The sequence below is a fragment of the Budorcas taxicolor genome, chromosome 3, assembly GCF_023091745.1.
Source record: "Budorcas taxicolor isolate Tak-1 chromosome 3, Takin1.1, whole genome shotgun sequence".
In the NCBI taxonomy this organism is placed as follows: Eukaryota; Metazoa; Chordata; class Mammalia; order Artiodactyla; family Bovidae; genus Budorcas; species Budorcas taxicolor.
The window spans coordinates 22,772,640-22,844,728 of NC_068912.1; the positions used below are offsets into that span (position 1 = coordinate 22,772,640).

At 39.7% G+C, this 72,089-nt stretch overlaps 2 protein-coding genes across 2 annotated transcripts in view; both read left to right on the top strand.

Annotated features, from left to right (window-relative positions):
* Nucleotides 1-10,944: 10,944 nt before the first annotated feature.
* Nucleotides 10,945-47,510, top strand: FMO5 (flavin containing dimethylaniline monoxygenase 5). The gene is made up of 8 exons (XM_052637398.1): nt 10,945-11,079; nt 22,462-22,650; nt 25,378-25,540; nt 29,063-29,205; nt 34,012-34,211; nt 37,287-37,639; nt 44,150-44,222; nt 47,165-47,510. Exons 1-8 carry the CDS (start codon nt 10,945-10,947, stop codon nt 47,508-47,510), a joined length of 1,602 nt encoding a protein of 533 aa, XP_052493358.1.
* A 19,431-nt stretch (nt 47,511-66,941) lies between these two features.
* Nucleotides 66,942-72,089, top strand: part of PRKAB2 (protein kinase AMP-activated non-catalytic subunit beta 2) — an 11,805-nt gene continuing 6,657 nt past the window's right edge. The window contains exons 1-3 of the mRNA XM_052637570.1: nt 66,942-67,055; nt 67,319-67,498; nt 71,287-71,453. Of these exons, the coding sequence (XP_052493530.1) occupies nt 67,346-67,498; nt 71,287-71,453 (320 nt within the window). The 5' untranslated portion in view covers nt 66,942-67,055; nt 67,319-67,345. The remainder of the gene's footprint in view (nt 67,056-67,318; nt 67,499-71,286; nt 71,454-72,089) is intronic.

Below are 72,089 nucleotides of genomic sequence, written 5' to 3' on the forward strand. Positions count from 1 at the left end.
TTGTGATGAAGCAAATTGCAGCATGTATTGTAAGGTGCCATATAAGGAACCCTGGAGGAGGAAATGGCAACCCACTCCAGTATTCTTGCTTGGAGAATCCCCATAGACAGAGGAGCCTGGTGGGCTACAGTCCATGGGGTCACAGAGTTGCACATGACTGAAGCAATCTAATTAGCATGCATGCATATAAGGAACCCAGGAATAGTGCTCAAAAAGCCTAACCTCCCTGATGGGTTTCAGCAATGTAATTTTAAAGACAAGGTGAGGGAGTGGCAACCCAGCGTATGAGACCAGCCCCTGCAGAATTCTCTGATTGGCTGATGGTGAGATAACAGGGTGGTGTCACAGGGGTTAACATTATCAATCCGTAGGCCCCAGTAGGTCTACAGGTTACAGGCTTATGGTCATCAAGTTAATTTCTTCCATTTTGGTGGGAGTTTTAGCATCTGTAAAGCAAGTTAGGAAATGTGTGTCAGATATAATTATCTAAATACTTCAGAGGAGCTAAAACAGAGGATATGAGGAAGGGGTTTGTCAGGAGAATGACCCATAGGGTCCTGCTTGGTTACATATCTAGAAAATCCCAAATCATCTGGAAATTAAGTAACTTACTTCTAAATAACTCATCCATCAAAGATGAAATTACAATAGAAATTATAGAATATTTTGAAAGTAACAGTAATGAAAATACAGCATCAAAATTTGTGAAATGTGGCTGCAGTAGTTCCTTAATGGAAACTTGATGAATTAATGATCTCAACAAGCAAAAAGAGGATAAAAACAAAATCAGAAATTAATGAAACAGAAAACAGATATAAAATAGAGAAAATCAATGAAGGCAAAAGATTGTTCTTTAAAAACATTAATAAGATTTAATGACAGAATTAATAAGGAAAAGAGTGAGAGGGAAAACAGATATACCTAATATCAAAAATGACAAGGCCATGACCCACCTCCTAGAGTAATGGAAATAAAAACAAAAATAAACAATTGGAACCTAATTAAATTAAAAGCTTTTGCACAATGAAGGAAACTATAAGCAAGGTGAAAAGGCAGCCATCAGAATGGGAGAAAATAATAGCAAATGAAACAATTGACAAAGAATTAATTTCCAAAATATACAAGCAGCTTATGCAGCTCAATACCAGAAAAATGAACGACCCAATCAAAGAGTGGGCCAAAGAACTTAACAGACATTTCTCCAAATAAGACATATAGGTGGCTAATCAACACATGAAAAGATGCTCAACATCACTCATTATCAGATAAATGCAAATCAAAACCACAATGAGGTACCATCTCACGCCGGTCAGGATGGCTGCCATTAAAAAGCAAACAATAAATGCTGGAGAGGGTGTGGAGAAAAGGCAACCCTCTTACACTGTTGGTGGGAATGCAAACTAGTACAACCACTATGGAGAACAGTGTGGAGATTTCTTAAAAAATTGGAAATAGAACTGCCATACAACCTAGCAATCCCACTACTAGGCATATACCCCGAGGAAACCAGAATTGAAAGAGACACATGTACCCCAGTGTTCATTGCAGCACTGTTGACAATAGCTAGGACATGGAAGCAGTCTAGATGTCCATCAGCAGAAGAATGGATGAGGAAGTTGTGGTACATATACCCAATGAAATATTCAGTTCAGCTCAGTTCAGTTCAGTCACTCAGTCGTGTCCGACTCTGCGACCCCATGAATCGCAGCATGCCAGGCCTCCCTGTCCATCACCAACTCCCGGAGTTCACTCAGACTCACGTCCATCGAGTCAGTGATGCCATCCAGCCATCTCATCCTCTGTCGTCCCCTTCTCCTCCTGCCCCCAATCCCTCCCAGCATCAAAGTCTTTTCCAATGAGTCAACTCTTCGCATGAGGTGGCCAAAGTCCTGGAATTTCAGCTTTAGCATCATTCCTTCCAAAGAAATCCCAGGGTTGATCTCCTTCAGAATGGACTGGTTTATTCAGCTATAAAAAAGAACTCGTTTGAGTCAGTTCTGATGAGGTGTATGAAATTGGAGCCTATTATATAGAGTGAAGTAAGTCAGAAAGAGAAACATCAATACAGTATATTAATGCATATATATGGAATTTAGAAAGATGGTAATGATGACCCTATATGCAAGACAGCAAAAGAGACACAGATGTAAAGAACAAACTTTTGGACTCTGTGGGAGAAGGCGGGGGTGGGATGACTTGAGAGAATAGCACTGAAACATGTATATTACCATATGTAAAATAGATGACCAGTGCAAGTTCAATGCATGAAGTAGGGACCCAAAGCCAGTGCTTTGGGACAACCCAGAAGGATGGGGTGGGAAGACAGGTGGGAGGAGGGTTAGGAAGGGGGGACACATGTACACCTGTGGTTGATTCACATCAATGTATGGCAAAAACCATCACAATATTGTAAAGTAATTAGCCTCCAATTAAAGTAAATTAATTAATTTTTTAAAAAGGAATGACAGAGGCAACATCACTATAGATGCTGCATACATTAAAAAATTATATGAGGATTCATGAATAACTTTATGTTAATAAATTTGACAACCTAGATGAAATGGGAAACTTTCTAGAAAAATACAACTTACAAAAATTTTGAATAATCCTATAACTTTTAATGAATTAAGTCCATAATTTGTGACATTCCATTAACAAAAATGTCAGATCCAAATGGTTACACTGGTAAATGCTACCAAACTTTAAGGAAAGTGATGAACAATTCTAGAAAAAATCTTTCAGAGAAGCCAACAAACCTTAATGCCAAAGACCTACCAAAGACATTACAAGAAAAAAATTACAGACTAATATCCCTGAAGACTTCCTGGTGGTTCAATAGTTAAAAATCCGCCTTACAACGCAGAAGACATCAGAGATGTGGGTTGGATCCCTCAGTCAGGAAGATCCCCTGGAGAAAGGCACTGGCAACCCACTCCAGTATTCTTGCCTGGAGAATCCCATGGACAGAGGAGCCTGGTGGGCTGCCGTCTATGGAGTCGCACAGAGTCAGACATGACTGAAGCTACTTAGCACACACACAAGGAGAAATAAAATCCCATCTGTCTCGAGGCAAGTAAGCCAGTGAGCTGCAACTACTGAGTCATACGACCCAGCGTGCACTCTGTAGCCCAAGCACCAATCCTAGAGAAGCCCTTGCGCCACACTGAAGACCCAGCATGGCCAAACTAAAAAAGAAAGAAACAAAGAATATAGATGGAAAAAAATTCCAAATGAAATACTAACAAATCAAATACAGTGTTATGTAAGAATGATACATATCATGGTTTTGTGAGTTTATTCTAGAAAGACATAACTGGCTTAACACTTAAAAAAATCATTCAATATAATTTTAACAATGTGATCATCTTAAAAGATATGCAAAAGGACTTTCCTGGTGGTCCAGTGGTTAAGAATCTGCCTGCCAATGAAGGGGACATGGGTTTGACTCCTGGTCCAGAAAGAGTTCACATGCTGCAGAGCAACTAAGTCCATGTGCCATAACCACATTGCTCACATGCCACAACTTTTGAAGCCCCTGCACCCTAGAGCCTGTGCTCTGCAACAAGAGAAGCCACCAGAATGAGAAGCCCATGCACCACAATCAGATTAGCCCCTGCTGGATGAAACTAGAGAAAGCCCACACGGCAATGAAGACCCAGTGCAGTCAAAATAAAAATAAATTAATTAGTTAAAATCTAACAACAACCAAAAATGATAAAGAAAAAGCATTTTATAAAATTTTACACCCATTCATAATAAAAACTATTAGCTGACTAAAAATAGAAGGAAACTTTCTCAGTTTGATAAAAATTATTTACCTAAAACTTACAAATAACATTACAATGGTGAAATAGTGGATGTTTCCCTCTAACAAGACAAGGTTATCTGTTATCACCACTTCTATTCAACACTGTATTGGAGTTCCTGTCAGTGTAATAGGACAGAAAAAAATTTAATTGCAAAGGAAATAGTAAAACTGTACTCATAAATGACACGATCGTGTACATAGAATATCCAAGGAATATGCAAACTACTAGAATAAGTGAATTTAGCAAGGCCATGTGATACAAAGTCAATATACAAATATTAATAGTATTTCTTTATACTTGTAACAAACAACTGAAATATGAAAATGTAAAAATAATACCATTTACAATGGGATATGAGTTCCATCCCTGTCAGGAAGGCAACCCGGTCAGTTCCATCCCTGCCCACATGTTGCAGAGCAACTAAGCCCATGTACCACAACTGCTGAGCCTGGGCATCACAGCTACTGAAGCCTGCATGTCCTAGAGTGTTGTCCACAACAAGAGAAGCCACCGCTATGAGAAGCCTGTGCGCCACAACTAGAGAGTAACCTCTACTCATGGAAACAAGAGAAAGCCCACGTGCAGAAATGAAGACTCAGCACGGCCAAAAATAAATAATTAATTATTTTTAAAAAGAAAGTGAAAAGTTAAGTCACAGAGTGGAAGAAAAAATGTGAAATACATATATCTGTAAAGGATTTGTAACCAGATTGCACAAAGAATTCTTACAACTCAATTCTAAAACCACTGAGCTTTTTAAAAATGGGCAAAAGATTTTCACAAACACTTTGCAAAGAAGATTATATAAATGGCCAAGAAATTAAGTGGAAAGAGGTTCAATATCATCAGTCATCAGGGAAATTCCAATTAAAAACACCATAAGATAATACCACATGCCCACAAGTATGGGTAACAGTACAAAGTGTTGAGAGGCTATGGAACTACTAGAATTTTTATATATTGCTAGTGAGTGTGTGAATGGCACAACCTCTTAGGAAAACTTTTCGGCAGTGTCAACTAAAGTTAAACATTATACTTACCTATTACCTATAAAGTTAAACATTATTCCTACCTATGACTCAGCAATTCCACTTGGGCACATAAGAAAACTGAGACCAGAAATCCAAAAAAAAAAAAAAAAGACTTGTTTAAGAATAAAACACCTTTTTCATTACACCAAAAAGTGGAAATAATCAAAATATTCATCAATAAGAGAATGGATAAAACTTAAAAACACTACATTGTGTAATGATTCCAAGCACAGAAAGTATATATTGTACAATTTATATGACGTTCAAGAACAGATTAAAGTTATCAGATGTTCTCCAGACTTACTGCGGTGATCATTTCACCATTTCATCATATACAAATATATTCAGATGTATAAATTCTGTACACCAGAAACTAAATATATGTCAATTACACCTCAGTAATAAAAAAACAAACAAAAATGAAAGGAATCTATGGTGATAGAAGAAAACAATGCCTGCTTCTAGAGGTGGGTATTGGCTGGGAACACGCACAAGAAAACTCTGTATGACTCCTCTGCTCCACATCCATCATTACGGCCATTCTACCTCTGAACTGTTCCTAGAATCATCTACTTCTCATGATCTGCACTGTCCCTACCCTAGACCACATCCCAACAGTCTCTGATGTGCAGGTCAGCAGGACCCTGTGTCTGAGGAATGAACAGAAAGACAAGAGCCCCAGAGACTCATCTGATACGACTGTTGTTCTTCTCTATGTGAATGAGCCATTACCACAAATTTTCCATTCCCTACTGATTCAGAATTTTAACTTTCTTTTGTGCCTCAGTTGGTTTTCACAACATTTCCAGTGCCTTAACCATGGGAAAAGATATTGTTTCTATGGGGAAATGTATTCCGATTTTCAACAATTTATTAAAATTGCTTAACTTTACAGAACCCAGCCATTTCTTCATTGGCGATGTTCCACCTGCTTTTTTCTTAATGGTATTTTTAAGTATCTTTAAATCTTTCTGATGGGTTTATATTCTGTGTTTCCAATCGTCTCTGAAAATCACAAAGGGAAGGGTCTTCCATTGCTTGTTTTTGTGCACAAGAGCATGGCATGCCGCACTGGATGCACAGGAAGCACAATTGAAACAGGACACCCCCAGCATGTCCTCTGCCTGCCCTTCACCTGTAGAAAGACTTTAGTCAAAGTTGAGCATATATATGTGCTGTGCTTAGTCGCTTAGTCGTGTTGGACTCTTTGTGACGCAATGGACTGTAGCCTGCCAGGCTCCTCTGTCCATGGGGATTCTCCAGGCAAGAATACTGGAGTGGAGATCTTCCCAACCCAGGGATCGAACCGGGGTCTCCTGCATTGCAGGCAGATTCTTTACCAGCCGAGCTACTAGGGAAACCTGAGTTTGTATATACTCACTTGCAAATTTGCAGTTAGCCTAAATAGAGAGAAAATTTGAGTTAAGGTTTAAAACATTTCACAAGAATTTAAAACCGACATCCATGCCAAGTTTGAAAGTAATTAATTACAAGACAGTGAAAGTAGTAGAGCATTAAAATAAAATTACATTTTAAAATACTAACTTTTAAAGGTAATTCTTGTATTATTCTGAAATGGTAAAACTGATTCAGTAGGGAGAGAGTACTATTCAGTTTATAAACATATTCATCAGTTTTCCCATAACTAGGAATCTCTAGTAAATTCAAAATTATCCAATTTATAAATAATTTAATTTTAGGTTACACTTCCAGTATATAAAATGGTTGCATTAAAATATTTTTTAGAATTTTATGTTTAAAAGTACCTATTGTAAGTTCACATTTATAACTGAAAACTTTTATGAATGATATCAGTCTTTAAAAAGCTACAGGTCCAAAAAATATTGATGCAAAGATTAATTGTAAAAATTAATTGTTGTAAAAAGTAAAAGCAGTTGTAAATAGCAAAATTGAAAATTCAGTAGCGCAAATAAAATAGCAATTTATTTATCTCTCATATAACTGACCAAGATTAATAGATCAGATTAGGAGATCCAGTCATTTAGAGCCTCAATCTGATGATGGACCTACTTCAATACATAGTTTCCAAAGGTCTCTCTAGTTATCAATATTCTAGGCCACAGGTAAGAAAATAGCTCAGAAGTTCAGGGCAAACCAGGGCAAACTAGTGCCTTTTAAATAGATTGGGCAGAACTTGCCTAGTCACCTCTTTTTATATTCCTAAGTGAGGACTCGGTCATACTTAGACAAGTAGCTGCAAGGGAAACTGGGAAATACAGTTGTTATTTGGGTAGCCCCATCCCACCTACAGTCCTATAATGCTATAATACGAGGAAAACAGATTTCAGTGAAGAGTTAGCAGTCTGACACCCCTCTAGTCACTAAAATTCTGTGTTCTTCCTTCTGTTCTGCTCATCCCCACCCCAAGGGAGACAACTCCAAATTCCATCCAGGTGCCAAATCCATCTCAAATTCAGGGATCTCTGGGCAACTTGTAATTACCTCCCTCAGACATGGGTTGGTTTCTTGTAGTTGAGCACCTCACTAATGCAAAGGAAGTCACTTGCTTCTCCAACACCCAATAAATCATGGTCTAGTAGAAGAGACAGGATAATTGTATGAGAACTTCTTGTTCTTTAGTATTCAGTGGGCCTTCCACCACCATAAATTTTCGGCAGTGATAAGATGAGAGGTTAATATTTTGAAATCTCAATGAAGATGCGTTTAGGTAACTGAAAAAAATAAAAGACCCTGCTTTTTCTTTCTAGGAGAAAGTAGCGTTAGACAGAAGAAAAGATATTTGGTGACAAAAGGCATTCTATTTTGTGGTATTTGATGGTGAGCACACTAGTTAAATACAATATTGTAAAGTAAAAAAAAAAAAAATCTACAAACGATAAAAAAAAGATTTCTGAAGCAAAGAGAGAAAAGAATCCAGAACAATAGTTAATAGTGGCTTTTTTAGAAAAATGAGAAATTTTTGACTAGCTTATCTTAATATCACTCTTGAGAGATAAATGGTATTTTGATAAATAAGAACCATATCAAAAAAGACAGAACCACATAAAAAAACCCACTTTTTAAAATTACTGAGAATTTAAACTCTATCCTTAAGCTTCTTTCCCTTTATTCTCCCATTAGGCTATGTTGATGTCATGTGTTTCCCACTGTGCATGTATGTGTCTGTGTGTTCATATAATTCAGACCATATTGTGGGCAGAAGTCTTTCTGACAAAGCCAAATGATTTCCCAAACCAAAGATCTATTTTTAAACATATTTTAAAGTAGTCAAAATAAGACAAGCTATGATCAGCTAGGAGAAGGCAATGGCAACCCACTCCAGTACTCTTGCCTGGAAAATCCCATGGACGGAGGAGCCTGGTAGGCTGCGGTCCATGGGGTCACGAAGAGTCGGACACGACTGGGCGACTTCACTTTCGTTTTTCACTTTCATGCATTGGAGAAGGCAATGGCAACCGACTCCAGCACTCTTGCCTGGAGAATCCCAGGGACAGCAGAGGCTGGTGGGCTGCTATCTATGGGTTCGCACAGAGTTGGACACGACTAAAGTGACTTAGCAGCATGATCAGCTAAAAGCAGTTCAATGAAAGTATAAACTGTAAAGGCAGGATTTAGGCAAAGAAAAGAGAGATGAGAAATGGAAGGACTTGTGACTAAATTAGATGTAAAAAATATCCTCATAAAGGAGAATTATATATGGTGATTGACACCCAGGAACAAAGCCAGACTGCCAGTGTACCCCCCTGCATTTTCACTTCCAAAACACACACATTATGAAGTTGCTCAGAGGATTACATGTGTCCATTCCCAATTACATCTGTTGCACCATACAAGGTAAACCCTTGAAAAATAACCATTGGTCTAGGAAGGATATTTTTGGGGTGAGGTAAGTCAAAACCCAGTGTTGGTATTATTGGCATCAAATCATCTTCAGTAAAGTTGACTCAGGGAGTAGTACAGGGTGCACAAAGATGCATGGTATCAGCCATAACCTACCTCTCCCAGAACCCCTTACACCTGTCAAAACAGACTCCTGGGTTGAATGGACCCTGATTCTGACCCATTGTGTGAAGTCCTATATCATTACATTGGTCTTTTCTGCATGATTTGAAAAAGTCTGTTACTTTTTAAAAGTGGATATTTTGTGTTTTTAATTGCACAGGTAACTGTGTGAGAAAAAGAGCCTTTTAAAAGTATTTTTAGTTTTTTGAAATTATGTTTGTGTATTGTCCTCCCTACTAAACTCTGCTGCTGCTGCTGCTGCTCAGTCGCTTCAGTCGTGTCCGACTCTGTGTGACCCCATAGACGGCAGCCCACCAGGCTCCCCCATCCCTGGGATTCTCCAGGCAAGAACACTGGAGTGGGTTGCCATTTCCTTCTCCAATGCGTGAAAGTGAAAAGTGAAAGTGAAGTCGCTCAGTCGTGTCTCACTCTTTGCGACCCCATGGACTGCAGCCTACCAGCCTCCTCTGTCCATGGGATTTTCCAGGCAAGAGTACTGGAGTGGGGTGCCATTGCCTTCTCCACTACTAAACTCTAAGCTCCTCTAAGTAGAAACCAATCCACTCACTCCTCACTGTACCCCAGCACCCAGGTCAGTGCATGGATATTTTAAAGAAAATTTCTATCAGTAGCATAGAACCATTTGAAGTGAAGTAAAAGTTGCTCAGTTGTGTCAGGCTCTTTACAAATTGATGGACTGTAGCCCGCCAAGCTCCTCTGCCCAAGAGATTCTCCAGGCAAGAATACTGGAGTGGGGGGGGGGGGGGGGAGGGTGGCGGCTGGGGGAAGGATACTGGAGTGGGTTGCCATTTCCTTCTCCAGGGGATCTTCCCAAACCAGGGATTGAAGCCAGGTCTCCTGCATTGCAGACAGATTCTTTAGCCGCTGAGCCATCAGCGAAGCCCAAATAGCAGAGGGGGCATCCCTGGGTGGGCACAAAGAATTGATGCTTTTGAACTGTGGTGCTGGAGAAGACTCTTGAGAGTCCCGTGGACTGCAAGGAGATCAAATCAGTTAGCCCTAAAGGAAATCAACCTGATTATTAATTTGGAAGGACTGATGCTGAAGCTGAAGCTCCAATACTTTGGTCACCTGATACAAAGAGCCAACTCATCCCCTGATGCTGGGAAAGATTGAAGGAAAGAGGAGAAGGAGATGACAGAGGGTGAGATGGTTGGATGGCATCACCAACTCAATGGACATGAGTTTGAGCAAGCTCTGGGAGATAGTGAAAGACAGGGAAACCTGAGGTCCTTAAGTCCATGGGGTAGCAGAGAATCAGATACGACTGAATGACTGAATAACAAGCACAGAACCAAAGATCCAATTTGGGGTGTTGAGGCCAAAAGGTGGACCAGGGGGTCCCAAAGTGGTTTATCAGATCTCCCGAAAGCCAGATGTTCTCCACTTAAGCTTTTGGAGCAAGACTTGCTTGGTGGTGGTGTTGACAATTTCCCTTCACCAGGAGGCGTCTGTCACTTTAAGATAAACACCAGGAAGTTCAAAGTGAATGGGAGAGGCGAACGACGGAAATTCCTGCTGCTTGGATCTCCCCCTGAGAGTATTTGAGAGTTCGAGCATCTATAGCTGAAAAACCGAGAGGTTGTAGGGTTAATCCTTTCTGTTTAAACTGGGTTGGCCCACTTTTTATTCCGTCAGCTGGGGAAAAGGTTGCGGCTGAGTGGGCGGGGTGTTGGCTGAGAAGTGTGGAGCCGAACAGCCCTTCCCCATTGGCTATTGCTGATGTTGGTATTTTGTTGCTTTATATATCTTTGAAAAGAGCCAAAATTTCAGTGTGCGCCAGATCGCAGCTGTAGGATCTGCTGGTGTTGAGGCAAAGGCATTGAGTTCGGGTACCATAGCCGACCTCTCAGCTCTGGGTCTCAGATCTGGGTTCTGCAGCCGCAGGGCTCTCCCATCCAAGGTGTAGTAATTCCCTGTGGCTAGGAGGACACTGGTATCTGGTTTCCTCAAAGGTATCTGCTGTTTCAGCCTTTATTTATTAATGCCATGTCCAGGTCTTACTGAAAGATGTTAATTGATGTGTGTTTTCTATCTTTTGTCATCCTTTCTTTTGGACAGGTTCCACTGACCCAGCCCTGTGAAGATCTCTGGAGACCATGGCCAAGAAAAGAATTGCTGTGATTGGGGCAGGTGTGAGTGGGCTCACGTCTATCAAGTGCTGCCTGGAAGAAGGCTTGGAGCCCCTCTGCTTTGAAAGGTCTCATGACATTGGAGGGCTGTGGCGGTTCCAGGTAAATCTCCTAGTTCCTTAATACTTGGAACTCTGGCTGTAACTAGGTGCAAAAGATATTTTATCTTGTGTCAGGAAATATGATGGGCTTCATAGTGATTCAGCCTGCTAGACTTCAGTTTGCTGATCCCTTCTCAGCAACCATCACCTCAGGTTCTATGCAAGTTCCTCTTTCCCAAGGCTGGCAGCAAAAATGGGACAGAGATATCACTTTTTTTCCCCCCTTTACTGATGACTATGAAAATGGCACAGAGATCATTTTCATTTACAGATCTTCTTTGATTGACAATGAAATTATATCTTGATAAGCCCATCATAAATTGAAAATATCCTTTGCTTAAAATACATTTAATACACCTAACTTGGTAAAGAACCTGCCTGCTATGCAGGAGACTGCCTACAATGCAAGAGCCCACCTGCAATGCAGGAGAGGCAGGATTGATCCTTGGGTTAGGAAGATCCCCTGGAGAAAGAAATGGCAATCCACTCCAGTACTCTTGCCTGGGAAATCCCATGGATAGAGGATACTGGTGGGCTACAGTCCCTGGGGTTGCAAGAGTTGGACACGATTTAGTGACTAAACCACCCCCTAACACCATAGTTGCACCTAACCTACCTAAATGCACTCAAAGCACTCATCTTAGCCTACACAGGCAAAATCATCTCACACAAAGCCTATTTTGTAGTAAAGTGTTGAATATTTTATAATTTATTGAATACTGTACTGAGCATGAAAACCAGAATGGTTGTAAACTGATCAGTTGTTTACCCTCCTGATCTGTGACTGGGGGGAAGCTGCCACTGCCCAGCAGCACCAGAGTATGGCACAAAATATTGCTAACCCAGGAAAAGATTAAAATTCAAAATTTGAAATATGGTGTCTATTGAATGAATATTGCTTTAAAACTATTGTAAAGTCAAAAAAAATCACAAGTTGAATCATGGTAAGTTGGGGAGTGTCTGTAATAAGTTTCGCTGCTATCTGGAAGAGGGCAACAATCTCTGTAGAGGCAGGGTGTAACAAAATGACAATATGTGAAGTGGCTAGAAAATTTAGAGTGGTTACTCTTGGTCTGCATTAATCAGTAATTGATCTAGAATATAGGTTACAGCTCCTTCCAGTAATTCCTCTTTTCAGTCTTTTCTAATCTTACTGTTTTGTTTGTTTGTTTATTCCTTCCTTCCTTCCTTTTAAAAAATTCTAGTAACTTTAAACAATTCTATAATAATTCCAGTCCCTGAATAGGATGTAAAATCTGGCTTAAAAGAATCAAAAAATTCTTTGAACTTTTTCTTTGCTTGAGAAGTCAAATCAGTAGTCATATCTTCAGAGGAGGCCAGAGGGTGCATGCAACTAGATTTTCTTGTCCTGCACAGATAAAGTTGTTGTTTTAATATGCACACCCAGCCCTGCAACTAACATAATAAGGTATCATCTAACTTAAATGATAGTTAAGCTTATTATATGTTAAAGAATATTAACCTCCTTAACTACCTCCAAAGCAACATCCATTGGGTTTGCTTTTCAGCTCACTTTTTAGAGCCAGTGAATGGTATTAAGGTGTCCAGCTTTGTTTCCTGTTTCATAAAGACAAACATAGTGTTTGCCAGTTACTTTAAAGTGGTTTCACAGCATTCCTTAAGTTGAACAACAGCGCTGCTGTTTTGCATCTTGGCTCTGTCTTGGTGACTAGCTCTGACAGTAGTTCTCATTCAGATCCAGGGTGAATACCCCTTAGCACACCACCATGCCTCGGTCATAATCAGTCTTGCACGTGGGCTGAAAAGACTGTTAATTAATATTTTGTAATCAATAGAAAATTTTACTTTAGAAACCCAGCCACAACATAGTGTAGAGTTTAAGAGCATAGTCTGGGTTCAAATCCTATGTCTGCACCTACTAGCATTACTGTGACTTTGGGGAAAATCATTAAACCTCTCTGTACCTCTATGTTATCATCTTTAAGAAGGAGATATCCACTTCACAGAGTTATTGTGGAGGTTAAGTGAATAATTATGTCATCACTAATAACAGTGGCACAATAAGTGCTACACATCAGTTGTTATTCAGTAGGCCGAATGTGGGGCCCACACATTTGATGTCTGGTAAGCATCCTAGGCAACTACTGATCAGGTAAGAAATCGGTTGAAGGTTCACCATCGTACCTGATTATCAGGTTTATAGCTTTTGTCTCCAAAGTGGCTTAAACTTCTCTGTTAAAAACTCAACTTGAAGTTTGTTCTGATGATACTCTTGGCAAAATTTCAACACCTTATAAACTGCTTACTTGAAAATAAATAAGCTATATTTCATCATAATGCTCTGACTTCTGTTAAGACAGACCACATCTGTGTCTATTATATATAACACATATTTTTACATATATTATATGCACACACATACACACCACTATAATTCTAGAGCCAAAGGCCATGCCTGGCATGTATTAGGCACCAAACATTTGCATTTTATAAATGAATCCTTGAGATGGAAAATTTCTTGGGTGGCTGCTTAGACTGCTTGTGGAAATAGACCTTCATTTTCACATATTCCAGTTACACAGTTGTGAAGCCTGAGGTATTATAAACATTTGTTAATTGCAGATTAAGCCTGTTTCACATGTTGATGCTGGTTTCCTCAAACATTCCTTTGAGATCTGCTTTTCTTTTACCTCCTTGCTCGTTATTTGGAGCCTTCTCCCCCACCCTACCCCTCTCACATTTTTATAATTTCATTGGAGGTTTCATATATAAGATCATCCCAAGCACATTGGAATTCCACTGTTGCTACGAGGTGTCCAGTAAGTCACTGGGAACTCAGGGCTTCCATTTTCTTTCTTGTATTAGGTCTCAGGGGTTCAGTATGCACGCCTTTCTTCTTGACCTCTTCATTAATGTTAGATCAGACTGAGTGTGAAACATAGGTAGTGACATGAGACATATCGCTTTAACGTTCATTACTACAGTATTACTTTATAAACAAAGTGGCTCAAAATGATAAATTGCTTGGGAAGTGTTGAGGTTTTAATAAGTATGCAATGCTGTAGAATAATTTTTAATTTTAAATTTAGTTTAATTTTAGTTAAATTTTAAAAATCTCAATGCATACCATAGCAGTGCTTCTCAAACTTCAAAATGAAAATGAATCACTGGAGATTTTGCTAAAATGTACATTCTGATTCATTAATCTGGGGGTGGTGCTTAGATGCTATATTTCAAATAAGCCCCCAAGTGTTGTTGATCCTGCTGATAATTACCTTTTGAGTAGTAAAGTTCTAAAGTGTATATGTTATACAAAGGTACCATATTGATACAATATAATGTAAAATAAGGCATATTTAATACATTTTGATTTAAAATATAAAATTAAGTAATAACCACTCTTAGATGGATAGATCTTTTAAATTCTTAAATATATCTCCCTCTAAAAAAGAAAACTGAATGGATACAAAGTTAGAAGGTTAACTATAGAGCAGTGGCTGTTAACTTTGGCTGCACACTGAACAATCACCTGGGAACTTTAATAAACTTTAACAATTACTGCTATCAGCCCATCCAGATTCTGGCTTTATTGGCCTGGAGTGCCAATAAAATTCTCCACTAGTTATTTCTAATGCACAACCAACATGGAAACCTTTGACCTTCAGCCTTTACTCCTGCTTTCCCGTGTGATAAATGAGGATGACATTGCATCTTTAAAACAAAATCAATAATAGTTTATTGAATAAACATTTCTGGACCTCAGACTATATTAGATGATGAGGAAACAGAGTTATATAACCTCTTGCCTCTGCCCTTAGATATTTTGCAATTTAGCTAAGAATGTGTGGAGAAAGGACTTCTGAGGTGGATGGGATAAACTCTGGTTCCCTGAGCTTTCTAGGGCCAGCACATGACCTCTTATCAGTAGATTTCAACCTTATCTACATATTGCTGCTGCTGCTGCTGAGTCGCTTCAGTCGTGTCCGACTCTGTGCAACCCCATAGATGGCAGCCCACCAGCCTCCCCGCCCCTGGGATTCTCCAGGCAAGAACACTGAAGTGGGTTGCCATTTCCTTCTCCAATGCATGAAAGTAAAAAGTGAAAGTGAAGTTGCTCAGTCGTGTCCGACTCTTCACCACCCCATGGACTGCAGCCCACCAGGCTCCTCTGCCCATGGGATTTTCCAGGCAAGAGTACTGGAGTGGGGTGCCATCGCCTTCTCCATAGACAGGGAGTAATTAAAACAGGGTCTCTGGCACAGATGTATAGAACAGACTTTTAGACTCTGTGGGAGAGGGAGAGGGTAGGATGATTTGGGAGAATGGCATTGAAACATGTATACTATCAGGTAAGAAACGAATCACCAGTTTATGTTTGATACAGGATACAGGCTGCTTGGGGCTGGTGCACGGGGATGATCCAGAGAAATGATATGGGGTGGGAGGTGGGAGGGAGGTTCAGGATTGGGAACTCATGTATACCCGTGGCTGATTCATGTCAATGTATGGCAAAACCAATACAGTATTGTAAGGCAAAATAAAGTAAAAATAAAAATTAAAAAATAAATAAATAAAAATAAAACAGGGTCTCTGGGAGAAGGGACCAGGCATTAGTATTTTAGAGTTCCCCATGTGATCCCTGTGTGAAGACAACATTGAGAACAGTCCTAAGACAACTGGGGTCCGATGGGATTCTGAGAGTCTGTCAAAGGAACAGAAGGTCCACACTGTTCTCATTCCTCCCACTGAAGGTAAGTCATTTTTCTCCATTCTTCTGCCCTTACTATTGCCTCTGATCCCTTCAGTTTAAATAACACTACCCTATGTCCCCATTATTTTTTTTTCACATGAATTTCCTATTCAATGCAAGTCATGTGCTTAGGCAGGAAGTATGATCAAAGTATGTCTGTATAGGGAAGATTATTCACTGACGGTAGAAAATACTAAAATGCAGGAGTGGAAGCTCCTTTTTCTACTCACTGACCTGATACTGCTCTGCCCTCACTTACAAAGTAGTGAGCTGACAGTAATAAGCACTACCAAGCACTACCAATGGGGTGTTTAGAAGGGCTTGAAGGTTTTTGTGGAGATACAATATTTCATTGTCTTAATTATTTGAAAATTAATACAAATACATGATTATTGTCACATATAAAGGGTAAGATCTGTGATTCATTTAGCTCAGTGACCCCCAACAGACCTGCTGTGGAAAGCATCAGTCTACTCCTTCTATTTGGAAACTTCGAACCTTTGGAAAACAAGGACAGAGTGTATTTTTTAGCATTAAGATCATGAGGTTTTTTGTTTTGTTTCGTTTTGTTTTGCTTTTTATTTTGGCAGTGCTGGGTCTTGGTTGCAGCATGCAGGATCTTTAGTTGCAGCATGAGAAATATTAGATGTGGCATGTCGGATCCAGTTTCCTAACCAGGGATCGCATCCACGCCCTCTACTTTGGTACAGTGTGGAGTTTTAGCCACTGGACCATCAGGCAAGTCCCTGCGGCTGCTGCTGCTGCTGCTGCTGCTGCTAAGTCGCTTCAGTTGTGTCCGACTCTGTACGACCCCATAGACGGCAGCCCACCAGGCTCCCCTGTTCCTGGGATTCTCCAGGCAAAAACTCTGGAGTGGGTTGCCATTTCCTTCTCCAGTGCATGAAAGTGAAAGGGAAGTCGCTCAGTCGTGTCCGACTCTTAGCGACCCCATGGACTGCAGCCTACCAGGCTCCTCCATCCATGGTATTGGAGTGGGTTGCCATTGCCTTCTCCGAGGGAAGTCCTTAATATAGTGTTTTTATTACTTTAGAAATATCTGCTGAATGAATGAAGTCAAATTTAATAGTTAAGAATATTTCTACCCCTGCCTTCACAAACACCTTGTTTTCAAAAGGACCTAACCACTAATTAATTTTTTAATGTGCTATTACAAATAATATGTTTAAATAAACTTTAATTTTAGAACTGTGTTAGTTTACAGAATTATTAGGAAAATAGTACAGAGTTCCCATTTACCTCATGCCCAGATATTATTAACCTCTTACATTAGTGTGATAACATTTGTTGTAATTAATGGACCAATATTGATACCTTATTATTAACTGAAGTCCATGCTTTATTCAGATTTATTTAGGTTTATTTTTCCTAATGACCTTTTCCTGTTCCAGCTGTCGTGTCTCCTTAGGCTCCTCATGGCTGTGTCAGTTTCTTAGCCTTTCATTGTTTTTGATAATCTTGACAGTTTTGAGAATAACTGGTTAGATATTTTATAGAAAGTCCCTCAGCTGGGATTTGTCTGATGTTTTCATCGTGGTTAGACTGGGGTTATGAATTTTGGGGAGGAAGACCTTAGAGGTAGCGTGCCATTCTCATCACATCATATCAATGTTACACTCTATCACACTTATCACACGGATTGATGTTAATCTTGACGACCTGGCTTGAAATGGTGTTTATCAGGGTTTGTCACCGTGAAGTTTCTCTTTTTTTCTCCCATGTCATACTGTACTCTTTGGAAGAAAGTCACTATGCACAGTCCACACTTAAGGGCAAAGTTGGCTATTCTAGGCTTTTTGTCTTTCAACATAAATTTTAGAATCAGTTTGTCAACATCTACAAAATAACTAGCTGGGAGACTGACTGGGATTGCACTGAATCTATAGATCAAGTTGGGAAAACTGACGTCTTAACGATATTGAGTCTTCCAATCTATGAGTATAGAATATGTTTTCATTTATTTATATCTTTGATTTTCTTCTGTGTTTTACATTACCTGGATATAAGTCTCATACATATTTTGTTAGATTTTTACATAAGCATTTAATTTGGGGAGTATTATTATAAATGGTATGGTTTTTCATTTCAAAGTCCAATTTTTCATTTCTGTTATATAGGAAAGCAGTTGGCTTTTGTATATTACCTCTGTAGCCTGCAGCCCTGCTATAATTGCTTATTAGTTCCAGGAATTAAAAAAAATTCTTTGGAATTTTCTACATAGACAGTCATATCATCTTCAAATAAAAAATCATTTTACTTATTCCTACCCAATATGTATACCTTTATTGCCATTTCTTACCTTATTACATTAGTTAGGATTTCTAATACAGTGTTTAATAGAAGTGTTAAGAGAGGCTGTCCTTGCTTTGTTCTCAGTTTTATGGGTAAATTGTTCATTTTCTCAGTATTAAGTATAATGCTGTGTTAGTCGCTCAGTCATGTCCAACTCTTTGCGACCCCATGGATGGTAGCCCACCAGGCTCCTCAGTTCATGGGATTCTCCAGCCAAAAATACTGAAGTGGGTTGCCATTCCCTTCTTCAAAGTATAATGTTACCTGTAAGTATTTTGTAGATGTTCTTTATCAAATTGAAGGTGTTTCCCCCTATTCCTAGTTTGCCGAAGGGTTTTATCATGAAGGTGTGATATAAATATTTCTACAAAAATAAAAGAAAAATCCAACCTCCTTAATAAATCAATTTGTTTTTCCTACCTTCAAGTTTTATTGATTTATAATAAATAAAATATACTCATATAACAGGGTAGAGATTATACAATGTATAATTATGTAAACATGGGTAGACACAGGCATACAGTTGTCCCAGGCATACATAATATTATATTTTATGATTGCAATCTAATGACTCAGAAGCTTGAAGTTAACTGAGGAAAACAATAAATGAAGATAATAAAGTAGATTAGGATTATGCAACATGCTGAGTTTTAGAATAAGAAATCTGGTTTCCCACATGGAATCAGTAGAAGCCAGTAAGCAGTGGGCTGACAGGATCTGCTTTGAATTTATCAGGATACTTAAGAAGTGGTGTGGAAGATAAATTCTACATCATACTGAGAATCATAATTTATTAAACCATTTGCCTATTGGAGGAGGGGCCATTTAAGTGATTTCTAATTAATAGCTATTTTAAATAATATAAATTGAATATCTTCATGCATTTGATTTTATATTACTTTGCAATTTTCCTTACAACAAGTTTTTATAAGATAAAAATATCTTATTCAACTCTTTTTGGAATGAATTTGATGTATTTCATTAGTTTGTTATGCATTATGTGAAATTTACTTCTTTTTTCTATATGTACCTTTCTCAATGTAATTCGCCATACATCTATTAAATATCTACTAAGTGCTATTTATAACTTTATATACTGTGGGAAAGATCATAAATATAAGTCAAGGGGTTTACAATCGAATTAGGGAGATAAAGAATATATAAACTATAAGACATTATGGAGGTCTCTGAATCCTAAACTGAAAAACAAACTATAGAAAATGGAGCAGCATCCAAAAGTTTAATTAGAGAAGAGGTACAACCATACCCTAGAAAGAAAACTTTGGTTGAAATTTGTAGGATAGGTTAGAAGAGACTTGAAAAGAGACTTGTGAAAACATTATTAGCAGCCAACAAGAATGAGATCCTGAAGTACAGGGCAAAGAAATGGGAATGATCAATCCAGGATTCTGAAATTCAAAAATTCTTCTCTAAAAACCAGGGGAAACTCATCTCTAATGTGGGCAAAGCCAATGAACACTCTCCTTTATGGCCATTGAATGCTCAGTAATACCCAACATCCAAATATCTGTTTGTTGATGGAAAAAAGAGAAGACTGTCTCTGCATGATAAACAGCCCTTTGTTGTTTAGTCTTCAAGTTATGTGGACTCTTTTGCAACCCCATGAACTGTGGTCTGTTAGGGTCCTCTGTCCGTGTGATTTCCCAGGCATGACTGCTAGGGCAGATTGCTATTTCCTTCTCCAGGGGATCTTCCAACCCAGATTTGAACCCGTGTTTTCTGCATTGGTAGGCAGATTCTCTACCACTGAGCCAGCAGAAAAGCCCTAAAAAGGAAGTGCATGGGTGCGTGCTCAGTTGTGTTGGAATCTTTGTGATTCCACGGACTTTAACCCACCAGGATCCTCTGTCCATGGGATTTTCCAGGCAAGAATACTGGAGTGGGTTGCCATCTCCTATTCCAAGAGATCTTTCCCACCCAGGGATCGAACCCACATCTCTTGCATTGGCAGGCAGATTCTTACCACTGGGCCACCTGCAAAGCCCAGAAAGGGAAAAGGGGGTACAAATTGGTTAACATAATTGTCCATAATCAAAACAATTTTAAAAAGAGTTAAAAAACCATCATTTGTGATGTTTCAGTTAAGGCTAATGTAGCAGTCTGGATAGATACTGTGCTATTTTATGTGGTCAGTACAACACCCCTGTTTGTGTGTGCTAAGTCACTTCAGTCATGTTCAACCCTTTGCAACCCTATGGACTGTAGCCCACCATGCTCCTCTGTCCATGGGATTATCCAGGCAAGAATACAGGTATGGGTTGCTATGCCCTCCTCCAGGGCATCTTCCCAACTCAGAGGTTGAACCTGTGTCTCTTGCGCCTCCTGCATTGGCAGGCAGATTCTTTACCACTGAGCTACCTGGGAGAATCTTGAGGATTTTGCTAGAAAGGCAGGTTCCAATTCAGTAGGTCGGGGTGGGGCCTGAGATTCTGCCTTTCTAACAGTCTCCCAAGAGATATCTCTGCCTGCTAGTTCATAGATCATACTTCAGGTAGCAAGGATCTAGAGTAGTGATTCTCAAATACAGTGTATTTGTTGGGCATTAAATGGTTCTGAGACCAAAGCAAGTGTGTGTGGGTGTGTATGTGCATGTGGGGGATGGTCCCCAGACACCAACAAACAACATTCAGATACTAGCAAGATGTCCAAGAATTAAACTCAATTCTATTTACCCAGGGATAGTTTCAGATTCCACAAACTGAGAGCTCAGTCCTATAAGACTGCCCCCTCAGCCCTACTGTAGACACCAAGTCATAAACTCAGGTTATTACCAGTGCTTCTGACCAACTGGCTACAGTTTGGAGATTCCAATGACCCCTCCTTGGACTTTGGATTTCAGATGCCAGTCATTACCAGGTTGTTACCTATACTTCTGACCAACTGACTATAAGTCATAAATTCCCATGACCCTTTCCTTGGGTTTGCTTAATTTGCTAGAGCAGCTCACAGAACACAGAAAACCCATTTACTCACTCGATTACCAGTTTCTTATAAGAGTATGTAGCTTGGGAACAGCCAAAGAGAGAGATGCACAGGGAAAGGACACTGAGCTTCCATGCCCTCTCTAGGCACGCTGCTCTCCTGATCTTCTCAGGTTCACCAACCTGGAAGCTCCCTAAATCCTACTCTTTGGGGTTTTTATGGCGGCTTCATGACATAGGAATGATTAATTAAATCACTGGGCATTGGCTACTGATTCAACTTCCAGTCCCTCTCCCCTCCCCAGAAGTCAGAAGGGGGCAACTGAAAGTTACAACCCACAGGGTTTGCTCCATTGGTAACCAGGCCCACCATTATTTGCCTTCTAAGAGTCACCATACTAACACAACAAAAGACTTTAATCACTCTCAACACTTGGGAAATTACAAGAGTTTTGGGAGCTCTGAGCCAGGAACTGTGGTAGAAAGACCAAATATATATGAGAAATATATTTTGACCATCTGGATGACCAAATATATATTTCTTATAAATCACACTATCACAGACATTTAACTTATTTCATTTTTATATTACAAATAATGCTATCAACGCACATTAACATAAATTTTTGTCTGAATACTAAATCTTTCTTTAAATGGCTAAGTGTCAAGGGTTTTCATGTTCTTGCCACATTACTCTCCAGAAAACATTGTACTGAGATTTCATTTTTGCTAACACTGAATAATTGTCTTTTAAATTAGTGAAAATAAGGTAAAACAGGAACACATAGTGGACAGAATTATAAATTAGTACAGTGTTTCCTGGAGAACAGTTGTTCCAAGTACATGAAAAACCTTGAAACTAGTACTCAGATGGGCAGTTCTCACTTGGAGTCTCTTGTCATTTTTATCTAAGACTGGACACATACTATGACCTCTTTGTTTCCATGTTTAGAACATCAGCTGGGATAACTAGGACTTCTGGGGGCTGGCTGCACATCTCTCTATCACAAACATGCTCTTCATGTGGATAGCTTGGGCTTCCTCACAGGATGATGGTCTCAGCGTAGCTAGACTTGTTACACAGCTGCTGACTTCTATGAGAGGAAGCTTTCTAAGAAACCCAGGTGGAAGCGGCAAGACTACTTACCACTTAGTCTTGGAATACCATCCAGTATCATTCTAACTGCATGCTGTTGGTCAAAAGCAAGTCATAAAGACAACTCAGATTCAAGGGGAAGAGACAGCATGAGGGTGCAAATCCTGGGAGATATAAAGGGATGTGTGTGTATAACTTTTTTTAAAAATTGGCATTTCAGATAACTTTTCAAATGTTAATTGGCTGTTTATAAACCACGACCTTAATTCTTAAGCTGTTATGAATGCTTTTTATTTACTGCAGGAAGAACCTGAAGAAGGAAGGGCAAGTATTTACAAGTCAGTGATCATCAACACTTCTAAGGAGATGATGTGCTTCAGTGACTATCCCATCCCAGATCATTATCCTAACTTCATGCACAACTCCCAGGTCCTGGAGTATTTCAGGATGTATGCCAAAGAATTTGACCTTCTAAAGTACATTCGATTTAAGGTAGGGAATTTTGTGGGTATCTCTGTGTTTGAAGTTGTTTGCAAAGTAAATGAATAATGTGGTTTCATTTAGCGGTGCTTATGTGTAGCTTGGTTTGGTATGCTCATGTATCTATCCAATAGACTCTACACTGAGTCTCCTCTCTGACTGAAAAGTATCAATGGGAAAGTCCCTCTTCTATGTATTTTGACTACAGATCCAAGAAGCAACCTTCATTTCATTGCCTTCATTCTGTATCATTTGATTACAATAAACAAATGAGAACTGACAGGTATGGGCACTTTGAAAACTTCTGGTGCCACGACTTGTTCCACAACTTGCCACTTAGCCTTTTATGCTTTCTGAGGTGCTTTCCAATGCATTTTTAATGTGACAACAACCCCATGTATTAGTTATTGAACAGTTATGAGAAAGCAAATAAGTCAACTCTGGTGTAGAGGAAAGAACACTGAAATGGGAAAAAAAAGTCTTAAATTCTAGTCTTTGTTCTGCTGCTAACCTCCTTGTGACTTCAGGCAAGTAAGTTCCTCAACTTTGACGTGTCTTAGTTTTATTTGTAAAACAAGATGATTGTAGTATATCACCTCCTTGGTTCCTTCCTGCTGTAAAATCTTCCATGATATTTCTGTTATTTTAAGCCATGACCATAAAAGAACCAGTATTTCTGACAGCTGGCAAAAAGCCCAAATCTTCTACTTTCTGATCATTCTACTAAATCATGCCTTTTTCTATTTAACAACAAAATTAAAATGGCAATATCCAGTGACGACTTCCAAAGTCAGTCATTTATAGTCTAGTGATGCTTCTCTTCACTTGTTAAAAACACTTAGGTTTGTTACCACACTAAGCAGTGAAGAAACAAATACCCAAAAACACAAAACAAACAAAAAAACAGTGATTTAACAGTCTAGTTAGGAGCCAGAAAAATGAAAATTTCATTGTAAGCATAATTAATAAAAATACAGAGTTACAGGGTGATAAATGCCCTGAGATCTATACATTGCAGCTCAGAGGTGGGACACTTAATCCCTTAGAGCTTGAATTATCAGGTACCCTTGGACTTCCCTGCTCAGATGGTTAAGTATCTGTCTACAGTGTGAGAGACCCAGGTTCAATCCCTGGGTTGGGAAGATCCCCTGCAGAAGAAAATGGCAATCCACTCCAGTATATTGCCTGGAAAATCCCATGGACAGAGGAGCCTGGAAGGCTACAGTCCATGGGGTCGCAAAGAGTCGGACACGACTGAGCGACTTCACTTCACTAAGGATGTTTTTTTAGAGGAGATAATACCAAACTAAATGCTGAAGGGTGAGTATCTCCAAATGAGGAAAGCATAAAAGGATGGTCCAGGCAGAAGCACTGGCCTGTGTACAAGTAAGAACATGATAGAGAGGAACTATAAATAATATAGGATCACTTGGGTATATAAGAGTGTTATTAGTCCACCAAGACATTATGGTCATAAATCCTAGAAGCACATAGGACATACTCTTAATGTTTCCTTAGACTAGGTAGAGTAACCCGTATTTGTTTTTAAAGCTAAAAACTATACCACTGACTATCCCATCTTTTATCTTCTTTCTTTCTAGTTATTTGTAAAATGGGCATTTATGGGAGTCAAAGAAGTTCATTTACACCAAACATGAGCCACGGAGATGTTTTTCTACTCTATTAGGAAAGGGAGCCTTATTAGCTCAGTCACACATTTAAGACTAGACAGTGAGAACGGAACTTGAGATAAGAAGGCATCGGAAGATCGCAGGATGTCTGGGAGTATGGGGAGGAATAGGCATTTAGTGCATCAAGTGTCTTAGAAACACAAGAGAAGCCCACATCTTATTTAAGTATCATATTGCCCTAGGGTATGGTCCAGGGCATATGGTACAAGAAGGGCTTCCCAGGTGGCGCAGTGGTGAAGAATCCACCTGCCAATGCAGGAGACACAGCAGACTTTGATCCCTGTGTCAGGAATATCCCCTGGAGGAGGAAATGGCAACCCACTCCAGTATTCTTGCCTGGAAAATCCCGTGGGCAGAGGAGCCTGGTGGGCTACAGTCCAGGGGATTGCAAAGAGTCAGACATGATCGAGTGACTGAGCATACACACACGCATGGCCTAATAAAACTAGTAATTTGCACTTTTCTAGAAGAGGACAGTGCAACATTAATTTGCCAACTCATTTGAACTAGGTTGCCTCATGAATGTTTTCTCACTCTGACCACGGTGGTGGTGGTTGTGATGGTTTAGTTGCTAAGTTGTTTCCTACTCTTGTGATCCCGTGGACTGTAGCCCGCCAGGCTCCTTTGTCCATGGGATTTTCCCAGGAAAGAATACTGCAGTTGGTTGCCATTTCCTTCTCCAGGGGATTCTTTCCGACCAAGGGATCAAACCCTGGTCTCCTGCATTGCAGGCAGAATCTTTACCAACTGAGGCATGGCCCAAGAAAAGTAGTCATTTGTACTTTTCTAGAAGGAGAGGATAGTGCAACATTAGTCTGCCAACTCTGTTTTATTTAGCTTCCCTCCTGAAAGTTTTCTCACTCTGACCATAGCCCCAAACAAAAAAAGTTTTTATTTGTAGAGTATGAAAATCAAATATCCCTGCCTTAGCCCTCTTATGTGGTATCAGCCCTTTGTGTAAGCCCCTGCAAAGACAGACCTGTCAGGGAAGATGACCACTGCATAGGCTGTGGCTACAGTCCCCTGTGGTGATCCCTTTTCTTCTTAGACCACTGTGTGCAGTGTGAAGAAGCAGCCTGATTTCCCCACTTCAGGCCAATGGGAGGTGGTCACGGAATCTGAAGGGAAAAAGGAGGTGTATGTCTTCGACGGAGTTATGGTTTGCACTGGCCATCACACCTATGCTCACTTACCCTTGGAAAGCTTCCCTGGTAAGTAGCCTACTAAGCAAGAAGACCCTTGAACCATGCCTGTGACCTGGTCCCTAAAGAATGGTCTGAGTGATTCCTACCTTGGGATGAAATAAGGCTTATCCTAATTCTGCATATTCTACTGAAAAATGTTGCAGTAACTTGTATTAATAATATTGGGGAGGTAGAAATAACAATAACATGTGGGACTAGAGGAAAATTAGAAGGCTTTATATTTAGTTTCACGATGATTATAGTTTTTCTAAGGATAAAAAGAGTTGATCTGCATTAGACTGAACGAAGGCTTTAAAAAATTTTTATTGGAGTATAGTTGATTTAAATATTGTGTTTTGAAACATTTCTGCTATATAGCAAAGTGAATCATATATCCACTCTTTTTAAGATTCTTTTGCCACACAGGTCATTACAGAGTATTGAAAAGAGTTCCCTTGCTATACAGCAGGTCCTTATTATTGCTGTTTTGCCGGGGTACAGACCCGGTGGATCCAGGGAATTCGAAGGTGGGGATGGTGTCGGCGTCCTTGGAAAAATACATATTTAATTACAGAGATATAGAGAGATTAGAAACGGATAGTGTAGTAGGAAAATTAGTGGAGAAAAAGAGGCTGAATAACTTGGAATTCAGCCAGAGAAACGGGAAGCAAGAAAGAAGCGACATGGGGGTATCAGTCTTTCCAGAAACTGATCTGATTTCTTTATTTTTGGGTTTGCTTATATACCTTTTGTTACATATAGGGATGAATATAGAGTCACGCGGGGGTCAGTAGTCCTGACCTTTATCAAAATCAGGTGCTTCACATAAATGTATAAAAAAAAGGTCTTAGGGATATTACATCATCTTCTGGCCATGAGTGAGACCTGCTGACATTTTATGATCCTTTCTTTCTGATAACCAAAAAACTTATTTCTTCCAAGGATGTTTTTTCTTAAACCAGGCACCACCCTCCAAATAAAGTTACATTCCTATAGGGTGAGGGTGTAGTGAGTTACAATCAAGAAAGGAATTTATTTAACCCAAGGTTAACATGATTAATCTTAAACATTAATACTTATTTCTCCTATATGCTTAAAGGTTAATACTTATTTCTCCTATATGCTAGTTATATTCATTATAAGGGCAGGGAACATGGAGATTTTGGAGCAAACATCAGCCCAACAAATGAAAATCCTTTCACTAATGTTCCCCTTAAGATCTATTTAGTCTTAAGATAGTGATGAAGTTACATTTTTACATAGCAAGGACACGGTGATTTATAACGAAGTACAGTGATTTATTACAAAAGAGAAAATTCATTAACTCAAAAAGTCTAGTATTGCTAACCTTAAAACTATTATAGTTCCTTTTCTGTATTCCAAATACATTGATTAATATATTCCCAGGTGCCTAAGGATATGGAGGCCTGGCGGCAGTCATTGACTCAACAATGAGAAAAGCCCTATGCTAATTAAGACTCTCAAAATACTCCAAAACTCTCTGTGCTTATACTTATTAAGTATTAAGTATATAGGTAGTAAACAATCATGTGCGTAGTGGCAGGAGTATGGATAATCCTGTCACACAAGCTAGTCTGTCAGCAGAGAGGTTTGACCTAAGACACCCTTGTCACACCCAGGGCAGGGAATTAGCAGCAATTATTGGCACAACAAATGAAAAACCCTTCACCAATATAATTCCTAATCAACCCACTATACTAATAATTTCCGACTCCCCAAAAGAATTTGCCTTTAGTAAGTCTAAAACATCTCATGCCTCTCAGATTGGGAGGCTGTAAACAATCACATGTGGCCGGACGAACCTATACAGGTGGGCTAGATAACCTTCAGAGGAGTCCATAAGCTGAAACACTCTTGTCACGCCCAGGAATTTTTATTGCCTTGGAGCTGCACGTTTACTCCTTCTCCGAGAGAAATGGTTATGGGGGAGAGCCTAAAACAGACTCTGGTTTGGGGGTAGATGCTCGGGAACAGGGGGTTTCCTGAGGCTTGATCACGCCTTTGCGTATGCCAAGCCTCCTTCCTCATGACCTTTGCCATGGGCAGAGTTCCTCACGCTGGCCCCCGGCACTGTTTAGTTGTCAAGTTATGTCAGACTCTTTTGCGACCTAATAGACTATAGCCCACCAGGATCCTTAATCCATGGGATTTCCCAGGCAAAAATACTGAAGTCAGTTGCCATTTCCTTCTCCAGGGCATCCTCTCAACCAAGGAATTGAACCCATGTTTCCTGCATTGGCAGGTGAATTCTTTACCACTGAGCCACCAGAGACCCCTTCTTACAGTAGTGTGTATATGCCAATCCCCGTGTCCCAGTTTATCCCTCCCCCACTTTTCCTCCCTATAGAAAAGTTTGTTTTCTATAACTCTTTCTGTTTTGTAAATAAGTTCATCTGTGCAATTTTTTTAGACTCCACATATGAGATACCATATGATATTTGTCTTTCTCTGACTTACTTCACTCACTTTGACAACCTTTAGGGCATCCCTGTTGCTGCAAATGACATGATTTTGTTCTTTTTCATGACTGAGTAATATTTCATTGTATAAATATACCGCATCGCTTTATCCTGAATGAAGACTTTTTTTTTAGCAATGGAGGAAACAAACAGAAATATTGAGTTTCTAAGCAAGAAAATAAAGCTTAAAGAAAGAGTTAAATTACAGTCTTTGGCCTGGATTTTCATTTTGAGGGAAAAAAAATACTATGTATGTGCTCAGTTGCTCAGTTTTCAACTCTTTGTGTTACCACTGGAGTGGGTTGCCATTTCTTCCTCCAGGAGATCTTCCCAACCTAGGGATTGAACCCATGTCTTCCTGCATTGCACATGGATTCTATGTATACTCTAGAGTATAAAAAAACATGTATACTACAATTGAAATGGAAGTAGGTATTTACAGAAGATGAAGAGAGGGTGGGATGGGCAAATAGGTAAAGGGGATTAAGAAGTACAAATTACTAATTATAAAATAAGTCACAAGTAATATAATAAACAGCACAAAGAATGTAGTCAAAATACTATAATATTATTAGAGAAGGAAATGGTAACCCACTCCAGGGTTGTTGCCCAGAGAATCCAATGGACGGAGGAGCCTGGTAGGCTGCAGTTTGGAGGGTCACAAGGAGTCTGACACAACTGAGCATCTAAACCACTATAATATTGTAATAAGTTTGAATATTGCATAATCTATAAAATATCATTACTATGTTATACATCTGGAACTGATGTAAATCAACTACAAAAAAAAAAAAAGGAAGAAGAAGATGAAAAGACAAGAGAATGTTTTCTGAAGTAGTTTGGATTTGTGAGTCCACAAGTCCAAAGTACAAACAGACACTGAGTTAAGCAGACTACTTATGATAAGGAAATCACAAGGTTTGACTCTGGGGCTATGGGAAAAGAAACCAGGCAAATATATTAAAAAGGTGACAGTGCACTTGAATAAAAGGAGAATACATGGAGAATGTGCACACTGCAAAAAAATTCAATGACCATTACCCAGTAATTATTTTTCCTTCTCTTGTAGGAATTGAGAAGTTCAAAGGACAATACTTCCATAGTCGAGATTATAAGAATCCAGACAGTCTCACTGGAAAGAGAGTCATTATAATTGGCATTGGGAATTCTGGAGGAGACCTGGCAGTGGAAATTAGCCACAGGGCCAAACAGGTTTGAATTAGTAAAATTATTTACTTTGCTTCACCAAGGAAGCTGCAGGACTCAATGGAGTGTATACACCTGCTCACAGCCCATCAGTGCCAATGGCAAATGTAGGGATTGGTTTTGTTGCCTCAGTTGGCAACATCATGATTGATGATGTGACTGAGCCAGGTTACAAGTTAAGATTTCCATCATTTATCTGGCCTCACTCTAAGGAATTTAGTTATGACCAAAGAGTGTGCCCATAATCTCTCTCAGCTGTCTCTTTGGAGGGTGCCTCTGGCTTTGAAGAAGACCAAGTGATTGCTGGGAGAGCCTGTTAGAATGCAGCATCCACAGTGCGGACCACTTGTTAGCCAGCAGAAATGCCATGCTCTTATTTTGAAGGAAAGTGTACTGGGTCATTGAAAGCTTTTCACTCATAGGCTGGTAGGGGAATTTTCCCCTTCACTCTTCTTCACTCCCCAAATGAAAAAAAAAAAGCAGTCTAATCCTCTGAAGACAACATGGACATCAGTATGAAAAGCATCCACATTGTAGCACATGCAAGCAGCTCTCCCCAGCTTCTGAGTACAATTAGTTAACATAGAATATCATCCACAGTAAAGCCATTTCTATGTCCTTGAGGGTTTTTTGGTTGTTTTGTTGTTGTTGTTGTTGTTTTTGTATCATAGATTTTGAACTGGGAAGAAAGTATCTTCATTATAAATTCCTAGAAAAAGACATCATCTTTCTGGAATCATAAAGATTCATGTCTTTCTGGAATCATAACTTTTTTGGCATAGTTAAATGCCTGGTTGTTCTTCAGTAACTTTAATTAAACATACATTTTAAATTACTTTTAAAAAAGGAAGTTTAATGCCACAACTTTGTTAAATAACCTTTACCCAGAAACTCCATTCAATAACACTTCTTCTCAGGTTTATCCTCATCTATTACCACAAAACTGATTTCACATGTTACTCCATGAATTAATTCAATAAGCATTTATTAGGAAACAGTTATGTAAATAATAAAGGGTAAAAATGTATGTGGGTGATGTGATAAAAGAATGTTCAAAGTATGTGGTAGGGACCCAAGGCATGAGCTATCTTTAATACCATTGGCTTGTTAAATTGTCAGCTATAGAGAAGCTTGGCCTTACAAGCACTCAGTTCAGTTCAGTTCAGTCGCTCAGTTGTGTCCGACTATTTGTGAACCCATGAATCGCAGCACACCAAGCCTCCCTGTCCATCACCAACTCCCGGAGTTCATGCAAACTCATGTCCATCGAGTCGGTGATGCCATCCAGCCATCTCATCCTCTGTTGTCCCCGTCTCCTCCTGCCCCCAATCCCTCCCAGCATCAGAGTCTTTTCCAAGGAGTCAATCTTTGCATGAGGTAGCCAAAGTATTGGAGTTTCAGCTTTAGCATCAGTCCTTCCAATGAACACCCAGGACTGATCTCCTTTAAAATGGACTGGTTGAATCTCCTTGCAGTCCAAGGGACTCTCAAGAGTCTTCTCCAACACCACAGTTCAAAAGCATCAATTCTTCTGTGCTCAGCTTTCTTCACGGTCCAACTCTCACATCCATACATGACCACAGGAAAAACCATAGCCTTGACTAGATGAACCTTTGTTGGCAAAGTAATGTCTCTGCTTTTTAATATACTATGTAGGTTGGTCATAACTTTCCTTCTAAGGAGTAAGTGTCTTTTAATTTCATGGCTACAGTCACCATCTGCAGTGATTTTAGAGCCTCCAAAATAAAGTCTAACACTGTTTCCACTGTTTCCCCATCTATTTCCCACGAAGTGATGGGACCAGATGCCATGATCTTCGTTTCCTGAATGTTGAGCTTTAAGCCAACTTTTCACTCTCCTCTTTCACTTTCATCAAGAGACTTTTTATTTCCTCTTCACTTTCTGCCATAAGGGTGGTGTCATCTGCATATCTGAGGTTTGATTGATATTTCTCCCGGCAATCTTAATTCCAGCTTGTGCTTCTTCCAGGCCAGCGTTTCTCATGATGTACTCTGCATACAAGTTAAATAAGCAGGGTGACGATATACAGCCTTGACGTACTCCTTTTCCTATTTGGAACCAGTCTGTTGTTCCATGTCCAGTTCTAACTGTTGCTTCCTGACCTGCATATAGGTTTCTAAAGAGGCAGGTCAGGTGGTCTGGTATTCCCATCCCTTGAAGAATTTTCCACAGTTGATTGTGATCTACGCAGTTAAAGGCTTTGGCATAGTCAATGAAGCAGAAATAGATGTTTTTCTGGAACTCTCTTGCTTTTTCCATGATCCAGCGGATGTTGGCAATTTGATCTCTGGTTCCTCTGCCTTTTCTAAAACCAGCTTGAACATCAGGAAGTTCACAGTTCACGTATTGCTGAAGCCTGGCTTGGAGAATTTTGAGCATTACTTTACTAGCATGTGAGATGAGTGCAATTGTGCAGTAGTTTGAGCATTCTTTGGCATTGGAATAAAAACTGACTTTTTCCAATCCTGTGGCCACTGCTGAGTTTTCCCAATGTGCTGGCATATTGAGTGCAGCACTTTTACAGCATCATCTTTCTGGATTTGAAATAGCTCAACTGGAATTCCATCACCTCCACTAGCATTGTTCATAATGATGCTTTCTAAGGTCCACTTGACTTCACATTCCAGGATGTCTGGTTCTAGGTGAGTGATCACACCATCGTGATTATCTGGGTCGTGAAGATCTTTTTTGTACAGTTCTTCCAGGTATTCTTGCCACCTCTTCTTAATATCTTCCGCTTCTGTTAGGTCCATACCATTTCTGTCCTTTATTGAGCCCATCTTTGCAAGAAATGTTCCCTTGGTATCTCTAATTTTCTTGAAGAGATCTCTAGTCTTTCCCATTCTGTTGTTTTCCTCTATTTCTGTACAAGCACTGAGGAACCATAAATTGCCAAAGAACAGGGCAGCAAGAGTGGGTGGAGGAAAGGTGGATATGTTTCTGATAAAGGTTTGTGACATATATATTATTGTCACTATTTTATATAGAGAGAACTTTTTACTATTTTTTAAATGGAAGATAATTGCTTTATAATGTATTGGTTGAGAACTTTTTAACTGCAGCTCTGAGCATTTACATTACTTATAACCTATATTGTTAAAGTTATATAGACTGTACACAAAATAATTTGATTCCTAAGACCATGCATGCTCTTTCAACTGTGACACATAAAAGTAGTTAATTATGATAGTGCTTAAGGTCACCCTTGGTGAGAATACATGTATATGATCATCCCTCTGTAGACAGGTCACCTTTTAATGGAGGACTTAAACAAAAAACCATAAAACAAGGACTTCCCTGGCAGTACAGTGGTTAAGACTCCAGTGCAGAGGGTGTGTGTTCAGTCCCTGGTTGGGGAACTAAGATCCCACTTGCTGCAGGGCATGAACCAAAAAAAAGAAAAGAAAAGAAAAGAAAACCCACGAAACAATGTACTTAAATAGCTTGCTGCTGCTACTGCTGCTGCTGCGTCACTTCAGTCGTGTCCGACTCTGTGCGACCCCATAGACGGCAGCCCACCAGGCTCCCCCGTCTCCAGGATTCTCCAGGCAAGAACACTGGAGTGGGTTGCCATTTCCTTCTCCAATGCATGAAAGTGAAAAATGAAAGTGAAGTCACTCAGTCATGTCCAACTCTTAGCGACCGCATGGACTGTAGCCCACCAGGTTCCTCCATTCATGGGATTTTCTAGGTAAGAGTACTGGAGTGGGGTGCTATTGTCTTCTCCGCTTAAATAGCTTACAACCCTGGAAACTATCTCTAGAGAGTGTTATAACATAGACAAAGTGATGCTTTTGCCAAGTAGCTGAATACCAAACTTTTATTAGCTCTGAATGTGGACTTGAGCCAGCAGATGACACAGAAAGAGTGACCAACTCCCCTGTTGCTCTACTTGCAATTTTCAGTTTTTCCCTTAAATAACTGGAACATTTCTTAAGCACAAGCTTTGGCGTAGGTAAGACTTAGGTTAGAAATTCAGCTCTACCACTTAGTAGCTATATGAGTTCAGGCAAATTATTCATCTTCTCCATGTTTCTCATCCATCAAATGGACATAACATTACCTACCTCAAGAGGTATTTATTTATTGATCAAATAAAAATACAGATAAAGGACCTAATACAGTGACTTACAGGTTATAATTCTCAATAAATGGAAATGTTGATGATGGTATGTTGGGAACTAAAAGATGTATCTGATATACCCTTCCACCTTGGAGAAAATACATTAGGAAAGACAAAAATCAGAATACACAATGTTAAATATCAGTATAATTGATGTTTTTTTGTAATAACGCAAACAATGTCAAAGGCCAAGAATAGATTGAAGGTTTTAAATTAAATGATGTCCACTTCCTGTCAGCTTTACTGTTCCCTGATTTTAAATGAGTTGAACAGGTGATAAGTGCTAGAGAAGTTCAGAAAATGGAGAGAAAATTATCAGCCAGAATGATCAGTGGTATCTTATGGAGGAGAGAGACTTGATTCTGGATCTTATAAAGGAATAAGCTTTAGAGAATCTAGGGAATAGAGGGCCTTTGAGGGAGGCATAATGACATTAAACAGAAATGCAGTGGTAGCTTACAGCAAGATATAGTCTTGTTCAGTGAATATACCAATTTAATTATAAGCTTAGTGTTTGAGAAGAAAATGGCAGGAAATTTAAATAAATAAAGAGATAGGCAGGGAATAAAAAGCCAGATTAATGAGTTTGAACTTCATCTTGAAAAAAATGGGCTCCCATTTCTTCAGAGAATGGCAAAAGCAAAAATTATTTTTTCCCCATCCCTCAGGTTTTCCTCAGCACCAGAAAAGGGGCTTGGATCCTCAATCGTGTAGGAGACTATGGATATCCTTTTGATACAATTTTGTCATCTCGATTTAATCATTTGCTGAAGAAGATTACTGGTGAATCAGCAGCAAATAAATATTTGGAAAAAAAGATTAACCAAAGGTTTAATCATGAAATGTTTGGCCTGAAGCCTAAACACAGGTATGTTCCAAGGCTTGGAGTTGGCAGTGATGGCCAAGGCAAAATATAAGGGCTGTGCCCACAGGCTAACAGTAGAGCTTACCTCTACCTGTACATGAAACAGATGCACAGAATCAGAAATCAGATTTCTACCTTGCCCCCACAGAAGTCCAAGATCTACTGGTCTGTAATTTTCCGTCTAGAATTCTCCTTGGCATTAATCATTTTATCATTCTCCAAGGTACGAGTTCTTTTCACATGATGCCCAACAGCAACAATAAAATGGTAGTAGAGGGCAGTGCATCCTTCATTCATCTGACAACTGAGCATCTGAGCCAAGCATTAAACTGGCTTGAGAATACTGAGACTCAAGACCCAATAGTAACACTAACATCTTACCTTTTTGAAGACTTAATATAAGACAGACACGGTGCTAAATGTGTTACTGCATGATCTCATTTAGTCCTTACAGTAGCCCTATAGGTTGGTACTATTTTGATCTCCATTTTGCAAATATAAAAATTGACAATTAGAGAAACTAACTTGCCCAAGATCACATAAGCAATAAATGAGGAATGGCTAGTTCTTTAAATACTCTAACAAGAAGACAGGCGGTAGAATATGCTATTATAAAAGAAATGCATGGAGATTATGAAAGACAGACGTCTTCACACAGAAGTGGACTGTGATAGCATTTCCAGAGGGTGATTTTAAATGCTTTTTACTCCCTCCAACTTTTAATTTTTTTAATGTTTAGATTTACTTGCTATAAAATAGTAAGTGCAATGAACACCCATATACCCTTCATTTAGACTGACCTATTATTAACAGTTCACTATATTTCCTTTCTCTCTCTTTCTGGAGGTATATAGATCTATACATATATAGTATCTATATATCCATGCATGCATTCATACATTTTTTTCCCTGATCTATTTGAGAGTAACTACTTGTAGTCAATAAGACATTTTACCCTACATTCTTTAGCATACATTGCCTAAGAAAAAGGGCATTCTTCTACATAAACATAATATAATTACCACACTTAGCAAACTGAACATTGATAAGTGCCATTATCTATTGATAATATATTGCATATTCAAATTTCCCAAATTGTTTCAATAATATTTGTAGCTTTTTATTTTGGGGCCACACTGCGTGGCTTAAAGTGCAGAGTCCTAATCACTGGACCACCAGGGAATTCTTTGTAGCTTTTTTTATTTTTAAAATCTAGGATCCTGTCAGATATTACACCATTGCATTCAGTTGTCATCTCTCTTTTATCTCTCTTAATCTGAAATTATTCTCTATTTTTTTACATGGATTTTTTTTTTTTTTTTAAGAATTGAAGCCCTTTGTTTTGCAGGAAGTCTCTAAATTTGGACTTTCATAGTTGTTCTTCCTCTATTATATTTAGATTAAATGGTTCTGGTGCAAATACTCATAGGTTATGTTGTGCCTTCTTGGTGGGTCACATCAGGAACCAAATGACAGCAGTTTATTGCATATTAATGATGTTAAATTTGATCACGTGGATTTGGTAGTAGCTACCAGGTTTCTCTTCTGTTAAGATTTTTTTTTCCTTTGAAATTAATCAATGGGGTGATACTTGGAGAGTGTGTTTCCCAACAAACTTTCAGCCATTTATTTGACCCAGTTATGGAAACTGTAGCATCCAAAACTTTGGGAATCACAAAAATAAACTGAATCTTTATGAAATAATAGGAGATAGTCAAACAAATAGGGTAAGGAAGTAGCATTCTAATTATACATACAAGGTCTTAGAATAGCAAAAAATACATTATGCTGTAAGACCTGCACATAGTTTCGTTGGGCTGGACTATTAGGCAGAGATAGAAGAGTGCCTGAGTACATCTCCAGGTTCGCTGGAGATAAATAAAATGAAAAGTTTAGAATGAAGACAGTCCAGAGCCATCATCAAAAGGTTTTAAGCAAGTGAGTGATATAATAATAATAAATACATTTTTGAACAATCACTCCCAGAATAATGTAGAACATAGATTGAGGGGGGGATGGAGCAGGAGACCCTAAAGACAACTATAACAGTTCAGGTGAAACAGAGAATGAGGAAAACAATTCTGAAGCTGGCAACAGTGTGGAATTGTGGTACTGTTAGTGAAAAGGAGTAAGTTTGGAGAGAAAGATGAAATGATGAGGTTGGAATGAGAACAGAATCACAAACCTAAAGATTTGAGTCAAGGAATTACTAAATGCAACAAGCCGGTAATACTGTTTAAACAGACCAGTTCCTGAGAAGAGGCCAGCTCTGTCTGAACATGACAGGCTGAGGATTCTCAGAGCCTGTTAACACAGTATCCAAGGATTCAGACTGTTTTTAGAAAGGTCCAAATTCTGCAAATCTGTCATTTTTTTGTCACCTTATCCTATGCTATTTCTAGGAAACACTGCTTACCATGCCCAGAGGATCTCAAGGGAGTTCATAAAAAACCATTTTGATATAAATCCTAAAGTCCTAGGCTGCAGGACCTTAGGCAAGCCACTTAACTTCTTTAGTCCTCATCTATAAAACCTGGATAATGGTAACTGTCCTGCCTTCTTCATTAGGTTTATGTTAATGTATGTAAAATCAATTTATAAATATAAAATACTATGCACACGTAGTTCATTATACAGTTTGGAAAATGATGGTTCAAGTCTACCTCTTGGGCCTTTGAAACTAAAATGAGGCTCAATAGGATGCTGATAATACAGTTCTGCAGACTTTCTGACATATGGATAGAAACCACGAGACTGTGGCCTTATTAGGTCACCAAGAGCATTATTATTCCTTGAGAAACCATACATCTACTTTTCAAATAAGACCATTCTTCCCTTACTTCTCCAACATCTTCCCTTTCAATGCCTTCCACAGTCCAACATCTACTCTGAGATCATCCTTATCTTTATCAAGCTGATATATATTAGACCCTTCCCAAATGTCATGAATAGAGGGAGACTGTTGGCATATTGATTAACCACCTCAATCAAAGCAGAATTTTACTTACATGTTAATGATTTCTCTCTCTCTCTCTCTCATGATCTCTCTCCTTTCTCCTTCTTTATCATCATTCACAGAGTTTTCAGTCAGCATCCAACAGTGAATGATGACCTGCCAAACCGTATAATTTCTGGCTTTGTGAAGGTGAAAACAAATGTGAAGGAGTTCACAGAGACAGCAGCCATATTTGAGGACGGCTCCAGGGAGGATGACATTGATGTTGTTATCTTTGCTACAGGCTATAGCTTTGCATTTCCTTTTCTTGAAGATTCTGTCAAAGTAGTCAAAAACAAGATATCCCTGTATAAAAAGGTCTTCCCTCCTAACCTTGAAAAGCCAACTCTTGCAATCATAGGCTTGATCCAGCCCTTGGGTGCCATTATGCCCATTTCAGAGCTCCAAGGACGCTGGGCCACTCAAGTATTTAAAGGTAAGTGACCATGTAAGATGATTACCTAATTACTTAGCAGTGTGTTTAATTATGTTTATGTTCTTGCTTGTAAATAGCCAGATAGTATATATGATTATAACAGTGCCTGGCACAAAGTTAGTGTTCAAAAATTAATTGTTGAGGGAATATAAAGTAGTAATTTATAACCGTGGACCTATAGCAAAATGTCCTGGGAAATTTTCCCAAAATAGGCTTGTTTTGCTGGTGGTATTTAATTAATAAGTCTGAGATGGAGCTGATATAAAATCATTGAGAAAATGTTCCCCAGATGATTATAATGTGCACTCCAGATTAAAATCCACTCTTTCAGATTTTAGAAAATGGATACATATTTGTGGAGCAGTCTTCTTTTATTATAGTTAGAGAAAGTCAAATATAGAAGTGCTGTGACTTGATTTCAGCAAAAAATACCTGGTAAAGACTAGTCCAGAATATAGAATATTCAGCCACTCAAATTCTCAATTTTCCCCCTTTATATTCCCTTTTTCAGAAAATTTTGGCTATGAGAACATGAGAAAAAACTTTAGGGTTTGGGATAGTAGGTTCAGTATGAATTAGCAGAATAATGTGGCTTCTAAATACTTAATTATACCTGACATCATTAAAAAACTATAATATCCTGGAATTTACAACATTCTTCTCTAAGTCAGACCACACTGTGGTCAGACCACACCTAAAGATATTTTAAAAGTGAAACTGGAGTACATTAAAAGGAGAGAGATAAAAATGGTTAAGGGATTTGAAAATGTGCCATTTGAAGTACTGAAAAGGAGCTGACATATAGATTCAGGGATCAGATCTGATAGAGAAGAACTATGGATGAAGGTTCATAACATTGTATAGGAAGCAGTAATCAAAACCATCCCTAAGAAAAAGAACTGCAAAAAGGCAAAATGGTTGTCTCAGGAGGCCCTAAAAATAGCTGAGAAAAGAAGTGAAAGGCAAAGGAGAAAAGGAAAGATATACCCATCTGTATGCAGAGTTCCAAAGAATAGCAAGGAGAGATAAGAAAGCCATCCTAAGTGAACAATGCAAAGAAATAGAGGAAAATAATAGAATTGGAAAGACTAGAGATCTCTTCAAGAAGATTAGAGATACCAAAAGCACATTTCATGCAAAGATGGGCATAATAAAGGACAGAAATGTTAAGGACCTAACAGAAGCAGAAGCTATTAAGAAGAGGTGGCAAGAATACACAGGAAAATTATACAAAAAAGATCTTAATGACCTAGACAACCACGATGGTGTTTTCACTCACCTAGAGCCAGACATCCTGGAGTGTGAAGTCAAGTGGGCCTTAAGAAGCATCACTACAAATAAGGATAGTGGAGGTGATGGAATTCCAGCTGAGCTATTTCAAATCCTAAAAGATGGTGCTGTGAAAGTGCTGCACTCAAAATGCCAGCAAATTTGGAAAACTCAGCAGTGGCCACAGGACTGAAAAAGTTCAGTTTTCATTCCAGTTCCAAAGAAGAGAAATGCCAAAGAATGTTCAAACTACCACACAATTGCACTCATTTCACATGCTAGCTAGGTAATGCTCAAAATCCTTCAAGCTAGGCTTCAACAGTATGTGAACCAAGAAATTCCAGATGTACGAGCTGGATTTAGCAAAGGCAGAGAAACCAGAGATCAAATTGCCAACATTTGTTGGGTCACAGGAAGAGCAAAAAAATTCCAGAAAAACATACTTCTGCTTTATTGACTATGCAAAAGCCTTTGACTGTGTGAAAAGTGAAAGTTGCTCAGTTGTGTCCGACTCTTTGTGACCCTATGGAATTCTCCAGGCCAGAATACTGGAGTGGGTAGCCTTTTCCTTCTCCAGGGGCTCTTCCTAACCCAGGGATCGAAGCTAGCTCTCCAGCATTGCAGGTGGATTCTTTACCAGCTGAGCCACCAGGGAAGCCCCTCTGACTGTGTGGTTCACAAAAAACTGTGAAAAATTCTTAAAGAGATGGGAATACCAGGCCACCTCACCTGCCTCCTGAGAAATCTGTAGGCAGGTCAAGAAGCAACTATGAGAACCAGACATGGAACAACGGACTGGTTCCAAATTGGGAAAGGGGTATTTCAAGGCTGTATATTGTCATCCTGCTTATTTAACTTATATGCAGAGTACATCATGTAAAATGCCGGGCTGGATGAAGCACAAGCTGGAATCAAGATTGCTGGGAGAAATATCAGTAACTTCAGATATACAGATGATACTGCCCCAATGGCAGAAAGTGAAGAACTAAAGAGTCTCTTGATGAAAGTGAAAGAGGAGAGTGAAAAAGTTGGCTTAAAACTCAACATTCAAAAAACTAAGATCATGGCATCCAGTCCCATCACTTCATGGCAAATAGATGGGGAAACAATGGAAACAGTGACAAACTTTATTTTCTTGGGCTCCAAAATCACTGCAGATGGTGACTGCAGCAATGAAATTAAAAGACGCTTGCTCCATGGAAGAAAAGATATGACAAACCTAGACAGCATATTAAAAAGCAGAGACATTACTTTGCTGACAAAGGTCCATCTAGTCTAAGCTATGGTTTTTCCAGTAGTCATGTATGATTGTGAGAGACCATAAAGAAGGCTGAGTGCCAAAGAATAGTTACTTTTTAACTGTGGTATTGGAGAAGACTGTTGAGAGTCCCTTGGACTGCAAGGAGATCCAACCAGTCCATCCTAGGGGAAATCAGTCCTGAATATTTGTTGGAAGGACTGATGCTGATGCTGAAGCTGAAGTTCCAATACTTTGGCCACCTGATGTGAAGAAGTGACTCACTGGAAAAGAGCTTGATACTGCATTGAAGACAGATTGAAGATGGGGGAGAAGGGGATGACAGAGGATGAGATGGTTGGATGGCATCACTGACTCAGTGGACATGAGTTTGAGTAAGCTCCGGGAGTTGGTGATGGACAGGAGAGCCTGGCATGCTGCAGTTCATGGAGTCACCAAGATCAGACATGACTGAGTGACTAAACTGAATGGATTCAGAGTTCTTATAAAATATTTCAGCTTCTTCCCTAGTGAAGACTTCATGGTAGTAGAGAAAAAGAAACAATGGTGATAAATGGCAGTGAAAACTAGTAAAGCCACTATGGAGAACAGTGTAGAGATTCCTTAAAAAACTGGAAATAGAACTGCCATATGACCCAGCAATCCCACTGCTGGGCATACACACTGAAGAAGCCAGAACTGAAAGAGACACATGTACCCCAATGTTCATTGCAGCACTGTTTACAATAGCTAGGACATGGAAGCAACCTAGATGTCCATCAGTAGAAGAAGGGATAAGGAAGCTGTGGTACATATACACAATGAAATATTACTCAGCTATAAAAAAGAATGCATTTGAGTCAGTTCTGATGAGGTGGATGAAACTGGAGCCTATTGTACAGAGTGAAGTAAGCCAGAAAGAGAAATACCAATACTGTATATTAATGCATATATATGGAGTTTAGAAAGACAGTAAGTTCAGTTCAGTTCAGTTGCTCAGTCGTGTCCGACTCTTTGCGACCCCATGAATCGCAGTACGCCAGGCCTCCCTGTTCATCACCATCTCCCGGAGTTCACTCAGACTCACGTCCATCGAGTCAGTGATGCCATCCAGCCATCTCATCCTCGGTCGTCCCCTTCTCCTCCTGCCCCCAATCCCTCCCAATCAGAGTCTTTTCCAATGAGTCAGCTCTTCTCATGAGGTGGCCAAAGTACTGGAGTTTCAGCTTCAGCATCAGTAAAGATGACCCTATATGCAAGACAGTAAATGAGATATCGATGCAAAGATCAGACTTTTGGACTAAGTGGGAGAAGGAAAGGGTGGGACGATATGAGAGAATAGCACTGAAAATGTATATTACCATATGTAAAATAGATGACTAGTGCAAGTTCAATGCATGAAGCAGGGCACTCAAAGCTGGTGCTCTGGGACAATCCAGAGGGATGGGTGGGAGGGAGGTGGGAGCGGGGTTCAGGATGGTGGCACACATGTACACCCATGGCTGATTCATGACAATGTATGGCAAAAACCACCACAATATTGTGAAGTAATTAGCCTCCAATTAAAATAAATAAATTTTTAAAAAGATTTAACCAAAAAAAAAAAAAGCTTTTCCAGATTTCCCCAAAGTTCTTTCATTTCTTTTCTTTTTCTTTTAATTTTTTGGCCATACCACGGGGCACATAGGATCATAGTTCCCAGCCAGGGATCAAACCTGTGCCCCCTGCATTGGAAGCATGGAGTCCTAACCACAGGGACTACCAGGGACGTCCCAGAGTTCTTTCATTTCTTAATTCTTTAATTCTATCCAGTAGATTGTGTACTCCTTGAGCGCTGGACCAGCAATCCAATGCAAGTAACCCATTAAGTTGGCTAATTCCAGTCATATTAAGTGGATCTTTCAAGTGGTCAATTAAGTAAGAGGAAAAAGTTGCATTAAAATAGGCCACAGCACCTTAATATACTTTGAACAAACAACTGAGACGCTTTCAGAACAAGTGAACTATTGAGAGGATTAAGGAAAAAGCATTTGGAAGATTCTGCATTATGGCTGTGGGATTAGGGGATTTTAGGAGAATTGTATAAAAAGCCCAGTTTTCTATGCTAGCAGAGCTTAGTGCTAATTCCTCCAGCTTTCTTTTAACACTCGGAAGAAAGGAATCATCAGAGAATCCCTATAAATTTATCAAACTTCCAAAAAGAACCCTGAGTTTTTTCTAATATTCATACCCCTACACTCTACTTACCAAACTCTTGCCTTTCTCATCTCTGAATTCTACCCTCACTGTGCTGATTTTAAGCCTTTAGAATCAGTTAATTTCACACATGCCCAGCTCAGCCTGTCTTCTTACCTGGTGTGTTCTTTCCTACCAAGTCCCATTTCCCTTCTTCCTTTGTTCTCTAGAATTTCTATTCTCTTGTTAAGGAAATATTACACCCTTTTGTAGAACACTGAGTCTTCTTGCTTGCCTTGACCAAAATCTAGTTTTATTTTATCTTTGTCTCTTTTGCGACCTCTCAAGAGCCCTTGCAAGGATTCTACTCTCATTTAGTAACTTTCTTCCCTTGCAAACCATATGAAATGATACAATTCTCTGGATCACAAGGAGGCATTATGTCATAGCATGAAATTCAAGTTCCTTCACAAATTGGATACAGGCTGCTTTTTCATGCCTATCTTTCACTACTTTTCCCATATATGCTATCATCTTCTAGATCTTCTAGCTGACTTACCCACTAAGCAGCAAACACAGCAGGTAATATGTTGAAAGCTCTTTGTTTTCCTGGCTGCAAGCTGGGTTCTCCTTGCAGGGCACAGGCTTCTCTAGTTGTGGTGCGAGGGCTTAGCTGCTCTGCTGCATGTGGGTTCTGAGTTCCCTAACCAGGGATTGAACCCACATCCCCTGCATTGGAAGACAGATTCTGAACCACTAGACCACCAAGGAAGTCCCCTGAAAGTTCTTTAAATAAAAGAATCAAGTTTATTTGCCTTTGTCTTCCAAGACTAGACCAATGCCTAGCACATGAGAGGCAGCTAGTAAATCTCTATTCAATGAATGCAAGTTCAGCTTTGGTGGTTTTCTGAACTCTACAGTTGTTCCGTCCCTAAGTCATGTCTGACTCTTTGGAACCCCATGGGCTCCACTTTAGAGTTGGGTTTAGAGTTGCGTACAACCAAGGGAGGAAATGAACAGGCTTTTTCTACACAAATAAGGAGTAAAGGGGAAGGCATACAAGACAGATAAAACAGCAGAAGCAAAGGCATAAGGTATGAGTACCTTTAGAGTTGGCTCAAATTTTCCATATGGCATAGTGCCTATAAATTCCTGGTATAAAGCTAATCATTGAAATTGAGAGTTTCCATGTTAAGTACTATCCTACCTTTGTCTAGCCATGTCCTTGGTGTTGGTGTTAAATTCCTGCTACTGGAACTCTTTGTGCATTGGTGCATAAATTTATTTGTTAAGACTGGGTATTATGAGTTGCCTTTGACCTTGCCCCTCACTCTCACCAAATAAAACAGTTTATAAGGTAAGGTTTATTTCCCAAAGGACTTAAGGCATAAAATAGATTGACAGTTTATTTTTACTTCCTTCTTTCTGTGGTATAAAGCCTCTTTGTGATTGAGTGCAAGTACCGATGCGTTTCCCATCATTCTCCCACCCTTTTACTTTGAACCTAATTTTTCATATACCTTTTATCATTTTCTTCCATATCTCATTTCCCAGTTGAAAGACTATTTTAGGGAGGAGGAAGATATTGGTTGGGAAGCAGATTAGGAGCAATTTCCTCCAAAGACAAAGTGGGAAACATTAAGCTACCGAAGTTAATATGGTTATATTCTGGTGGTGGAAGGGTAAGGTGATCAAAACTGCATGTGTAACTTCCTTGGTACAGAAAACTAGCCTGTATTCCTTTGAATTCTCCATAGCATGGTAATTGTTAATAGGATTATTATTCACACTGAGGTAATTTTACACTTAAATTTTTTTTTTCTCTTTAGGGTTAAAGACATTGCCCCCACAAAGTGAAATGATGACAGAAATAGCTAAGGTTCAAGAGGATATGGCAAAACAGTAAGAATTCTCCCAATTTTTCCCACTCAATTCTTAATAAGAGCAATGCTGTACTATATTTATTTTCCTTGTGTTCATTTAAGGATTTAGATATTTTGAAGGAAAGGAAATAATAGTTTGTGACAACAGAATAGAGAAATACCACCAAATGATTTGAGTATGCATGGGAAAGGAGAGAAGAGCTTAAGAAAATCCTACGTGTAAGGTCTAAAAGAAAAGTCAAGTAGGAAAAAGCACATGGAGGGGAAACCAGGTATGTTATTTTGGCAAGAATTACTTGAAGGGCTGTTAGAGCTGCCAGAGAAAGGAGGGGCAGCGATGAATTAATGAAGGGTAGATATGGTCAAATTACAAATCTGTAGGTAGACTTGCAGTTCTGCAGAGGTCATTTGCTGGCTGGCCTGTGACAGCATACTCGGGCCACAGTAGCTCTTGGTATGAACAGTCTATATGATCTGGGAAGGTGGTACCATCAGCTAGCTGCTTAGTGCTTATTTAGCAATCTGAATTTCAGAACTTAAACTTATTCACTGGAGGATTTTTATTTGAACAAAGTTGATGTTGATCAAGTCCTAAAAGTCAGAGGCACAATCACCCCATGCCCAAAGATGTGGTTATATGATTATACCAGTGTAACTCTCCCTTCTGGGAGGAAGAGAAAGTTTTTATTTAACCCTGATATACTTTCTAGGTGCCCTCCTGTTTTCCTCCTTCCTTTCACTGCCAAACTTCAACAGTATAAACATTCTGTATCACATGCTCTAAATTGACACCCTTTTCTCCCTCCATTGTAACTTCCATCCTTATTCCTGCAATTGCTGCCTTAAGAGTCATCCATGAACAACTTAATTTTTCTTTCACTACTGAGTTTGGTGCTTTTTAACACCACTTCCTTCTTGGAGTGCTTTCTTTCCCTGGCACTATTTATTATTTTTATTATTAATTATATTATTATTGGGCTTCCTAGGTGGCTCAGATGGTGAAGAATCTGCCTGCAGTGCAGGAGACTTGAGTTCCATCCCTGGGTTGGAAAGATCCCTTCGAGAAGGGAATGGCCACCCACTCCAGTATTTTTGCCTGGAGAATTCCATAGACAGAGGAGCCTGGTGGGCTATAGTCCATGGGGTCACAATATTATATTATTTAAATAATTTATTATATTTATTATTTAGTATGTATTTATTATCAATTATTATATTTATATCATGTATTATATTTATTATATTATTTAAATATATTTATTATTACCCCATTTCAATTTTCCTCCTTTCTTTCCTTTGACTTACCTTCTGACTGTGAGTTCCTAAGGATAATATTTAACTTTTATTGAGGGTCAACTTTGTGCAAATACTAAGTGTTTTACATGTATGAGTTTATTTAATTCTCGAAACAATCCTACAAAGCAGATACTAGTGTAATCTCTGTGACATCCTCCTGAATACTACAGCTGTTGACCCACTACATGCCTGTAAACCCATGAGCTAACATAACACCCATAAGGGAAAGCTCTCAAATTATTTCCTGTCTTACCTTCTTCTCTTCTAAACTTTAGTCCCATTTCATAAATTCCTTTGCCTATCTATCAGTTCCTCAGGAATTCTCTTACCAGTTCTATTTCAAATTTATTTTCTATCATTTTTTCTGCCCTGTTTTTTATAGTTTCTTTTGGCGTTTCTATTTTTATTTTTTAAAAAAGTTTTTTGGCTGTACAGCATGTAGGATCTTAGTTCCCTGACCAGGGATTGAACCCATACTCTCCTTCCCCCTTTTCTCCTCCCCCTGCATTGGAAGTGCAGAGTTTTAACCGCTGGGCTGCCAGGGAAGTCCCTTTTCCTGTCCTTTTTGGATTTCTAGTAAGCCAATCTAATTGCAGTTAACCTGACTTGACTTTTCTCTTATTTCTTTTCTGCCCCACTGTTCTTTCTTTCTTTCTTTTTTTTATAGAAAGTAAAAAGAGAAAGTCATCAATTAGCTATTTAAATCCCACTGGCTTCCCTGATGGCACTAGTGGTAAAGAACCCACCTGCCAATGCAGGAGATGTAAGAGATGTGGGTTCAATCCCTGGGTTGAGAAGATCCCCTGGAGGAGGGCATGGCAACCCACTCCTGTATTCTTGCCTGGAGAACCCCATGGACAGAGGAGCCTGGAGGGCTACAGTCCCTAGGGTCGCAAAGAGTCGGACACGACTGAAGCGACTTAGCATGCACTTTTCACATAGGTATTATACTGTTATCACATTTTCTCTCCCCAAAGCCCATTTTGCTCTTCAAATCTGCACTTGCCGTAATCATTCCATCTGGTTCCATTTGGAGGAACCTTGTAGGATAAGTCATCCTCCCCCTCCTTTCAGGATTCCAAATTAATGTTGGTCCTGGGAAGTCCTGCCCTTTGGACTCTACTACCACCTCCCTCATGAAACAATTGAGGATCCCAAACTTGAGGATTTTTGTGGTGGGTTCTTTCTGACAACATCAGAGTCCTCTGTATCTCGATCTGCTATGTTTGCTTCCATACATCCACCCTTATTTTCTACAACATTCTTCCTCTGCTGTAGGTAGTGCCCACGAATATTCTGTGCTCACATTCTATACTCATTCTTGCTTTCTTCCTTTACTGTGGCATTCCCTTGACTTGTAATGCTCTCCTCTTTGTTCTCACTTTATCTATTTCTTCCACATCCTTCAAAAACTTATCATAGCTCTCCTCTACATTTCTATATTTATCAGCCTAAAACCACATGATTTAACAAAGTCTTAAATTCTTCTCTGTTTCATGTGTGCCTATCTACTCCAGTAGATTATAAGGTCCTTAAGGATAGAGACTCTCTTTCTTCTCTGTTTTCTATAGTTCCTATCCCAATATTGAGCCAATAGCAGATACTCAGAAAGCACTGATTGATTGAATTGTTAATAGGCCATGGTTTCTGTCTTCTCTGCTTCAGGTATGTGGAAAGCCAACGCCATACCATTCAGGGAGACTATATAGGTACCATGGATGAGCTTGCTGATCTGGTGGGCGTCAAGCCCAATCTTCTGTCCCTGGCCTTCACTGACCCCAAACTGGCATTCCAGTTATTTTGGGGACCCTGTACTCCAATCCAGTATCGTCTACAGGGTCCTGGAAAGTGGGATGGAGCTCGAAAAGTGATCCTCACGACACAAGATCGTATCAAGAAGCCACTAATGACAAGAATAGTTGAAACTGATAATTCTAACACTTCGACAATAACAATGGCCAAGTTTATGTTGGCTGTTATTTTCTTTGCCATAGTTATGACCTATCTGTAGCTGTTCCATTGTCATGTTTTTCCCAGTTTTTTTTTTGAAAGCTGAATCTACAGATGCCTTTGGAGCCTGACGAGATTGAACAACGTTCATTGCCCAAAAAGAGATATTTCATATTGCCCAGAAATCTACTTTTCTTTCTCTTTCCAAAGCATTCATTCTTTTTCCTCCTATCCCTTCAGTGAAATCTCAGCATTTCATTTGTATTGACTTACTTCCCTTACTCTTATGACTCATTACTTTTTCCTTCCAGTAATTCCTGGACCATGAGCTTAGATACTCTTTTAGTCATCTTTGTTTCTCTTTTGCAGAATTCCTGGCATGTGGCAGGTACTTAATAAATGTGTGCTGTCATTTATCAAATATTATGGTGGGGAATATAAGCCAATATCTACATAAGAAATGGGGACTCCATGTAACTGTGCTTCTGACAGTATTTTCTACTAGAAGCTGAATCTTTTGTTGTTTTTAATATATAACTAAATGTATTTTTCCTGAGAGATAAGAGAAAAAAATTGTCTTATAATTGTTGTATACACCTAAGATAAGATATATAGATACTTCAACATTTTGTTTCACTATCTATTCACTAGTATATCTGATACCTGGTCGTTTTTATTCTTTTCCCCTAAGTAACACATCTCTATTTTCTCAATGAGAACTACCTTCAACTGTCTAAGCTCACGGATCATTCTAACAATCTAGCAGCTGCCAACAGGTTCAACCTGACTGGAAAAACTGAGATTTTAAATTAGTGGTCCAGTCCTTTTTGATCTCTCAGTTCTCATATTAGGATACAAGACTTTATCTTAGGAATGGTGATAAGTAGCCATCAACTGCTATAGTATGACATACAAATGTGACTGAATTTCCTCCCCACCCCCGAACTCCCACTTTCTCCCCTCCATACCCTCCCACACACAGAAAGTCAAGGTAATTCAAAGAGGTCGGTTATGTAATAAGTTAAAATTGATGATAACTAAATATAGGCATATCCTACTTTTAACAGTTATGTCAGAAATTGCAAGTTGTGAAAAACAAAGCAAATGAAATGAAAACCAGGGACTCCAGTTTATGTCCAGGAGCTGCTGTTGATTCTGTTTTCTCATCCATAGAAGAGTTGCTCTGTTTTTGTGCCTCAGAGAAGTTAACTAAGTGTTAATTGTTGGGCACACGGAATTTCATGAAGAAAGGTATTGGATGTACCAATCAGATGTGTGTTCATAAAGATGCTGTTGTGTAATACATTTTGGGATTGCTATTACTTAACAAAAGAATAAGTTTGAACAACTGAAGAAACAACATTAGAAATTATTTTCTTTCCCAATATAAATAAGAGAACCAGAAATGTGAGAACTACAACTTCTTCTTAATTGTATAACTATTAATATTTGTACAATTCCCTGCTATTTTGCCTGTGGAAAAACTTTTTAAGAATGAGAAGGCCTTTTGCCTTCCGTAATTCTTGTGATACTTGGGATTTATCCTCTATTAAAATGGACCTAGTATCTTTTTTTTTTAATTGGAGTAGTTGCTTTACAATGTTTTGTTAGTTTCTACTGTATAGCAAAGTGAATCAGCTATATGTATACATGTATCCCCTCTGTTTTTGGATTTTCTTCCCTATTTAGGTCACCACAGAGCACTGACTAGAGTTCTTTTTGCTATACAGTAAGTTCTCTAAAATGGACCTAGCATTTTCTAATCTGTAGACTATTCTAGTGCAAGAGTAAACAAAAAGCCACTTCTTTTTCATTTCCTTTTAACATATACATTTTCCTCTTTTAGCATGTAAGTTTGTTGAATTAATAGTCCTTTGACAACATAATTCCTAGTTATCAGTAATAAATACTCTACTTTCCTGTTTAAATAAAAAGCATGGAATTTTAAGTTGATTGATTCTCTCACTTTATGTATAATATGAAAGTTTACCAAAAAAAAACCCCATCATCGTAAACCAAGCTAAAAGTCAGATGTGAACAGGAAAGTGAACTCAAAACAAACTCAAGATACAAAGCCCTAGTTACTGATTTTGTTGTCGTCGTTAGTCACTAAGTCATGTCCGACTCTTTTGACCCTATGGACTGTAGCCCACCAGGCTTCTCTGTCCATGGGATTTCCCAGGCAAGAATACTGGAGTGGGTTGCCATTTCCTTCTCAAAGGGATATTCTCACCAGGGATCAAATCCACATCTCCAGTGTCTCCTGGATTGCAGGTGAATTCTTTACTGCTGAGTTATCTGGGAAGCCACAGTTACTGATTCAGTTCAGTTCAGTTCAGTTCAGTCGCTCAGTCGTGTCCAGCTCTTTGCGACCCCATGAATCGCAGCATGCCAGGCCTCCCTGTCCATCACCATCTCCCGGAGTTCACCCAAACTCATGTCCATCGAGTCAGTGATGCCATCCAGCCATCTCATCCTCTGTCGTCCCCTTCTCCTCCTGCCCCCAATCCCTCCCAGCATCAGAGTCTTTTCCAATGAGTCAACTCTTTGCATGAGGTGGCCAAAGTACTGGAGTTTCAGCTTTAGCATCATTCCTTCCAAAGAACACCCAGGGCTGATCTCCTTTAGAATGGACTGGTTGGATCTCCTTGCAGTCCAAGAGACTCTCAAGAGTCTCCTCCAACACCACAGTTCAAAAGCATCAATTCTTCGGTGCTTAGCTTTCTTCACAGTCCAACTCTCACATCCATTCATGACCACTGGAAAAACCACAGCCTTGACTAGACAGATCTTTGTTGGCAAAGTAATGTCTCTGCTTTTCAATATGCTATCTAGGTTGGTCATGACTTTCCTTCTAAGGAGTAAGCGTCTTTTAATTTCATGGTTACAGTTACCATCTGCAATTTACCACATCTTTCTTTTGTAATAATATTAAAAAGTAATATCATTTTCCTAATTATATTATACAAAAAAAAAAAAAAAAGAGAGAGAGAGAGAGAGAGAAAGCTTTTTTGTAGTACCAGAAAGTAAGGAAGTGCTCAAAAAGCAAACTGGTGGGAGTATGTCATAGGGACAGGGGAACCAACTGAAAATGGTCCCAGTGGCCAAAGCTGAATAACAGTATAAATAATCTAGCAATCTTGAGTGGCCTAGGCCTGCAGCAGCTTGAAATGCGGTTTTGGTTCCCAGCCAGTGACTGAAGCTGGATCATGATGTTGAAAGCACCAAATTCTAGCCACTAGGCCAGTTGTCAGTGACAAGGCCCCGGCTCTTCAGCTTTGCAGAAAAGAATTCCCACAAAGAGAGAAAGTAGTGAAACCAGTAAAGTATTTATTAGGAAGAAGAAGAGTACCATATGTGTGGATAAATACATGGACACACTCAGAGAGACAGTCCCTAAGTTGTGCCTTCGTGGCAATTTGAACTATTTTTATGGGGCATTTCTTCCAGTTTCTTTTGGCCATTCGTTTTGATTTGCCTGGATCGGTGTCAATATTTGGTATATCTCAGATCCTCCCATGTGTGCCAAGATGGATTCTATGGAAAAGGCCTATGGGTAAAGCCTCCCTTAGCACTCCCCTTCAAGGGGACTTTCTGTGAATGTGTGGTCAGGAAGGTCTCCTGACTTCAAGAATGAGAAATACAGGGCCTGGGCGGGGCTCAGCCTCCAAAGAAGATCCTTGACAAGATATTCTTGTTTTGGTGTTTCAGTCCACAGGGAATAAATCTCCAGTCACTTCACTGGGTGGGGCGGGGGTGTGGTAATCTATCTCCTGCCTTAGTAGGAGTGGATTATAATATAAAGTATAAAAAAAATGCCCATGAGTCCATACTGATATAAATAAGTGATTGAGTAATAAATAGGGCAGAATAGACAAAACGCCCATAGGAAGAATTTCAAACATTTACATAACTACACTACCCTCAAGGAGTTGAATCATAATTCCCCACTCCTTAAGTATAGGCTCTTCCTTCCAAAGAGACAATATGAAAAGGGGGAGAATTAACTTTGTAGTGGAGAAATCAGACAAACACTACCTCAACTGGGTGATCAAGATTAACATCAACAGTGAAGTCATGTTGACAGTATGATGTGATGAGAAAGGTACTTTACATCTATGGTCTTCCTTCCTAAAACCATAACCCAGTCTACCCATGAGAAAAACATCAGACAAACCCAAGTTCAAGAATATCTTACAAAATACCCGACCATCTCAAAACTGTCAAGCTCATAAAAGAAAAAGGAAGGTCTGAAACTGCTGTAGTATAGAGGAGCCTAAGGGGACCTAATGTCTAAATGTAATGTATCTTGGATGGGTCTTGGCAAATAAAAAGGACAAGTAACAGAAAACGGAAGAAGTGTTAATAAACTTTGGATTTTGTTTAATAACAGTGTACTGATTGGTTTATTGGTTGTGACAAATGTACCACAGTAATGTAAAATGTTAACAATAAAATAAATTGGATGTGGGATATACAGGGACCCTATACTATCTTCCCAAGTTTTTCTTAAAACTATTCTAAAAATTTTAAATTATTAAATAAAAAAGAAACATATTCCTTTGGTTCAGGATTTGACCCAGAGCCATAATCTAGTGAAATTTTCTCAGGGGAGAAGTTATATTGGACAGTACCATTCATTTAAATTGCTATCTTTTCCCTTGATTAGTCTACAAATTAAGCTGTTTTAATAAAGCACACTATAACTTACTATAGCAATTGTTTTCCTTTGCTGAGTAAGTATAGGCTACAGTTGTAGAGAGGAGAAAATGGTAATATAAGGTCAAAGGACACATTTTCTTAAAATACTCAGTTAATTTCTTTCTTGTAGCTGAGTATATTAAGACAGTCATCTCCACTAGCAAAGTGTATGATATATTAATGACAAGTGCATTCACGAATGAGATAATTTTACTCAATATTGGATCTCTGCGTTGTTAATTTTATCAATAGTAATATAAAATATACTATATCAACATCCTCCAGACTGCCTATTGGAATTTACCAAAGTGCTGTGTTTTTACCATGCTTCTATATACATTCTCATGCTGTACCCTCCTCTTGTTACATGTTCCAGCCTACTTCATATTTCACCTTCAAGATTCACTTTATCTGTTATTTCTTCCAGAAATCTCCTCTTGATTTCCAGGAGGAAACTGGTGACTGCACCACACTTGGTATATTGCTCAATTATACATGATGAATATCACAGTCACACTACATAATATCAATTGTTTCTCTCACCAAGTTCTTCTTTGAACTAGTAAATTCCTTCCAGGAAGATACTTTATAATTAATTTGTATGTTCCTATGGCAACCCATTCCAGTACTCTTGCCTGGGAAACCCCACGGACGGAGGGGCCTGGTAGGCTATAGTCCATGGGGTTTCTAGGAGTCGGACACAACTGAGCGACTTCACTTTCACTTTTCACTTTCATGCATTGGAGAAGGAAATGGCAACCCAGTCCAGTGTTCTTGCCTGGAGAATCCCAGGGACGGGGGAGCCTGGTGGGCTGCTGTCTATGCGGTCGCACAGAGTCGGACACGACTGAAGTGCCATAGCTTAGCAATGCCCAATATAGTGTCTGATACATGGTAAGACCTCAGTAAATTAGTGTAGTTAATTAAATAAACTCAACATGGGAGATAACAGTATGAGTTTTTTAAAAAGTAAATAAAATAGTGAATAATACTTTACCATTTTATTAAAAAGTGATCAGGAGATTAAGGGGTTCTTAACACTTTGAAATGTTTGTGGGCCAGGCACGTTCTTCCAGAACATATTCTTGGATAAATCTTTGATCTGAGTCAGTAGGTCATCTCTAATATTCCATTTGGTTCGAAACACAAGTGATATGTCTTATCTATAACTTATTTCCTTGATCAAACGCAGGGTTTAAAAAAGTCAATCTCAGCACAGGAAAGAAGATGGGGGACATGTCTTCTTTGATCCTGCTTGCTGTCCTGGTCCTCACTACTGTTTCTTCATGTTTTGTCACATTCCCCACCTTCTTCAAAGTACCCACTATCTCTTCTGTTTGAAGTTATTTAGAGACCACCTGTTTACTCTTCATTCAGGGAAGATTTGGGCACCAAGCTTTCCACCTTTCTCTATATATAATTACTCCCGTAGTTGATTTTTTCAGCATTTTTTTTAACCTCAATTTTTTATTGATATATAACTGACATGCATTATGTTAGTTTCAAATGTACAATATAATGATTTATGCATATATTATTAAGTGATCACCACAGTTAGTATAGTTAAGATCTATCACCACAAATAGTTACTAAAATTTTTTTCTTGTGATGAGAACTTTGAAGATCTACTCTGTTAGCAACTTTCAAACGTACAACAGAATATTGTTAATTATAGTCACCATGGTGTACATTATATCCCCAGGACTTATTTTACAACTGGAAGTATTTACCTTTAGGGGCTTCCCTGATAGCTCAGGCGGTAAAGAATCCACCATGATTCCCATGCCTGGAGAATCCCCATGGACAGAGGAGCCTGGCAGGCTATACAGTCCATGAGGTTGCAAAGAGTCAGACATGCCTGAGCCACTAAGCATGGCACACTTACCTTTAGACCTCCTTCACCCATTTTTCCCATGTCCTGCCTCTGCCAACCACCAATCTTCTCTGTGCATCTGTGAGTTTGTTTTATTTTCTAGATTCCAAATATAACTGAGATCATATGCAATTTCTCTCTTTGTCTTACTTATTTCATTTAGCATAATGCCTTCAAGGTCCATCCACGTTGTCGCAGAGGCAGGAGTTCCTTTATTTTTATTGCTAAATACTATACCATTGTGTATATATACCACATATTCTTTATTTCTCCACGAATGGACAGTGTGGTTGTTTCCGTGTTTTGGCTATTGTAAATAATGCTGCTATGGACATGGATGTGTAACCTTATTCTGTAGTTGATTTCCACAATTATGTAAGTAACACTTTCACCCATCCAGTGTATTAGTTAGGATTAATAACAGTAACCCAAATTAACAGTGGGCTAAACAAGGTTAAGGTTTATTTCCCTCTCATGTTAAACAGTCTGGAGGAAGATGGTCCTGAAACGGTACAGCAGGCCCACAGCGTCTCCTTCTGCTCCGCTATCAGCATACGGCTCTGTCTTATGGTCCAAGACGGCTGCTGGAGCTCCAGCCATTATATGGACATTGTGCACAAAAGAAAAGAAAAATATAGTTTCCTCTTCTCTTAAGGCAACTTCCTAGGAGAACATTGCCTTCCACAGAACATTGCCACTTGGATCTCATTGGGAGAATTTAGTCACATACATCTAGCTACCAGAGAGGCTAGGAAACGTGTCCTTATACAGAAAGGCAATGTGCCCAGGTAAAAATCAAGATTCTGTTATTAAGGAGGAAGGGAGAATGAGTGTTAACGTAGACCTTTACCACCTGGCCTCTCAGTTCAATGACCGTCTCACCCCAATGATCTTATAATCTACCTATGTCATTATCATCAAAACCTTGATTTCAAGCATCTTACTCTCCGAAAACATCTCTTATCTTTCCAGGACACTCACTCCAGTACTCTAACAGTTTTTTGACTCCCCTGTGTGCCCTCCATCGACGTCCTCTTTTTTGGGGGGTGGGGGTGCGTAGTGCTGGGTCTTTGTCGCTTTGTGTGGGCTTTTTTGCCTCTAGTTGCTTCAGGGCAGGGCTGGGCTACTCTTGGTTTCCGCAAGCCTCTCACTGCAATGGCTTCTTTTGTTGCAGAGCACAGGCTCTAGGCCCGCAGGCTTCAGCAGGTGTGGCCCATCTCAGCTGCTCCACGACATGTGGGATATTCCCATACCAGGGGCTGAACCCATGTCCCCTGCATTAGCAGGCAGATTCTTAACCATTGGACCAGCAGGAACACTCCATCAACCTGTTCTATCTTCACTTCTTAACCCACCTGATCTAAAACCCATGGTCCAACATTAAATCCATACCCTACCACGCACTCTCGATTCCTTTGCCCTTTCCGCCATACTTGCTTGAGTAGTACCTTTGTTATGTGTCTTCACTAAAACACTCAAATATGGCGAGAGAAAAATACCACCTGACATCTTAAATTCATGACTACTAAACCTTGCTTCTTTTTTCTGTAAGATAGAAGCAATCAGAAGATTTTCACATCTTTCTACTCAGTGCCTGAGGTTTGTAATGAGGGCTAGTTATATAGGCACCCTCTGCCTAGCATATATCAAAATTCCAGGCTCCCAAAAGGAAAGCAGGTGTTCAATATAAAACACATGGTTAGACTTCAGTGGTTAAGAATCCACTTGATAATGAAAGGGACATAGGTTCGATTCCTGGTCTGGGAAGATTCCACATGCCACGGGACAACTAAACCCATGCACCGCGACTACTGAGACTGCACTCAAGAGCCCATGCTCTGCAGCAAGAGAAGCCACCATAATGAGAAGCCCGTGCCCCCCAACTTGAGAGAAGTCCCCGCCCACCATAACTAAAGAAAGCCTGGACATAGCAGTGCAGACCCAGCACAGTCAAAAACAAAAATAAATAAATATAAGATAATAGATTCCATAATTTACAGAGAAGCCACCATAATGAGAAGCCCGTGCCCCGCAACTTGAGAGTAGTCCCCGCCCACCATAACTAAAGAAAGCCTGGACATAGCAGTAAAGACCCAGCACAGTCAAAAACAAAAATAAATAAATATAAGATAATAGATTCCATAATTTACAGGAAATGGACAAATTCCTTTACAAGCATAATTTTTTTTAAAAATAAACCACATGGTTATACAGTTTAGTCTCAGGGAGCTACTCTTATCAGGGTGGTAAGAACCCTCCCAAAATCCAAATTCTCAGGCACCAGACATGGGTTAAGGATGCAGGCTGGCCTTCCTGAGGATAAACAGTCTCAGGCCTGGAGTCATGCCCTCCTTGAGAGGGCAATACATACATAAGTTATTTGGAATTTTTCTGTACAGAAGATTTGTTCTCCATATCCTGGTTGGTTTTAATTCTTTATTTTGGGGGATATGGGAAGCACTATCATGGTTACAAGAGTCAGCTAACCCTTACCTGCATATTGCCTTTTATTAGGAGTCCCCAACACTGGTCTCCAGACTCTTGCCTGGCGTAGTGTTTCTCAAAATTTGGCTCTTGAGCCAGAAACATCAGCATCATCTGGAATGTGACAGAAATTCTCAAATCCCACCCCAGACTTACTGAATCAGAAATTTTAGTAAGCCCTCCTGCTGCATGGTAAATTTTAAGAACCACTGGTTTAGCCAGATAGTGAGGAAGACCTGTATCTACTCTTTCTGTCGGGCTTCACACTGATCCTGAGGTCTCCACTATCTGCCAGAACCAATAGATGAAAGTGGGTTAGGATGGGAGTGGTGTGGAGTCAGGGTATATTCAAACTAGCATCTTCCCTTCCTTGTGGATTGTAAATAAACTTATTTTAAAGCTCTCTTCAGAGCATTCTTTTTCTCTATTTCTTTGGGGCAAATTCTCTCATTTGAAGAGTCTTCTTATGAAAGATCATAGTACTGGACATCTGTGTTTTACTATTTGGATTGCTTTAGTAACTTTTTACATTTTTTGGGCGGGGGGACAGATGTCATTCTTTCATAAAAGTTGAAAAACTAAAACAAAGATTTCTTACATAACTTTTGCCCAAATTCCCTAAAGGCAAGAATTTACATACCAACAAAGGAACAAGGAAATTAACATTCATATAACATTGTTAACTAAACTGCTTATTCAATGGTCACCACTTTTCCCACCAATTTCTTTTTTTTTGTTCCAGGATCCTATATTACATTTAGTAGTTATGTATCCTTAATCTCCTCTAATCTTTGTCAATTCTTCAATGTTTTGTTGTCTTTCAGGACCTTGACAATTTGAAAGACCTAAGTTCCATATTTTATTTCTGATTTATTTACTTTATACCTAATGTTGTTTTTCAATCGCAGGATCCCACTTAGAATATCACATGCCCTTTATTATTAGGCTGCTTTAGACTGTGACAGTCTCTTACACTTGCCTTGTTTTCGATGATCTTGACAGTTTTGAGGAGTACTAGTTAAGTATCTTATAGCTGCTGCTGCTGCTAAGTCACTTCAGTCGTGTCCAACTCTGCGACCCCATAGACAGCAGACCACCAGGTTCCCCCGTCCCCGGGATTCTCCAGGAAGAACACTGGAGTGGGGTGCCATTTCCTTCTCCAATGTATGAAAGTGAAAAGTGAAAGTGAATTTGCTCAGTTGTGTCTGACTCTTCGCGACCCCATGGACTGCAGCCCACCAGGCTCCTCGGTCCATGAGAGTTTCCAGGCAAGAGTACTGGAGTGGGGTGCCATTGCCTTCTCTGAGTATTTTGTAGACTATCCCTTAATTTGTGATTGTCTGATATTTTCCCCTCATGATTAGGCTAGGGTTTTGCATTGTCAGGAGGAAAACTACAGAGGTGAAGTGCTATTCTCATCACATCATACCAAGGGTATTAATCACTTACCTCTAATGATGTTAACCTGCTGAGCTTGTGTTTGTTAAGTTTCTCCACTGTAAAGTTATTCTTTTTTCCTTTTTTTCCAAACTGTATTCTTTGGAAGGAAGTTACTAGGGCTCTGCCCATACTTAAGGGTTGAAGAGTTATGATCCATGTCCTTGAGGGCAGAGTATCTACATAAATTTTTTATAGTTCTTCTGTATGGGAAGAATCCTCTCCCATGTATTTGTTTATTCAATTATTTATATCAGTATGGATTCATGGATATTTATTTCATAACATGGGTTATAATCCAATACTACATTATTTATTCCATTGCTCAAATTATTCCAGCTTTAGCCATTTGGAGCTGTTGCACTGCTGCCTCTGACATACCCTCATTAGTTTTTCTTAAAGCACTTCTTCACTTTCTGGCACTACAAGATGCTCCAAACTCATCTTGTACATTCCCTGTCCCAGTTTTATGAACAGCCATTTCTCTCAGGAGTCCTGGTTACTCTCACTAGAGAATGGTATTAGAAATCAAAAACTTTGTGCTAAGTGTGCTCATTGCTACTGGGGTATCATTGCTTCCAGGCCCTTCAGTAGACAGAGCTTGGAAATATGTGTATACTAACTCATGAATACACAATTATTTCTATACTTATCCATCTATGTCTACACTAAGCTAAATATGACTTCATACTAATGAGAGAGTTAAAGCTTATGCAGACTGATAGGGAGTCCAAGGCCCCTTGAGGAGGAGGCAAGCATTCTTTCAGATATTCTTTTGCCTTAGTCACGTAGGATATGTTTCCCTTAAGCCCTATATAAATATTGCAATGATATATCTTACTCATGGGAATGCTTTTCTCAGGCTCTGAGTTAATGACTGTAATTATAACAATATATCTTGACTGGGATTTTGTTCTTTCTCAAGACTGGCACTACTGAAGCCCAGAGACATGTTGCCTGGAACATGTTCCTCCTGGCTAATCTTTTGCTGATGTTGTCTCAAGATGTATGTTGTGGGAGAAGGGTCTGGTAAAACTTTTACAGACTTGAAGTATTCTTTTTATCTATTCTCAGCAGCCAATTGAAAAGTATATAATGCTCAGCTCATACTAGCAAAGTGGGTACTCTTCTACCTCCCTTCCAGTTCCTTATGAAAGGAAGCTTTCCCTATCCTTTCACTTTAACAAAATCTCTGCTGCACAAAGCTGAGTGACTGAGACTGTGTCTTTGGTCCCAGAGTGAAATTTTCTCCTTCGGAGGCCACGAACTTCACACCAACCACCGTAAGTGACAGTGAAAGTGAAGTCACTCAGTCGTGTCTGACTCTTTGCGACCCCATGGACTGTAGCCTACCACACTCCTCTGTCCATGGGATTTTCCAGGCAAGAGTACTGGAGAGGGTTGGCATTTCCTTCTCCAACCCCCTAAACTATCACTAATGTCTTCAAGTCTAATCTAGGATTTAGTGAGCCCATGCCTAATCTTCTTACTTTATATAGGAGAAAATTTACAACTAGAAAGATAGAGATACTTCCCCTAGTCAAACAACTTGCAGTTAGCAGTCTACTTGCACCAAATCAATACTTACGTGGTGATGCTGTGTATATGCTGCTGCTGCTAAGTCGCTTCAGTCGTGTCCGACTCTGTGAGACCCCATAGACAGCCCACCGGGTTCCCCCGTCCCTGGCATTCTCCAGGCAAGAACACTGGAGTGGATTGCCACTTCCTTCTCCAATGTATGAAAGTGAAAAGTGAAAGTGAAGTCACTTAGTCGTGTCTGACTCTTTGCGACCCCATGGACTGCAGCCTACCAGGCTCCTCTGTTCATGGGATTTTCCAGACAAGAGTACTGGAGTAGGGTGCCATTGCCTTCTCCAAATGCTGTGTATATGCTAGGTGCTAAATCAATGCATTTTAATTAAGATGCTAATTAAGATACTAATTCTTCCAATAATATAATTCTATATTATATTTGGAGGACATTTTCAGTGAACATTTAAGTCATATGTGTCATTAGAGACATTTATGGGTTTGTAAGTGTCAGATTAGGAATCATATCTATTTGGGGTCATAGTGGTTTCTATGGAGATTTCAAGATTGTGAGTAGGTCCAGAGCAAGGGCCTTTAGCTAAGACCAGCAAGTACTAGGCTCCTTATAAAGGTTTGTTAAAATAACAGACTATACGTATCATTTCAGGAAATAACTGGCCAAGTAGTTAACCTGAATCTCTTTTATACAATGACCATCTAGATGTTCCACCTACCCTCACAAGTGGTTTCGAGGATCACACGACACAATTCATATGGAAATCCTTTGAAGCCTGAAAGAATTATGATAATATGTGGGGAAAATTCTGGACCCTTGAATTTGGTCCTTCTTCCTGCTGGTAGACAGAATTCTCAGCCTGTATAAAATTATTACAAATAAAATAAAAAAGGAATGAATCCCCTGGTGGTCCAGTGGTTAGACTCAGTGCTCTCACTGCTATGGGCCCAGGTTCAACCTCTGGTCAGGGAACTAAGATCCAACAAACTGTGCAGTGTGGCCAAAATGAATAAAATAAAAATAAGAAGCCACAAAGACTCAATAGCCAAAGAAATCTTGAGAAAGAGGAACAAAACTGGAGGTATTATACTTCCTGATTTTAAATAATAATAGTCAAAACGGTATGGAACTGGCATAAAAAAAAAAAGACACATAGACTAATGGAAGAGGATAGATAGCACAGAAATAAACACACATATATACGATCAACAAATCTTTGACAAAGGCACCAAGAATGCAAAATGGGGAGAGTCTCTTTCGTAAGAGATTGGGAAAACTGAATATCCACGTGCAAAAGAATGAAACCGAATTCCTATCTTATCTATCTGAAGATGGTGTCAGATCTCACAAGTTAAGGGCTCAGTCCTACAAGACTGTCCTACCCCCCACTATAAAAACATGCACTTCAGACACCAACCACAAGTCCAGCTTGTCATCTGAGCTTCTGAGAGATGGGCTATAGATCAGTTTCCCAGATCTCCTCCTCAGGTTTTATTAATTTGCTAGAGTAGCTCACAGAACTCTGGAAACCCACTTACTATCTAGATTATTGGTTTATTATAAAAGTATATTACTCAGGAACAAGAAGGAAGAGATGCATAAGGCAAGGTATGGTGAAAGGACTCAGAGTTTCCAGGCCCTCTCCAAGTAAGCCACTCTCTGTGAATGTCCATGTATTCACCAGTCTGAAAGCTCTCCAAATCCCGGTCCTTTTGGGGTTTTTATGAAAGCCTCAGTACGTAATTATAACTGACTAAAGCACTGGCCATTGACCACTGTCTCAACCTCCAGCTCCTCACCCTTCCCCAGAGGTCAGGGGTATGGGACTGAAAGTTCAACCCTCTAAATAGTGTTTGGTTTTCCTGGCAACCAGCCCCATCCTTAGGTTCAGTCCAAAAGTCACATCATCAAGAGACACCTTTAATGTTCTCATCACTTAGAAAATGCCAAGGATTTTGAGAGCTCTGTGCCAGAAATAGAGACAAAGGCCAAATACATGTTTCCTGTTATAAATCACGACATCACAGACCTGAATAGGCATTTCTCCAAAGACAGTATACAAAAGGCCAACAGATAACATGAAAAGGCACTCAACACTGCTAATCATCAGGGAAATGTAAATCAAAACTACAATGAGATATTATCACCTCATCTGTTAGAATGGCTATTATCAAAAAGATAAGAGTCTAAGTGTTGGCAAGGACACAGAGGAAAGGGAATACTTGTATGCTGTTGGTGGGAATGTAAATTGGTACAGCCGCTATGGAAAACAGTATGGCGATTGCTCAAAAATTTAAAAACAGAACTACCATATGATCCAGTAATCCTACTTACATGTATATATCTGAAGGAAATGAAATCAGGATCTTGAAAATATATTTGCACTCCCATGTTCACTGCAGTATTATTCCCAATAGCCAAGGCATGGAAACAACCTAAGTGTCTGTCTAAAGATGAATGGATAAAGAAGACGTAGCATACATACACACAATGGAATACTACTTAGCTATGAGAAAGAAGAAAATCCTGCCATGTCCAACATCATAGACAGACCTTGAGGGCATTATACAAAGTGAAATAAATCAGTCAGAGAACCACAAATACTGTATTGAATCACTTATACCTGGAATCTAAAAAAAAATGTTAAACTTAGAGAAATAGAGGGCAGAATGATGGTTGCCAGGGGTTGGGAGGTAGAGGAAATGGGAAGATGTTGGTCAAAAGGTATAAGCTTTCAGTTATAAGATGAATAAGAATAGCATGATGACTACAGTTAATAACACTGTGTTGTATACTTGAAATTTGTTAAGAGAGTAAATCTTAAGCATTTTCCCACACAAACACACAAAATGTGAAGTGATAGGTATGAATTACCTTTACTGTGGGAATCATTTCACAGTGCATACATAGATCAAATCATTACCCTGAATACTTTAAGTATATATAATATAGTTATACCTCAATAAAATTAGAAAACAGTAATATTGATGTTATTTATTTCTAAAAATAGTTTCCACAATGGTTGAGTAGTCTCTTTTATGTATAAATTTGTATCTTTCCTCTTCCTAAAGCTGATTTTAAATGGAATTAAATTGTTTTTATTTTTATTGTGGCATAATGTTCATACAATAAATCACCTTTTTTAGTATAGTTCTGTAAATTTTGACAGATACATTACATTCAAGATACAGTAGTATTCTATAATGTAAGCTTATTCTGTGACTCTAAGTTTCTCAGTCACGTTTGTAAGCCCCTCTTCCCACCTTCAGGTCCTAGAAAGTACTGATCTGTTTTCCAACCCTAAGTCTTGCTTTTTCCAGAATGTCATGTAAATAGACTCTGGCTTCTTTCACTTCCCATGATGCATTTGAACTTTGTCCATAATGTGTATATCAAGAATTTAATCTCTTTCACTGCGGAGTTTGATCCCTGGGTCAGGAAGATCCCCTGGAGAAGAAAATGGCAACCCACTCCAGCATTTTTGCCTGGAAAATTCCATGGACAGAGGAGCCTGGTGGGCTACAGTCCATGGAGTTGCAAAGAGTCAGACATGACTGAGCACATTCCATTTATGGCTATACCACATTTTGCTTATGGATTTACCAAGTGAAAGATACTTGTGTTGTTTCCATTTTGGGGTGAATGTGAATAAAGCCACATATTGTACAAATAAATATTTATATACATGGTTTGGTGTGAACCTATCTTTATTTCATTTGAATAAATACCTAAGAGTGGTATTACTAAATTGCATGTTAGGTGTATGTTTAACTTTATAGAAAAAGATCAAATTGTTTTGGAAATGGAAATGACCAAGATGAGATGTCATACTCGTTCCTGATCATAAGTAGGGATTTAACCTGGGGAGTGGAGACAGTAAAGCTCCAGATGCAGAGTCTAACCTGTCATCTAGTTCTATAAAATCAACAGATTTATTCCCCATCCTCACTTCTCAGAGGAAGCAGGATACATTTAGCAACACATATAAAAGCTATGAAGTCTCCCAAGCTCTCCTTTATTCTCCTCAGTTTATTAGGCAGAATGGCTTATCTGAGGAGAACAGTGGCAATGACATCTGAGATACAGTAATATAAAGAGAACCTCCACTAATTATTTTGCCTATTACCACCTTCTTTTCCTTCCCTCTAGAAGGAAAGATAGGACACTGGGGCAACCGTATTAAGTCTAAAGAGATAAAATTATACTAGTATCAGTTAGTGGGCTTCCCTGGTGGCTCAGAGGTTAAAGCGTCTGCCTCCAATGCGGGAAACCCGGGTTTGATCCCTGGATCAGGAAGATCCCCTGGAGAAGGAAATGGCAACCCACTCCAGTATTCTTACCTGGAGAATCCCATGGACAGAGGAGCTTGGTAGGCTACAGTCCACAGGGTCACAAAGAGTCGGACACGACTAAGTTAAGAGGTCATGTTTCTTTACCTAGTCATTCCTGAGTAGAAGGAAAAAACAAACAGACATGAGACTGGGGATAAGAAGATAATCCTTCCTACAATGTGAAATTACTTTTGTCCTATGTCTAAAATATGCAATATGCAAAGTTGACTCTTATTATTAACTACTGACTGATTTATAAATGCTATTAGAGCAGAATGGTGACATGGATAATCCTCCAAACCAGATTTGTCTCACCTATGGTGATCTGATGCTTATAAAGAAATACAGACAAGGGACAAATTATTTGGTGTGCAGAAATCACCCTGGGTTAGAAAGCTGAATAGTAAATAAATTAAGATTTAATATATTAGTCCTTCAAGGCCCTTACTTCAGAGTCCTATAGAAAAATTAAAAGGAACACGGAATAAAAGGGAGGTGGGGAGGCGGAAGTGGGGGTGGTATAAGGTTATACAAGTAGGAGGTAACTAGACAGCAAAGATTTTGGAGGGGTAAGCAAAAGGTTGAAGTAAGATATGTAATTTTTTCTTCTTGAAAACTGTCTTTGGTGAGGAGCCACAGAATAACTGAATTTCTTAGGAGCAGAGTAGAAACATAAATGGAAGCAGTGGATTTGTTGGACTTAAGTGGTTGGGTATTCAACTTAATATAAAAATGAAATTTTCAACTAAAAGGTTGAACTTTTCAACGTTTCTGCTCATTCAGAAAGGGTGGCCTTGTGTGACTTGGGTTCCCCCATGACTGTCTGTATTTAAGACTAAGTGGAATTTCTGCATGGTTGCTGAACTATGTCTGACTCTTTGGAACCCTATGAACTATAGCCCTGCAGGCTCCTTTATCCATGAGATTTTCCAGACAAGAATATTGGAGCAGGTTGCCATTTCCTCCTCCAAGGGAATCTTCCCAGCCCAGGGGTCCAACCTGAGTCTCCTGCTTTTCCTGCACTGGCAGGTGGATTCTTTACCACTGAGCCACCAAGTGGAATTATCCTGTTACAAATGTAGTAAGCAGAATTCATGTACCCTTCATTCTGCAAATTTTTATTAAAAGTTTACTCTGTACAGGGGCATGCAAGACTATGAAAAAGAATCAAACCTAGTTTTTCTCTCTGCCTACTGTCACTGCAGTGGTTCTTATACTTTCAGGTGTATTCACATTCCCTTGGGGGGATCTTGTTAAAATGCAGAATCTGCTTTTGAGATGGCAGAGGCGGGTTCGATTCCTGGGTCAGGAAGATCCCCTGGAGAAGGAAATGGCCACCCATTCCAGTATTCTTGCCTGGAAAATCCCATGGACAGAGGAGCCTGGCAGACTACTGTCTATGGGGTCGCAAAGAGTGTCTGTGGGGTTGCAAAGAGTCAGACAGGGCTAAGCATGCATGCACAGAGAGAGAACAGAGGATGGGGCCTCTGATTCAGCATTTGTAACAAGCTCCCAGATGATGGCAATGCTGCTGGTCACTGTAATACACACTGAGCAACAAGGGTTTCTAGTAGGTCATTAGACATGCATATAATCATAATACAGAGTAAGAATTAGCAAATACCACAGATATCCCATTAATTATCAGTAGAAAGCTGAATTTATCCCAACCTAAGGGCTGTTGTTGCCCTTTTCTGCCGTAAGTGTTCCTTCTGATGTTTCTGTTGCTTTCTTACTTGAATTTTATTTCTTCTGAGGTTGCTCACTGCAAATACTGTTTCTTAGCCTAGAATAGCTTTCTCCTAATTTTGACAATCAGTCAAGATTTGTCTAAATATTCCCTCTTCCCTGGGTTCCCACTCTGACTGCTAAGTACTCCCCATAACACTTAGTTTTAACCCCCAGCAATTACCATTATTTCCTTAGCTTTCAATTGCAAGTCCTTATTTCTTATTCCTTACAGGAATTCACCTCTCTGGGAAGCTTGTCGAAAAGATGCTACAAAATGAAGACATTTGGCAAACCTGAGACCAGGTGAGGAGGCCGAGAAGAAACCAACACAGCTCCTCCTGGTACGGTGCACAAGAGCCCGGGAAGGGACCCCAAGTATCTTTTGGGAACCATCCTTTCCCCATGGCAGGTCTTTGGGCTCAACCAACCTCTTGATGAAAGTGAAAGAGGAGAGCGAAAAAGTTGGCTTAAAGCTCAACATTCAGAAAACAAAGATTATGGCATCCAGTCCCATCAGTTCATGGCAAACAGATGGAGAAACAGTGGAAACAGTGTCAGACTTTATTTTTGGGGGCTCCAAAATCACTGCATGGTTACTGCAACCATGAAATTAAAAGACGCTTATTCCTTGGAAGGAAAGTTATAACCAACCTAGACAGCATATTAAAAAGCAGAGACATTACTTTGCCAACAAAGGTCCGTCTAGTCAAGGCTATGGTTTTTCCAGTGGATATATGGATGTGAGAGTTGGACTATAAAGAGAGCTGAGCGCAGAATTGATGCTTTTGAACTGTGATGTTGGAGAAGACTCTTGAGAGTCCCTTGGACTGCAAGGAGTTCCAACCAGTCTATTCTAAAGGAGATCAGTCCTGGGTGTTCATTGGAAGGACTGATGTTGAAGCTGAAACTCCAATACTTTGGCCCCCTGATGGGAAGGGAAGAGCTGACTCATTGAAACCAGCCTGATGCTGGGAAAGATTGAAGGCGAGAGGAGAAGGGGACGACAGAGGATGAGATGGTTGGATGGCATCACAGACTCAATGGACATGAGCTTGAGTAAACTCCGGGAGTTGGTGATGGACAGGGAGGCCTGGCGTGTTGCAGTCCATGGGGTTGCAAAGAGTCGGACACGACTGAGCGACTGAACTGAACTGAAATAAACCTAAGATTCCGGCGCAGGCTTGCCAGGGAAGCTGTCCTGGCCCCGCACTCCGCTGACTGCGGCACGGGCGCCCCCGCCTGGCGCTGGAGGCTGCGCGCGGCGGCCCACCACCGAGCCGGCGGCGGCTAGAGAGGCCGGCTGGCCCCGGGCGCCGTCGCGGCGCGCCCGCAGGGAACGCGCGCGGGGCGGGCCCCACGCCACTGATCTTGTAGCCATTTTAGGAGGAAACCCGGCTCGCTAGCCCGGGGCGAGGCTTCAATTTCGATAACTTTATTGGTGGCTTTATCCGCAGAACAGCCATCTCACCATTGATCCCGGGAGGAGGGAGAGCATCGCGGGAGGTGATTGTGGTGGGGGCGCCCCTGGACCGTGAGCGCGGGGGATGCGGGGGAGTTCCCGAAAGGGGGTTTCTTGAGCAGCGGGCCTCTAGAGGGTTTGGGGGTTCCGGGTGTTCTTGGAGGCCAGGGAGGAAGAGGTCCCCCAGGCACGGCTTCCCTGGGGCGGGGATTCCCTCGCCCGGGTCCCCAGACGCAGGGGCGGGGCCGGGGGCTCCCCTGACAAGACTGCCGGGGTGTCCCTTGCCCCATGCTGTTCCCTACGGCAGGTGGCCCCCGACTCGAGCTGCACAGCCATGGGAAACACCAGCGATCGAGTGGCCGGGGAGCGCCACGGCGCCAAGGCTGCGCGCGCCGAGGGCGCCGGCGGCCATGCTCCGGGTAAGGAACATAAGATCATGGTGGGGAGCATCGACGACCCCAGCGTCTTCAGCCTGCCGGACTCCAAGGTGAGCGTCCCCACGCCCCCAGTTGGTGGCGGTCCTGCAGCAGGCTGGGTGTCAGGGCTCCTCCTCCCTCTTGTTTTTTCCTTACCACACTGACCCGAATTAAGGCTTTTGGAATTAAAGGGTTTTTTCTGGGGACGGAGATACTGGGTGGTAATTCTTTTTGCGGTGCTGCCTCAAAATAGGATAGAGGCGGAGTTCTTGTTACTGGACTCCTCTGTTTGCCACATTTTTAGGACGAGGCCAACACCCCCCCCCCCCCGCCCCCTTCCACCCTTGGTTCTCCTGGATGCCTCTTCTAGAGTATTGATGAATTTGTAGGTTGTGAAAAACTTCATACTGTAGGTTACCTGAGTTGCTGACCACAGGCGGCAGTTTCTCACATTTGCCCTAAGGTAGGTAAGTGACTTTTCCCTGAACACTTCTACTTCTTTGTATTAGTCTCATTTTTGCCCTTCTAAGAGATCAGCACTTCAGATCCTCTTCCTCTTTGGCATGACTGTGAGCAGCAACCCCTTGCTTATATGAATACTTTTTCCTAGTCCTGGGGATCAATAAAGGACATTATTTGGTTGACTGCTTAGTTTTCATCTCATACTTTATAGTTATGGCTGAGGTGCTTTTTTTCACGTCCAGCTACTTCTTAAGTGGGAGAGCAAATAAGTTGAGGATTTCTTCACTTCCCGGTAGCTGAAAAGGGACAACCCACAGTTTCCCTGAAGACCTGGGTGTCAGTCTAGGACTTTGAGGAAAGTGGCAACTTGTGTTCACCCTACAGAAAGGATAGATGGAGCTGACAGCAATAAAATTACATCCGAATGTTTCTAATCACTTTTAGAGCTGTCTGCATTAAATACAGTAATTCCACCTGGTAGTCTGACTGGGATGAAGTAGAAAAATGGAGGGATTGATGAGATTGGGGTGTGTTTGACGTTATCACTCATCCCTTGCCACACATCTGAGGTTTTATTTACTCTTGTAAATGTGTGTGTGTGTTAGTCATTCAGTCGTCTCCGACTCTTTGCAACCCCATATCCATGGGATTCTCCAGACAAGAATACTGAAGTGGGTTGCCATTCCCTTTCCAGGGAATTTTCCCGATCCAGGGATTGAACCTGGGTCTTCTGAATTGCAGGCAGATGCCTTACCGTCTGAGCGACCAGGGTAAATAGTAATTTTGCTGGGTTGGTAACACATGAAATGTGGATTCTGTTTATTTTCTTGGATCCCAATTGAAAACATAATCACAAAGAGAAGTGAAGGTGATTTCTTGGGGTTTCTTCTCTGTTCCTTTCTTGCTTCTTCCACTTCAGGACTTCTTCCTCAACTCTTGGGCTATCTCCCCAGCCATCTGAATTTACTTCTTCAAAGCTTTCTCAAGGTGATTGTATTTTGATCCATTTCCTACACTGATGACTCAGGATTTAAGTACTGTGTACTTGTCAAACTGTGGCTGCAGTAATCGGTGTCCTGAATAAAAGCCAGGTTGCTCTATCTGAAATGGAGCCTATTTTGGATCATTCTCTCCCTTACCTCAGTCTTGCCATTTGTGAACTAAGATTGGTTCAAATAATTCCCAAGGTCATTTCTAAATCTAAGATTTTACAGTTGCTCAGTCTGTTCTATTTCTTTCCTCAGTGTTTCACTTAAACAGTTTTCAATTGTAATTCTAGTTGTTTTGCCTCTTTTCCTGATGATTTTGCTGACTATTTAACTTGGAGTAAACAATCTTTCTGCTTGTCAGCTGCACTGATGCCTACCACAGAAATGTCATATCATACGTGGAAGGGCTTTCTTCCAAAGCTAGGCATATTAATAGTTTGTAGATTTCAAATTCTAAAATAATAAAGCCTACAAGTAAATGATAGAAACAGTGGCAGAAGGGCCTATATTGCTTCAGATGCCACCCTTCAGTGGACTAGTTCAGTGGTTTTCAATCCTATTTGCACATTAGACTTACTGGGATTTATTTAAACACTTCATGGAAAATCTGAAACATTTTCCATGTTTCAAAGTCAGGAGAGCAGTGTAATGAATCCTATATAACTGTCATCCAGTTTAAACAATGATCAAATCATGAATGAATTCATATCATCTATACCCCAATCCACTCTACCCCCACCAATTATTTTTAAGCAAATCCCAGACCATCATATCAAATATTACTTTACCTATAAGTATTTTAGGATGTATCTCTAATGATGAGATTTCTTTCTTTATTTTCAACATTAAATTTTAGGATTATTGTCTAGGAAGCTTCTTAAAAATAGATTCCCAGGTTCCTATATCTGAATCAGAATCTGAGGCATATATAATTGTTAGGAATGTAAAATTTTCTATAATTCTAATCCAGACTGTCAAATGAGTTCATTGCTTTGAGAAAATGGAGATCAAGTTTTTCTCTTAAGTCACTTCCTTATATAATGTGAAAGTTCCTTCAGTTCTCTTTGTTTACTAAGGATTATGTTGCCACTAACGTCTCATACTGTAGTTTTGAGGAATATTCAGAGACAGTATGGAAGGTAGACTGCCTCAGCCATTTTGAAAGTAAAGCGCAAATGAATAAACTAGTCTTTTTTTATCCCACATTATTTTATTTGGTATTAATAATATTTTGGCTTGATACCATAAAGACTTATTTACCAAAGTCATTTAAGCCACTCTAAACTGTGGGTCAACAAACTTTTTCTGTAAAGGGCCAGATAGTAAATATTTTAGACTTTGTGGTAGACCATACAGTCTCTGTCACTGATATTCAGTTCTGCCATTGCAGCATGAAAGCAGCTATAGAAAATGAGTAAGTGAATGAGTGTGGCTATTTTGTAATAAAACTTTATTTATAAAAGCCTGGCTCACTGGCCATAGTTTGCCAGTTTCTGTTCTAAAGGATGGTAATGAAAATAAACTTGACTAAGGAGTCAGTTTTCTTCTGCAACCCTACATACCTCATTTGATATGGGAACCACTTTTTTAAAGGAAACTGTGTTTTTGATCCGATGCTTCTTGTAGCTCCACCATTTTCATCCCTACTCCTGAAAATTACTAGTATAAGCCTGGCATAGATGAATAAGTAAGATTTCATAACTATTTCTCATAATTTAGGAAACCAGTGATCTGATTTTTATATATTTAATGTCTTTTTGTAATCTATTAACTACAGAGGAAATTATGAATTATTTAAGAATTTTAGTATCTCTAATTTCTATTACAACTGATAATTGAGATGCTTATATTTACATATGAAAAATACATGGCTCAGGACTTCCTTGGTGGTCCAGTGATTAAAACTCTGTGCTTCCGCTGCAGGGGTGAGGGTTTGAATCCTTGGTTGGGGAACTAAGATCCTGCATGCTGCATGGCACAGCAAAAGAAAAAAAATAAGTGACTAACTTAATTATTTTTTGTAGAACTGTGCTTTATTTTGATATTTTTCTCTTAAGAGATAAGCATATCATGATTGTCTGCCTGTGAGTTAATCTGGTGACAGGAAGTAAGATTTTTTCTTTGTTTGTATTTTAAGGGACATCCCAAGACTCTGAAAGGATGAGTGATTCATGCAGACTCAGAAATTAAGCTCTGATTTGGGCAGACTTTGGGCATAAGCCATTTGACCATTTGGGTCCTAGATGAGTTTCTTTTCTATAGTTTTGTTCAAAATTTGAAGTAGTTGCTCATTTCAAGACTTATTAATCCTTATCAGAAATGTAGCACCCCTCTCTGCCCTAGGGAGGAGAGTGACCTTTTCAGAATTCCAGGGACACAATTTAGGGATGACCTAATCCTTCTTACAGCTCCCTGGGGACAAAGAGTTTGTATCATGGCAGCAGGATTTGGAGGACTCCGTAAAGCCCACACAGCAGGCCCGGCCCACTGTTATCCGCTGGTCTGAAGGAGGCAAGGAGGTCTTCATCTCTGGGTCCTTCAACAATTGGAGCACCAAGATTCCACTGATTAAGAGGTGAAGACAAGTGTCTTGGTTGAGTCTGCTGGGTCCAGGAGTAGAGACCCAATTTCCTTTCTCAGGAGAGAGACTTGGCTGGACTACTCCTCTCCACCTGCTAGGGACTTTCTCTAGAACATTTTTTGTGACCAGTAACTATATCTGTGACATTTTTTTTAACCTTATAGTGAGTCAGAGATGTTTTACAACTTAGAATGTCATTGCCTCAGAGGGACTTCCAACAGTTTTGGAGGTATGTTCTTTAGGATTGTGTTAATAGAAGTCCTTTCTATGCTTGTGGGAAGTCTCCTGTAACTGCCTGAGTCCAGTTGCCCTGACTTCTGCACTAAAACAAAACACGTTGTTAAGTTCTAGGTAGTAATGTTATTTGTTGCTTGCAGAGCAACAATGAGTTATGTAACTGACTATGGCCCTTTGTATATAGGTAATTTTCTAGAAAATGCTCACCAAAATGTGGAAAGAGTACCTTGAGGCACTTCTTATCCTGAACCTACTTGCTATCTTTTTTACACTCCTGAGGGATCTGTTCTGCTGCAGCAAAATAGTTGTACTAAGGTGAAACATTCTGGGGGATTAATATCTTTATTGTTCTTTTTCAGATATTAGTTAAAAATTAAAGTTGTTAGGAGGGAT

Excerpts from the sequence above, each read along its gene's own strand:
- FMO5 (XM_052637398.1), top strand. The coding sequence starts at position 10,945 with ATGGCCAAGAAAAGAATTGCTGTGATTGGGGCAGGTGTGAGTGGGCTC. Across the intron at positions 22,651-25,377 it reads TAAAGTACATTCGATTTAAG|ACCACTGTGTGCAGTGTGAA; the intron begins GTAGGGAATTTT and ends TTTTCTTCTTAG. Across the intron at positions 29,206-34,011 it reads TTAGCCACAGGGCCAAACAG|GTTTTCCTCAGCACCAGAAA; the intron begins GTTTGAATTAGT and ends CCCATCCCTCAG.